Source organism: Pseudophryne corroboree, chromosome 6 (genome assembly GCF_028390025.1).
Source record: "Pseudophryne corroboree isolate aPseCor3 chromosome 6, aPseCor3.hap2, whole genome shotgun sequence".
In the NCBI taxonomy this organism is placed as follows: Eukaryota; Metazoa; Chordata; class Amphibia; order Anura; family Myobatrachidae; genus Pseudophryne; species Pseudophryne corroboree.
Window position 1 is genome coordinate 444,571,618 of NC_086449.1, and position 72,089 is coordinate 444,643,706.

The window sequence follows — 72,089 nt, forward strand, 5'->3', positions numbered from 1 at the left end:
TGTAAAATAAATTGCATGCTACTTGAAGCCCGTGAGGTTTCTAAGCTCTGTGCCCTAACATTATGAGGGGGAATAAAATCAGTAGCACTGAAACCATCTGGTTCTTCTCTATCAATGGTAAAAGAATTCAACATCGGTCATACACCATCAATGATTTTGAATGAATAATGGTCGATTGCCAAGCATTACCCAGAATTCGTAAAGCGGCACTAATCTGCATAAACCACCCAGGAGGACTTAATATTCATAGAAATTTGCATAAAGCTCTCCCTAATATAGATAGACAGTGCTCAACACTAGGATCCTATAAAAATGTAAGGCAAGCTAGAGGTTTGGGTATTAACCTTTGTTGGTTTAAGATTGTTTACAGGAGACTTGTAGATAGTCCCAGCAATGGTTGTAAAAACAGATAAATAAAGAGTGGCTCTTTGTACCATAGTTGTTGAATAAAACATTGGTACTCCACTCTTGAAAACATAAAACAATAAACAGCAGAGAAATGACTGCTGTATTAAAAAGGTGACTGTGGAACAATCATAACTAGGGTGCTGGGCTGTGTCCAATCACCAAGTGGAAAAGCATTAGGTCTCCACTCTCAATGACACAACCATCTACTATTGGTTGTTGACCATCAATAGCCAGCCAATGCAGAGTCAGTCTTTGGCTAACAGCAGAACTAGGGATGGCCGTTAGTGGGTCATCCCTTGATGGTACAAAAGCATCTGTCAGATAACCATGGATGGTGACCCATGCATTACTGTAAAATCAATTGCATGCTACTTGAAGCCCGTGAAGTTTCTAAGCTCTGTGCCCTAACATTATGAGGGGGAATAAAATCAGTAGCACTGAACAATCGATGGCGGGAAACCATCTGGTTCTTCTCTATTAATGGTAAAAGAATTCAACATCGGTCATACACCATCAATGATTTTGAATGAATAATGGTCGATTGCCAAGCATTACCCAGAATTCATAAAGCGGCACTAATCTGCATAAACCACCCAGGAGGACTTAATATTCATAGAAATTTGCATAAAGCTCTCCCTAATATAGATAGACAGTGCTCAACACTAGGATCCTATAAAAATGTAAGGCAAGCTAGAAGTTTGGGTGTTAACCTTTGTTGGTTAACTTTGCTGGTTTGAGATTGTTTACAGGAGACCTGTAGATAGTCCCAGCAATGGTTATAAAAATAGATAAACAAAGAGTAGCTCTTTGTACCATAGTTGTTGAATAAAACATTGGTATTCCACTCTCGATAGCGTAAAACAATAAACAGCAGAGAAATGACTGCTGTATTAAAAAGGTGGCTGTGGACCAGTCATAACTAGGGTGCTGGGCTGTGTCCAATCACCAAGTGGAAAAGCATTAGGTCTCCACTCTCAATGACACAACCATCTACTATTGGTTGCTAACCATCAATAGCCAGCCAATGCAGAGTCAGTCTTTGGCTAACAGCAGAACTAGGGATGGCCGTTAGTGGGTCATCCCTTGATGGTACAAAAGCATCTGTCAGATAACCATGGATGGTGACCCATGCATTACTGTAAAATAAATTGCATGCTACTTGAAGCCCGTGAGGTTTCTAAGCACTGTGCCCTAACATTATGAGGGGGAATAAAATCAGTAGCACTGAACAATCGATGGCGGGAAACCATCTGGTTCTTCTCTATCAATGGTAAAAGAATTCAACATCGGTCATAGACCATCAATGATTTTGAATGAATAATGGTCGATTGCCAAGCATTACCCAGAATTCATAAAGGGGCACTAATCTGCATAAACCACCCTGGAGGACTTAATATTCATAGAAATTTGCATAAAACTCTCCCTAATATAGATAGACAGTGCTCAACACTAGGATCCTATAAAAATGTAAGGCAAGCTAGAAGTTTGGGTGTTAACCTTTGCTGGTTTAAGATTGTTTACAGGAGACCTGTAGATAGTCCCAGCAATGGTTGTAAAAACAGATAAACAAAGAGTGGCTCTTTGTACCATAGTTGTTGAATAAAACATTGGTACTCCACTCTTGAAAACATAAAACAATAAACAGCAGAGAAATGACTGCTGTATTAAAAAGGTGACTGTGGACCAGTCATAACTAGGGTGCTGGGCTGTGTCCAATCACCAAGTGGAAAAGCATTAGGTCTCCACTCTCAATGACACAACCATCTACTATTGGTTGTTGACCATCAATAGCCAGCCAATGCAGAGTCAGTCTTTGGCTAACAGCAGAACTAGGGATGGCCGTTAGTGGGTCATCCCTTGATGGTACAAAAGCATCTGTCAGATAACCATGGATGGTGACCCATGCATTACTGTAAAATAAATTGCATGCTACTTGAAGCCCGTGAGGTTTCTAAGCTCTGTGCCCTAACATTATGAGGGGGAATAAAATCAGTAGCACTGAAACCATCTGGTTCTTCTCTATCAATGGTAAAAGAATTCAACATCGGTCATACACCATCAATGATTTTGAATAAATAATGGTCAATTGCCAAGCATTACCCAGAATTCATAAAGCGGCACTAATCTGCATAAACCACCCAGGAGGACTTAATATTCATAGAAATTTGCATAAAGCTCTCCCTAATATAGATAGACAGTGCTCAACACTAGGATCCTATAAAAATGTAAGGCAAGCTAGAAGTTTGGGTGTTAACCTTTGTTGGTTAACTTTGCTGGTTTGAGATTGTTTACAGGAGACCTGTAGATAGTACCAGCAATGGTTTTAAAAATAGATAAACAAAGAGTTGCTCTTTGTACCATAGTTGTTGAATAAAACATTGGTATTCCACTCTCGATAGCGTAAAACAATAGACAGCAGAGAAATGACTGCTGTATTAAAAAGGTGACTGTGGACCAGTCATAACTAGGGTGCTGGGCTGTGTCCAATCACCAAGTGGAAAAGCATTAGGTCTCCACTCTCAATGACACAACCATCTACTATTGGTTGTTGACCATCAATAGCTAGCCAATGCAGAGTCAGTCTTTGGCTAACAGCAGAACTAGGGATAGCCGTTAGTGGGTCATCCCTTGATGGTACAAAAGCATCTGTCAGATAACCATGGATGGTGACCCATGCATTACTGTAAAATAAATTGCATGCTACTTGAAGCCGTGAGGTTTCTAAGCTCTGTGCCCTAACATTATGAGGGGGAATAAAATCAGTAGCACTGAACAATCGATGGCGGGAAACCATCTGGTTCTTCTCTATCAATGGTAAAAGAATTCAACATCGGTCATAGACCATCAATGATTTTGAATGAATAATGGTCGATTGCCAAGCATTACCCAGAATTCATAAAGGGGCACTAATCTGCATAAACCACCCAGGAGGACTTAATATTCATAGAAATTTGCATAAAGCTCTCCCTAATATAGATAGACAGTGCTCAACACTAGGATCCTATAAAAATGTAAGGCAAGCTAGAGATTTGGGTAATAACGTTTGTTGGTTTAAGATTGTTTACAGGAGACCTGTAGATAGTCCCAGCAATGGTTGTAAAAACAGATAAACAAAGAGTGGCTCTTTGTACCATAGTTGTTGAATAAAACATTGATACTCCACTCTTGAAAACATAAAACAATAAACAGCAGAGAAATGACTGCTGTATTAAAAAGGTGACTGTGGACCAATCATAACTAGGGTGCTGGGCTGTGTCCAATCACCAAGTGGAAAAGCATTAGGTCTCCACTCTCAATGACACAACCATCTACTATTGGTTGTTGACCATCAATAGCCAGCCAATGCAGAGTCAGTCTTTGGCTAACAGCAGAACTAGGGATGGCCGTTAGTGGGTCATCCCTTGATGGTACAAAAGCATCTGTCAGATAACCATGGATGGTGACCCATGCATTACTGTAAAATAAATTGCATGCTACTTGAAGCCCGTGAGGTTTCTAAGCTCTGTGCCCTAACATTATGAGGGGGAATAAAATCAGTAGCACTGAAACCATCTGGTTCTTCTCTATCAATGGTAAAATAATTCAACATCGGTCATACACCATCAATGATTTTGAATGAATAATGGTCAATTGCCAAGCATTACCCAGAATTCATAAAGCGGCACTAATCTGCATAAACCACCCAGGAGGACTTAATATTCATAGAAATTTGCATAAAGCTCTCCCTAATATAGATAGACAGTGCTCAACACTAGGATCCTATAAAAATGTAAGGCAAGCTAGAAGTTTGGGTGTTAACCTTTGTTGGTTTACTTTGCTGGTTTGAGATTGTTTACAGGAGACCTGTAGATAGTCCTAGCAATGGTTATAAAAATAGATAAACAAAGAGTGGCTCTTTGTACCATAGTTGTTGAATAAAACACTGGTACTCCACTCTCGATAGCATAAAACAATAAACAGCAGATAAATGACTGCTGTATTAAAAAGATGACTGTGGACCAGTCATAACTGTGTCCAATCACCAAGTGGAAAAGCATTAGGTCTCCACTCTCAATGACACAACCATCTACTATTGGTTGTTGACCATCAATAGCCAGCCAATGCAGAGTCAGTCTTTGGCTAACAGCAGAACTAGGGATGGCCGTTAGTGGGTCATCCCTTGATGGTACAAAAGCATCTGTCAGATAACCATGGATGGTGACCCATGCATTACTGTAAAATAAATTGCATGCTACTTGAAGCCCGTGAGGTTTCTAAGCTCTGTGCCCTAACATTATGAGGGGGAATAAAATCAGTAGCACTGAACAATCGATGGCGGGAAACCATCTGGTTCTTCTCTATCAATGGTAAAAGAATTCAACATCGGTCATAGACCATCAATGATTTTGAATGAATAATGGTCGATTGCCAAGCATTACCCAGAATTCATAAAGGGGCACTAATCTACATAAACCACCCGGGAGGACTTAATATTCATAGAAATTTGCATAAAGCTCTCCCTAATATAGATAGACAGTGCTCAACACTAGGATCCTATAAAAATGTAAGGCAAGCTAGAGGTTTGGGTATTAACCTTTGTTGGTTTAAGATTGTTTACAGGAGACCTGTAGATAGTCCCAGCAATGGTTATAAAAACAGATAAACAAAGAGTGGCTCTTTGTACCATAGTTGTTGAATAAAACATTGGTACTCCACTCTTGAAAACATAAAACAATAAACAGCAGAGAAATGACTGCTGTATTAAAAAGGTGACTGTGGACCAATCATAACTAGGGTGCTGGGCTGTGTCCAATCACCAAGTGGAAAAGCATTAGGTCTCCACTCTCAATGACACAACCATCTACTATTGGTTGTTGACCATCAATAGCCAGCCAATGCAGAGTCAGTCTTTGGCTAACAGCAGAACTAGGGATGGCCGTTAGTGGGTCATCCCTTGATGGTACAAAAGCATCTGTCAGATAACCATGGATGGTGATCCATGCATTACTGTAAAATAAATTGCATGCTACTTGAAGCCCGTGAGGTTTCTAAGCTCTGTGCCCTAACATTATGAGGGGGAATAAAATCAGTAGCACTGAAACCATCTGGTTCTACTCTATCAATGGTAAAAGAATTCAACATCGGTCATACACCATCAATGATTTTGAATGAATAATGGTCGATTGCCAAGCATTACCCAGAATTCATAAAGGGGCACTAATCTGCATAAACCACCCAGGAGGACTTAATATTCATAGAAATTTGCATAAAGCTCTCCCTAATATAGATAGACAGTGCTCAACACTAGGATCCTATAAAAATGTAAGGCAAGCTAGAAGTTTGGGTGTTAACCTTTGTTGGTTAACTTTGCTGGTTTGAGATTGTTTACAGGAGACTTGTATATAGTCCTAGCAATGGTTATAAAAATAGATAAACAAAGAGTGGCTCTTTGTACCATAGTTGTTGAATAAAACATTGGTATTCCACTCTCGATAGCATAAAACAATAAACAGCAGAGAAATGACTGCTGTATTAAAAAGGTGACTGTGGACCAGTCATAACTAGGGTGCTGGGCTGTGTCCAATCACCAAGTGGAAAAACATTAGGTCTCCACTCTCAATGACACAACCATCTACTATTGGTTGTTGACTATCAATAGCCAGCCAATGCAGAGTCAGTCTTTGGCTAACAGCAGAACTAGGGATGGCCGTTAGTGGGTCATCCCTTGATGGTACAAAAGCATCTGTCAGATAACCATGGATGGTGACCCATGCATTACTGTAAAATAAATTGCATGCTACTTGAAGCCCGTGAGGTTTCTAAGCTCTGTGCCCTAACATTATGAGGGGGAATAAAATCAGTAGCACTGAACAATCGATGGCGGGAAACCATCTGGTTCTTCTCTATCAATGGTAAAAGAATTCAACATCGGTCATAGACCATCAATGATTTTGAATGAATAATGGTCGATTGCCAAGCATTACCCAGAATTCATAAAGGGGCACTAATCTGCATAAACCACCCAGGAGGACTTAATATTCATAGAAATTTGCATAAAGCTCTCCCTAATATAGATAGACAGTGCTCAACACTAGGATCCTATAAAAATGTAAGGCAAGCTAGAGGTTTGGGTATTAACCTTTGTTGGTTTAAGATTGTTTACAGGAGACCTGTAGATAGTCCCAGCAATGGTTGTAAAAACAGATAAACAAAGAGTGGCTCTTTGTACCATAGTTGTTGAATAAAACATTGGTACTCCACTCTTGAAAACATAAAACAATAAACAGCAGAGAAATGACTGCTGTATTAAAAAGGTGACTGTGGACCAGTCATAACTAGGGTGCTGGGCTGTCTCCAATCACCAAGTGGAAAAGCATTAGGTCTCCACTCTCAATGACACAACCATCTACTATTGGTTGTTGACCATCAATAGCCAGCCAATGCAGAGTCAGTCTTTGGCTAACAGCAGAACTAGGGATGGCCGTTAGTGGGTCATCCCTTGATGGTACAAAAGCATCTGTCAGATAACCATGGATGGTGACCCATGCATTACAGTAAAATAAATTGCATGCTACTTGAAGCCCGTGAGGTTTCTAAGCTCTGTGCCCTAACATTATGAGGGGGAATAAAATCAGTAGCACTGAAACCATCTGGTTCTTCTCTATCAATGGTAAAAGAATTCAACATCGGTCATACACCATCAATGATTTTGAATGAATAATGGTCGATTGCCAAGCATTACCCAGAATTCATAAAGCGGCACTAATCTGCATAAACCACCCAGGAGGACTTAATATTCATAGAAATTTGCATAAAGCTCTCCCTAATATAGATAGACAGTGCTCAACACTAGGATCCTATAAAAATGTAAGGCAAGCTAGAAGTTTGGGTGTTAATCTTTGTTGGTTAACTTTGCTGGTTTGAGATTGTTTACAGGAGACCTGTAGATAGTCCCAGCAATGGTTATAAAAATAGATAAACAAACAGTGGCTCTTTGTACCATAGTTGTTGAATAAAACATTGGTATTCCACTCTCGCTAGCGTAAAACAATAGACAGCAGAGAAATGACTGCTGTATTAAAAAGGTGACTGTGGACCAGTCATAACTAGGGTGCTGGGCTGTGTCCAATCACCAAGTGGAAAAGCATTAGGTCTCCACTCTCAATGACACAACCATCTACTATTGGTTGCTGACCATCAATAGCCAGCCATTGCAGAGTCAGTCTTTGGCTAACAGCAGAACTAGGGATGGCCGTTAGTGGGTCATACCTTGATGGTACAAAAGCATCTGTCAGATAACCATGGATGGTGACCCATGCATTACTGTAAAATAAATTGCATGCTACTTGAAGCCCGTGAGGTTTCTAAGCTCTGTGCCCTAACATTATGAGGGGGAATAAAATCAGTAGCACTGAACAATCGATGGCGGGAAACCATCTGGTTCTTCTCTATCAATGGTAAAAGAATTCAACATCGGTCATAGACGATCAATGATTTTGAATGAATAATGGTCGATTGCCAAGCATTACCCAGAATTCATAAAGGGGCACTAATCTGCATAAACCATCCGGGAGGACTTAATATTCATAGAAATTTGCATAAAGCTCTCCCTAATATAGATAGACAGTGCTCAACACTAGGATCCTATAAAAATGTAAGGCAAGCTAGAAGTTTGGGTGTTAACCTTTGTTGGTTAACTTTGCTGGTTTGAGATTGTTTACAGGAGACCTGTAGATAGTCCCAGCAATGGTTATAAAAATAGATAAACAAAGAGTGGCTCTTTGTACCATAGTTGTTGAATAAAACATTGGTATTCCACTCTCGATAGCATAAAACAATAAACAGCAGAGAAATGACTGCTGTATTAAAAAGGTGACTGTGGACCAGTCATAACTAGGGTGCTGGGCTGTGTCCAATCACCAAGTGGAAAAACATTAGGTCTCCACTCTCAATGACACAACCATCTACTATTGGTTGTTGACTATCAATAGCCAGCCAATGCAGAGTCAGTCTTTGGCTAACAGCAGAACTAGGGATGGCCGTTAGTGGGTCCTCCCTTGATGGTACAAAAGCATCTGTCAGATAACCATGGATGGTGACCCATGCATTACTGTAAAATAAATTGCATGCTACTTGAAGCCCGTTAGGTTTCTAAGCTCTGTGCCCTAACATTATGAGGGGGAATAAAATCAGTAGCACTGAACAATCGATGGCGGGAAACCATCTGGTTCTTCTCTATCAATGGTAAAAGAATTCAACATCGGTCATAGACCATCAATGATTTTGAATGAATAATGGTCGATTGCCAAGCATTACCCAGAATTCATAAAGGGGCACTAATCTGCATAAACCACCCAGGAGGACTTAATATTCATAGAAATTTGCATAAAGCTCTCCCTAATATAGATAGACAGTGCTCAACACTAGGATCCTATAAAAATGTAAGGCAAGCTAGAGGTTTGGGTATTAACCTTTGTTGGTTTAAGATTGTTTACAGGAGACCTGTAGATAGTCCCAGCAATGGTTATAAAAACAGATAAACAAAGAGTGGCTCTTTGTACCATAGTTGTTGAATAAAACATTGGTACTCCACTCTTGAAAACATAAAACAATAAACAGCAGAGAAATGACTGCTGTATTAAAAAGGTGACTGTGGACCAATCATAACTAGGGTGCTGGGCTGTGTCCAATCACCAAGTGGAAAAGCATTAGGTCTCCACTCTCAATGACACAACCATCTACTATTGGTTGTTGACCATCAATAGCCAGCCAATGCAGAGTCAGTCTTTGGCTAACAGCAGAACTAGGGATGGCCGTTAGTGGGTCATCCCTTGATGGTACAAAAGCATCTGTCAGATAACCATGGATGGTGATCCATGCATTACTGTAAAATAAATTGCATGCTACTTGAAGCCCGTGAGGTTTCTAAGCTCTGTGCCCTAACATTATGAGGGGGAATAAAATCAGTAGCACTGAAACCATCTGGTTCTACTCTATCAATGGTAAAAGAATTCAACATCGGTCATACACCATCAATGATTTTGAATGAATAATGGTCGATTGCCAAGCATTACCCAGAATTCATAAAGGGGCACTAATCTGCATAAACCACCCAGGAGGACTTAATATTCATAGAAATTTGCATAAAGCTCTCCCTAATATAGATAGACAGTGCTCAACACTAGGATCCTATAAAAATGTAAGGCAAGCTAGAAGTTTGGGTGTTAACCTTTGTTGGTTAACTTTGCTGGTTTGAGATTGTTTACAGGAGACTTGTATATAGTCCTAGCAATGGTTATAAAAATAGATAAACAAAGAGTGGCTCTTTGTACCATAGTTGTTGAATAAAACATTGGTATTCCACTCTCGATAGCATAAAACAATAAACAGCAGAGAAATGACTGCTGTATTAAAAAGGTGACTGTGGACCAGTCATAACTAGGGTGCTGGGCTGTGTCCAATCACCAAGTGGAAAAGCATTAGGTCTCCACTCTCAATGACACAACCATCTACTATTGGTTGTTGACCATCAATAGCCAGCCAATGCAGAGTCAGTCTTTGGCTAACAACAGAACTAGGGATGGCCGTTAGTGGGTCATCCCTTGATGGTACAAAAGCATCTGTCAGATAACCATGGATGGTGACCCATGCATTACTGTAAAATAAATTGCATGCTACTTGAAGCCCGTGAGGTTTCCAAGCTCTGTGCCCTAACATTATGAGGGGGAATAAAATCAGTAGCACTGACCAATCGATGGCGGGAAACCATCTGGTTCTTCTCTATCAATGGTAAAAGAATTCAACATCGGTCATAGACCATCAATGATTTTGAATGAATAATGGTCGATTGCCAAGCATTACCCAGAATTCATAATGGGGCACTAATCTGCATAAACCACCCAGGAGGACTTAATATTCATAGAAATTTGCATAAAGCTCTCCCTAATATAGATAGACAGTGCTCAACACTAGGATCCTATAAAAATGTAAGGCAAGCTAGAAGTTTGGGTGTTAACCTTTGTTGGTTAACTTTGCTGGTTAGAGATTGTTTATAGGAGACCTGTAGATAGTCCCAGCAATGGTTGTAAAAACAGATAAACAAAGAGTGGCTCTTTGGACCATAGTTGTTGAATAAAACATTGGTACTCCACTCTTGAAAACATAAAACAATAAACAGCAGAGAAATGACTGCTGTATTAAAAAGGTGACTGTGGACCAGTCATAACTAGGGTGCTGGGCTGTGTCCAATCACCAAGTGGAAAAGCATTAGGTCTCCACTCTCAATGACACAACCATCTACTATTGGTTGTTGACCATCAATCGCCAGCCAATGCAGAGTCAGTCTTTGGCTAACAACAGAACTAGGGATGGCCGTTAGTGGGTCATCCCTTGATGGTACAAAAGCATCTGTCAGATAACCATGGATGGTGACCCATGCATTACTGTAAAATGAATTGCATGCTACTTGGAGCCCGGTGAGGTTTCTAAGCTCTGTGCCCTAACACTATGAGGGGGAATAAAATCAGTAGCACTGAACAATCGATGGCGGGAAACCATCTGGTTCTTCTCTATCAATGGTAAAAGAATTCAACATCGGTCATAGACCATCAATGATTTTGAATGAATAATGGTCGATTGCCAAGCATTACCCAGAATTCATAAAGGGGCACTAATCTGCATAAACCACCCAGGAGGACTTAATATTCATAGAAATTTGCAGAAAGCTCTCCCTAATATAGATAGACAGTGCTCAACACTAGGATCCTATAAAAATGTAAGGCAAGCTAGAGGTTTGGGTATTAACCTTTGTTGGTTTAAGATTGTTTACAGGAGACCTGTAGATAGTCCCAGCAATGGTTGTAAAAACAGATAAACAAAGAGTGGCTCTTTGTACCATAGTTGTTGAATAAAACATTGGTACTCCACTCTTGAAAACATAAAACAATAAACAGCAGAGAAATGACTGCTGTATTAAAAAGGTGACTGTGGACCAGTCATAACTAGGGTGCTGGGCTGTGTCCAATCACCAAGTGGAAAAGCATTAGGTCTCCACTGTCAATGACACAACCATCTACTATTGGTTGTTGACCATCAATAGCCAGCCAATGCAGAGTCAGTCTTTGGCTAACAGCAGAACTAGGGATGGCCGTTAGTGGGTCATCCCTTGATGGTACAAAAACATCTGTAAGATAACCATGGATGGTGACCCATGCATTACTGTAAAATAAATTGCATGCTACTTGAAGCCCGTGAGGTTTCTAAGCTCTGCGCCCTAACATTATGAGGGGGAATAAAATCAGTAGCACTGAACAATCGATGGCGGGAAACCATCTGGTTCTTCTCTATCAATGGTAAAAGAATTCAACATCGGTCATAGACCATCAATGATTTTGAATGAATAATGGTCAATTGACAAGCATTACCCAGGATTCATAAAGGGGCACTAATCTGCATAAACCACCCAGGAGGACTTAATATTCATAGAAATTTGCATAAAGCTCTCCCTAATATAGATAGACAGTGCTCAACACTAGGATCCTATAAAAATTAGAGATGAGCGGGTTCGGTTTCTCTGAATCCTAACCTGCCCGAACTTCATGTTTTTTTACACGGGTCCGAGCGTCTCGGATCTTTCCGCCTTGCTCGGTTAACCCGAGCGCGCTCGAACGTCATCATCACGCTGTCGGATTCTCTATAAGGAGCCGCGCGTCGCGGCCGTTTTCACACGTGCATTGAGATTGATAGGGAGAGGACGTGGCTGGCGTCCTCTCCGTTTAGAAATTAAAATAGATAGGAGAGTGAGAGTGAGACACTTAATTTACTTACTGGAGCTTAGGAGGAGTTATACTAGTGACTGATGACCAGTGACCTGACCACCAGTGCAGTTTTATAATTTATTATTATTTAATAATCCGTTCTGTTCTTGTTCTCTGCCTGAAAAAAACGATACACAGTGACTCAGTCACATACCATATCTGTGCTCAGCCCAGTGTGCTGCATCATCTATGTATAATATCTGACTGTGCTCACACAGCTTAATTGTGGGGGAGACTGGGGAGCAGTTATAGGTTATAGCAGGAGCCAGGAGTACATATTAAACAGTGCACACTTTTGCTGCCAGAGTGCCACTGCCAGTGTGACTGACCACTGACCACTGTGACCAGTGACCTGACCACACTGACCACCAGTATAGTATATTGTGATTGAATGTCTGCCTGAAAAAGTACACCCGTCGTGTGACTTGTGTGGTGTTTTTTTATTCTATAAAAATTAAAAAACTCATTCTGCTGACAGACAGTGTCCACTCCAGCAGGTCCGTCATTATATAATATATACCTGTCCGGCTGCAGTAGTGATATATATATATATATTTTTTATATCATTATTTATCATCCAGTCTACTAGCAGCAGACACAGTACGGTAGTTCACGGCTGTAGCTACCTCTGTGTCGGCACTCGGCAGTCCATCCATAATTGTATACCACCTACCCGTGGTTTTTTTTTTCTTTCTTCTTTATACATACTACATCTCATTATCATCCAGTCTATATTAGCAGCAGACACAGTACAGTACGGTAGTCCACGGCTGTAGCTACCTCTGTGTCGGCACTCGGCAGTCCATCCATAATTGTATACCACCTACCCGTGTTTTTTTTTTCTTTCTTCTTTATACATACTACATCTCATTATCAACCAGTCTATATTAGCAGCAGACACAGTACGGTAGTTCACGGCTGTAGCTACCTCTGTGTCGGCACTCGGCAGTCCATCCATAATTGTATACCACCTACCCGTGGTTTTTTTTTTTTTTCTTCTTTATACATACATACTACATCTCATTATCATCCAGTCTATATTAGCAGCAGACACAGTACAGTACGGTAGTCCACGGCTGTAGCTACCTCTGTGTCGGCACTCGGCAGTCCATCCATAATTGTATACCACCTACCCGTGGTTTTTTTTTCTTTCTTCTTTATACATACTACATCTCATTATCATCCAGTCTATATTAGCAGCAGACACAGTACAGTACGGTAGTCCACGGCTGTAGCTACCTCTGTGTCGGCACTCGGCACTCGGCAGTCCATCCATAATTGTATACCACCTACCCGTGGTTTTTTTTTTCTTTCTTCTTTATACATACTACATCTCATTATCAACCAGTCTATATTAGCAGCAGACACAGTACAGTACGGTAGTCCACGGCTGTAGCTACCTCTGTGTCGGCAATCGGCAGTCCATCCATAATTGTATACCACCTACCCGTGGTTTTTTTTTTCTTTCTTCTTTATACATACTACATCTCATTATCATCCAGTCTATATTAGCAGCAGACACAGTACAGTACGGTAGTCCATGGCTGTAGCTACCTCTGTGTCGGCACTCGGCAGTCCATCCATAATTGTATACCACCTACCCGTGGTTTTTTTTTTCTTTCTTCTTTATACATACTACATCTCATTATCATCCAGTCTATATTAGCAGCAGACACAGTACAGTACGGTAGTCCACGGCTGTAGCTACCTCTGTGTCGGCACTCGGCAGTCCATCCATAATTGTATACCACCTACCCGTGGTTTTTTTTTTCTTTCTTCTTTATACATACTACATCTCATTATCATCCAGTCTATATTAGCAGCAGACACAGTACAGTACGGTAGTCCACGGCTGTAGCTACCTCTGTGTCGGCACTCGGCAGTCCATCCATAATTGTATACCACCTACCCGTGGGTTTTTTTTTCTTTCTTCTTTATACATACTACATCTCATTATCAACCAGTCTATATTAGCAGCAGACACAGTACGGTAGTTCACGGCTGTAGCTACCTCTGTGTCGGCACTCGGCAGTCCATCCATAATTGTATACCACCTACCCGTGGTTTTTTTTTCTTTCTTCTTTATACATACATACTACATCTCATTATCATCCAGTCTATATTAGCAGCAGACACAGTACAGTACGGTAGTCCACGGCTGTAGCTACCTCTGTGTCGGCACTCGGCAGTCCATCCATAAGTATACTAGTATTTATCCATCTCCATTGTTTACCTGAGGTGCCTTTTAGTTGTGCCTATTAAAATATGGAGAACAAAAATGTTGAGGTTCCAAAATTAGGGAAAGATCAAGATCCACTTCCACCTCGTGCTGAAGCTGCTGCCACTAGTCATGGCCGAGACGATGAAATGCCAGCAACGTCGTCTGCCAAGGCCGATGCCCAATGTCATAGTACAGAGCATGTCAAATCCAAAACACCAAATATCAGTAAAAAAAGGACTCCAAAACCTAAAATAAAATTGTCGGAGGAGAAGCGTAAACTTGCCAATATGCCATTTACCACACGGATTGGCAAGGAACGGCTGAGGCCCTGGCCTATGTTCATGGCTAGTGGTTCAGCTTCACATGAGGATGGAAGCACTCAGCCTCTCGCTAGAAAACTGAAAAGACTCAAGCTGACAAAAGCACCGCAAAGAACTGTGCGTTCTTCGAAATCCCAAATCCACAAGGAGAGTCCAATTGTGTCGGTTGCGATGCCTGACCTTCCCAACACTGGACGTGAAGAGCATGCGCCTTCCACCATTTGCACGCCCCCTGCAAGTGCTGGAAGGAGCACCCGCAGTCCAGTTCCTGATAGTCAGATTGAAGATGTCAGTGTTGAAGTACACCAGGATGAGGAGGATATGGGTGTTGCTGGCGCTGGGGAGGAAATTGACCAGGAGGATTCTGATGGTGAGGTGGTTTGTTTAAGTCAGGCACCCGGGGAGACACCTGTTGTCCGTGGGAGGAATATGGCCATTGACATGCCTGGTGAAAATACCAAAAAAATCAGCTCTTCAGTGTGGAGGTATTTCAACAGAAAAGCGGACAGCAGGTGTCAAGCCGTGTGTTGCCTTTGTCAAGCTGTAATAAGTAGGGGTAAGGACGTTAACCACCTCGGAACATCCTCCCTTATACGTCACCTGCAGCGCATTCATAATAAGTCAGTGACAAGTTCAAGAACTTTGGGCGACAGCGGAAGCAGTCCACTGACCAGTAAATCCCTTCCTCTTGTAACCAAGCTCACGCAAACCACCCCACCAACTCCCTCAGTGTCAATTTCCTCCTTCCCCAGGAATGCCAATAGTCCTGCAGGCCATGTCACTGGCAATTCTGACGAGTCCTCTCCTGCCTGGGATTCCTCCGATGCATCCTTGCGTGTAACGCCTACTGCTGCTGGCGCTGCTGTTGTTGCTGCTGGTAGTTGATGGTCATCCCAGAGGGGAAGTCGTAAGCCCACTTGTACTACTTCCACTAAGCAATTGACTGTCCAACAGTCCTTTGCGAGGAAGATGAAATATCACAGCAGTCATCCTGCTGCAAAGCGGATAGCTGAGGCCTTGACAACTATGTTGGTGTTAGACGTGCGTCCGGTATCCGCCGTTAGTTCACAGGGAACTAGACAATTTATTGAGGCAGTGTGCCCCCGTTACCAAATACCATCTAGGTTCCACTTCTGTAGGCAGGCGATACCGAGAATGTACACGGACGTCAGAAAAAGACTCACCAGTGTCCTAAAAAATGCAGTTGTACCCAATGTCCACTTAACCACGGACATGTGGACAAGTGGAGCAGGGCAGGGTCAGGACTATATGACTGTGACAGCCCACTGGGTAGATGTATGGACTCCCGCCGCAAGAACAGCAGCGGCGGCACCAGTAGCAGCATCTCGCAAACGCCAACTCTTTCCTAGGCAGGCTACGCTTTGTATCACCGCTTTCCAGAATACGCACACAGCTGAAAACCTCTTACGGCAACTGAGGAAGATCATCGCGGAATGGCTTACCCCAATTGGACTCTCCTGTGGATTTGTGGCATCGGACAACGCCAGCAATATTGTGTGTGCATTAAATATGGGCAAATTCCAGCACGTCCCATGTTTTGCACATACCTTGAATTTGGTGGTGCAGAATTTTTTAAAAAACGACAGGGGCGTGCAAGAGATGCTGTCGGTGGCCAGAAGAATTGCGGGACACTTTCGGCGTACAGGCACCACGTACAGAAGACTGCAGCACCACCAAAAACTACTGAACCTGCCCTGCCATCATCTGAAGCAAGAAGAGGTAACGAGGTGGAATTCAACCCTCTATATGCTTCAGAGGTTGGAGGAGCAGCAAAAGGCCATTCAAGCCTATACAATTGAGCACGATATAGGAGGTGGAATGCACCTGTCTCAAGTGCAGTGGAGAATGATTTCAACGTTGTGCAAGGTTCTGATGCCCTTTGAACTTGCCACACGTGAAGTCAGTTCAGACACTGCCAGCCTGAGTCAGGTCATTCCCTTCATCAGGCTTTTGCAGAAGAAGCTGGAGACATTGAAGGAGGAGCTAACACGGAGCGATTCCGCTAGGCATGTGGGACTTGTGGATGGAGCCCTTAATTCGCTTAACAAGGATTCACGGGTGGTCAATCTGTTGAAATCAGAGCACTACATTTTGGCCACCGTGCTCGATCCTAGATTTAAAGCCTACCTTGGATCTCTCTTTCCGGCAGACACAAGTCTGCTGGGGTTGAAAGACCTGCTGGTGAGAAAATTGTCAAGTCAAGCGGAACGCGACCTGTCAACATCTCCTCCTTCACATTCTCCCGCAACTGGGGGTGCGAGGAAAAGGCTCAGAATTCCGAGCCCACCCGCTGGCGGTGATGCAGGGCAGTCTGGAGCGACTGCTGATGCTGACATCTGGTCCGGAATGAAGGACCTGACAACGATTACGGACATGTCGTCTACTGTCACTGCATATGATTCTCTCACCATTGAAAGAATGGTGGAGGATTATATGAGTGACCGCATCCAAGTAGGCACGTCACACAGTCCGTACTTATACTGGCAGGAAAAAGAGGCAATTTGGAGGCCCTTGCACAAACTGGCTTTATTCTACCTAAGTTGCCCTCCCACAAGTGTGTACTCCGAAAGAGTGTTTAGTGCCGCCGCTCACCTTGTCAGCAATCGGCGTACGAGGTTACATCCAGAAAATGTGGAGAAGATGATGTTCATTAAAATGAATTATAATCAATTCCTCCGTGGAGACATTGACCAGCAGCAATTGCCTCCACAAAGTACACAGGGAGCTGAGATGGTGGATTCCAGTGGGGACGAATTGATAATCTGTGAGGAGGGGGATGTACATGGTGATATATCGGAGGATGATGATGAGGTGGACATCTTGCCTCTGTAGAGCCAGTTTGTGCAAGGAGAGATTGATTGCTTCTTTTTTGGTGGGGGTCCAAACCAACCCGTCATTTCAGTCACAGTCGTGTGGCAGACCCTGTCACTGAAATGATGGGTTGGTTAAAGTGTGCATGTCCTGTTTATACAACATAAGGGTGGGTGGGGGGGCCCAAGGACAATTCCATCTTGCACCTCTTTTTTCTTTAATTTTGCTTTGCGTCATGTGCTGTTTGGGGAGGGTTTTTTGGAAGGGACATCCTGCGTGACACTGCAGTGCCACTCCTAGATGGGCCCGGTGTTTGTGTCGGCCACTAGGGTCGCTTATCTTACTCACACAGCTACCTCATTGCACCTCTTTTTTTCTTTGCGTCATGTGCTGTTTGGGGAGGGTTTTTTGGAAGGGACATCCTGCGTGACACTGCAGTGCCACTCCTAGATGGGCCCGGTGTTTGTGTCGGCCACTAGGGTCGCTTATCTTACTCACACAGCTACCTCATTGCACCTCTTTTTTTCTTTGCGTCATGTGCTGTTTGGGGAGGGTTTTTTGGAAGGGACATCCTGCGTGACACTGCAGTGACACTCCTAGATGGGCCCGGTGTTTGTGTCGGCCACTAGGGTCGCTTATCTTACTCACACAGCTACCTCATTGCGCCTCTTTTTTTCTTTGCGTCATGTGCTGTTTGGGGAGGGTTTTTTGGAAGGGACATCCTGCGTGACACTGCAGTGCCACTCCTAGATGGGCCCGGTGTTTGTGTCGGCCACTAGGGTCGCTTAGCTTAGTCATCCAGCGACCTAGGTGCAAATTTTAGGACTAAAAATAATATTGTGAGGTGTGAGGTATTCAGAATAGACTGAAAATGAGTGTAAATTATGGTTTTTGAGGTTAATAATACTTTGGGATCAAAATGACCCCCAAATTCTATGATTTAAGCTGTTTTTTAGTGTTTTTTAAAAAAAACACCCGAATCCAAAACACACCCGAATCCGACAAAAAAAATTCGGTGAGGTTTTGCCAAAACGCGGTCGAACCCAAAACACGGCCGCGGAACCGAACCCAAAACCAAAACACATAAAAAATGTAATGCAAGCTAGAAGTTTGGGTATTAACCTTTGTTGGTTAACTTTGCTGGTTTGAGATTGTTTACAGGAGACCTGTAGATAGTCCCAGCAATGGTTATAAAAATAGATAAACAAAGAGTGGCTCTTTGTACCATAGTTGTTGAATAAAACATTGGTACTCCACTCTCGATAGCATAAAACAATAAACAGCAGAGAAATGACTGCTGTATTAAAAAGGTGACTGTGGACCAGTCATAACTAGGGTGCTGGGCTGTGTCCAATCACCAAGTGGAAAAGCATTAGGTCTCCACTCTCAATGACACAACCATCTACTATTGGTGGTTGACCATCAATAGCCAGCCAATGCAGAGTCAGTCTTTGGCTAACAGCAGAACTAGGGATGGCCGTTAGTGGGTCATCCCTTGATAGTACAAAAGCATCTGTAAGATAACCATGGATGGTGACCCATGCATTACTGTAAAATAAATTGCATGCTACTTGAAGCCCGTGAGGTTTCTAAGCTCTGTGCCCTAACATTATGAGGGGGAATAAAATCAGTAGCACTGAACAATCGATGGCGGGAAACCATCTGGTTCTTCTCTATCAATGGTAAAAGAATTCAACATCGGTCATACACCATCAATGATTTTGAATGAATAATGGTCGATTGCCAAGCATAACCCAGAATTCATAAAGCGGCACTAATCTGCATAAACCACCCAGGAGGACTTAATATTCATAGAAATTTGCATAAAGCTCTCCCTAATATAGATAGACAGTGCTCAACACTAGGATCCTATAAAAATATAAGGCAAGCTAAAAGTTTGGGTATTATCCTTTGTTGGTTAACTTTGCTGGTTTGAGATTTTTTACAGGAGACCTGTAGATAGTCCCAGCAATGGTTATGAAAATAGATAAACAAAGATTGGCTCTTTGTACCATAGTTGTTGAATAAAACATTGGTACTCCACTCTCGAAAGCATAAAACAATAAACAGCAGAGAATTGACTGCTGTATTAAAAAGGTGACTGTGGACCAGTCATAACTAGGGTGCTGGGTTGTGTCCAATCACCAAGTGGAAAAGCACTGGGTCTCCACTCTCAATGACACAACCATCTACTATTGGTTGTTGACCATCAATAGCCAGCCAATGCAGAGTCAGTCTTTGGCTAACAGCAGAACTTGGGATGGCCATTAGTGGGTCATCCCTTGATGGTACAAAAGCATCTGTCAGATAACCATGGAAGGTGACCCATGCATTACTGTAAAATGAATTGCATGCTACTTGGAGCCCGGTGAGGTTTCTAAGCTCTGTGCCCTAACACTATGAGGGGGAATAAAATCAGTAGCACTGAACAATCGATGGTGGGAAATTATCTGGTTCTTCTCTATCAATGGTAAAAGAATTCAACATCGGTCATAGACCATCAATGATTTTGAATGAATAATGGTCGATTGACAAGCATTACCCAGGATTCATAAAGGGGCACTAATCTGCATAAACCACCCAGGAGGACTTAATATTCATAGAAATTTGCATAAAGCTCTCCCTAATATAGATAGACAGTGCTCAACACTAGGATCCTATAAAAATGTAAGACAAGCTAGAAGTTTGGGTGTTAACCTTTGTTGGTTAACTTTGCTGGTTTGAGATTGTTTACAGGAGACCTGTAGATAGTCCCAGCAATGGTTATAAAAATAGATAAACAAAGAGTGGCACTTTGTACCATACTTGTTGATTAAAACATTGGTACTCCACTCTCGATAGCATAAAACAATAAACAGCAGAGAAATGACTGCTGTATTAAAAAGGTGACTGTGGACCAGTCATAACTAAGGTGCTGGGCTGTGTCCAATCACCAAGAGGAAAAGCATTAGGTCTCCACTCTCAATGACACAACCATCTACTATTGGTTGTTGACCATCAATAGCCAGCCAAAGCAGAGTCAGTCTTTGGCTAACAGCAGAACTAGGGATGGCCGTTAGTGGGTCATCCCTTGATGGTACAAAAGCATCTGTCAGATAACCATGGATGGTGACCCATGCATTACTGTAAAATAAATTGCATGCTACTTGAAGCCCGTGAGGTTTCTAAGCTCTGTGCCCTAACATTATGAGGGGGAATAAAATCAGTAGCACTGAACAATCGATGGCGGGAAACCATCTGGTTCTTCTCTATCAATGGTAAAAGAATTCAACATCGGTCATAGACCATCAATAATTTTGAATGAATAATGGTCGATTGCCAAGCATTACCCAGAATTCATAAAGGGGCACTAATCTGCATAAACCACCCTGGAGGACTTAATATTCATAGACATTTGCATAAAGCTTTCCCTAATATAGATAGACAGTGCTCAACACTAGGATCCTATAAAAATGTAAGGCAAGCTAGAAGTTTGGGTGTTAACCTTTGTTGGTTAACTTTGCTGGTTTGAGATTGTTTACAGGAGACCTGTAGATAGTCCCAGCAATGGTTATAAAAATAGATAAACAAAGAGTGGCTCTATGTACCATAGTTGTTGAATAAAATATTGGTACTCCACTCTCGATAGCATAAAACAATAAACAGCAGAGAAATGACTGCTGTATTAAAAAGGTGACTGTGGACCAGTCATAACTAGGGTGCTGGGCTGTGTCCAATCACCAATTGGAAAAGCATTAGGTCTCCACTCTCAATGACACAACCATCTACTATTGGTTGTTGACCATCAATAGCCAGCCAATGCAGAGTCAGTCTTTGGCTAACAGCAGAACTAGGGATGGCCGTTAGTGGGTCATCCCTTGATGGTACAAAAGCATCTGTCAGATAACCATGGATGGTGACCCATGCATTACTGTAAAATAAATTGCATGCTACTTGAAGCCCGTGAGGTTTCTAAGCTCTGTGCCCTAACATTATGAGGGGGAATAAAATCAGTAGCACTGAAACCATCTGGTTCTTCTCTATCAATGGTAAAAGAATTCAACATCGGTCATACACCATCAATGATTTTGAATGAATAATGGTCGATTGCCAAGCATTACCCAGAATTCGTAAAGCGGCACTAATCTGCATAAACCACCCAGGAGGACTTAATATTCATAGAAATTTGCATAAAGCTCTCCCTAATATAGATAGACAGTGCTCAACACTAGGATCCTATAAAAATGTAAGGCAAGCTAGAGGTTTGGGTATTAACCTTTGTTGGTTTAAGATTGTTTATAGGAGACTTGTAGATAGTCCCAGCAATGGTTGTAAAAACAGATAAATAAAGAGTGGCTCTTTGTACCATAGTTGTTGAATAAAACATTGGTACTCCACTCTTGAAAACATAAAACAATAAACAGCAGAGAAATGACTGCTGTATTAAAAAGGTGACTGTGGAACAATCATAACTAGGGTGCTGGGCTGTGTCCAATCACCAAGTGGAAAAGCATTAGGTCTCCACTCTCAATGACACAACCATCTACTATTGGTTGTTGACCATCAATAGCCAGCCAATGCAGAGTCAGTCTTTGGCTAACAGCAGAACTAGGGATGGCCGTTAGTGGGTCATCCCTTGATGGTACAAAAGCATCTGTCAGATAACCATGGATGGTGACCCATGCATTACTGTAAAATCAATTGCATGCTACTTGAAGCCCGTGAAGTTTCTAAGCTCTGTGCCCTAACATTATGAGGGGGAATAAAATCAGTAGCACTGAACAATCGATGGCGGGAAACCATCTGGTTCTTCTCTATTAATGGTAAAAGAATTCAACATCGGTCATACACCATCAATGATTTTGAATGAATAATGGTCGATTGCCAAGCATTACCCAGAATTCATAAAGCGGCACTAATCTGCATAAACCACCCAGGAGGACTTAATATTCATAGAAATTTGCATAAAGCTCTCCCTAATATAGATAGACAGTGCTCAACACTAGGATCCTATAAAAATGTAAGGCAAGCTAGAAGTTTGGGTGTTAACCTTTGTTGGTTAACTTTGCTGGTTTGAGATTGTTTACAGGAGACCTGTAGATAGTCCCAGCAATGGTTATAAAAATAGATAAACAAAGAGTGGCTCTTAGTACCATAGTTGTTGAATAAAACATTGGTACTCCTCTCTTGAAAACATAAAACAATAAACAGCAGAGAAATGACTGCTGTATTAAAAAGGTGGCTGTGGACCAGTCATAACTAGGGTGCTGGGCTGTGTCCAATCACCAAGTGGAAAAGCATTAGGTCTCCACTCTCAATGACACAACCATCTACTATTGGTTGTTGACCATCAATAGCCAGCCAATGCAGAGTCAGTCTTTGGCTAACAGCAGAACTAGGGATGGCCGTTAGTGGGTCATCCCTTGATGGTACAAAAGCATCTGTCAGATAACCATGGATGGTGACCCATGCATTACTGTAAAATAAATTGCATGCTACTTGAAGCCCGTGAGGTTTCTAAGCTCTGTGCCCTAACATTATGAGGGGGAATAAAATCAGTAGCACTGAACAATCGATGGCGGGAAACCATCTGGTTCTTCTCTATCAATGGTAAAAGAATTCAACATCGGTCATAGACCATCAATGATTTTGAATGAATAATGGTCGATTGCCAAGCATTACCCAGAATTCATAAAAGGGCACTAATCTGCATAAACCACCCAGGAGGACTTAATATTCATAGAAATTTGCATAAAGCTCTCCCTAATATAGATAGACAGTGCTCAACACTAGGATCCTATAAAAATGTAAGGCAAGCTAGAAGTTTGGGTGTTAACCTTTGTTGGTTAACTTTGCTGGTTTGAGATTGTTTATAGGAGACCTGTTGATAGTCCCAGCAATGTTTATAAAAATAGACAAACAAAGAGTGGCTCTTTGTACCATAGTTGTTGAATAAAACATTGGTATTCCACTCTCGATAGCATAAAACAATAAACAGCAGAGAAATGACTGCTGTAATAAAAAGGTGACTGTGGACCAGTCATAACAAGGGTGCTGGGCTGTGTCCAATCACCAAGTGGAAAAGCATTAGGTCTCCACTCTCAATGACACAACCATCTACTATTGGTTGTTGACCATCAATAGCCAGCCAATGCAGAGTCAGTCTTTGGCTAACAGCAGAACTAGGGATGGCCGTTAGTAGGTCATCCCTTGATGGTACAATAGCATCTGTCAGATAACCATGGATGGTGATCCATGCATTACTGTAAAATAAATTGCATGCTACTTGAAGCCCGTGAGTTTTCTAAGCTCTGTGCCCTAACATTATGAGGGGGAATAAAATCAGTAGCACTGAACAATCGATGGCGGGAAACCATCTGGTTCTTCTCTATCAATGGTAAAAGAATTCAACATCGGTCATAGACCATCAATGATTTTGAATGAATAATGGTCGATTGCCAAGCATTACCCAGAATTCATAAAGGGGCACTAATCTGCATAAACCACCCAGGAGGACTTAATATTCATAGAAATTTGCAGAAAGCTCTCCCTAATATAGATAGACAGTGCTCAACACTAGGATCCTATAAAAATGTAAGGCAAGCTAGAGGTTTGGGTATTAACCTTTGTTGGTTTATGATTGTTTACAGGAGACCTGTAGATAGTCCCAGCAATGGTTGTAAAAACAGATAAACAAAGAGTGGCTCTTTGTACCATAGTTGTTGAATAAAACATTGGTACTCCACTCTTGAAAACATAAAACAATAAACAGCAGAGAAATGACTGCTGTATTAAAAAGGTGACTGTGGACCAGTCATAACTAGGGTGCTGGGCTGTGTCCAATCACCAAGTGGAAAAGCATTAGGTCTCCACTGTCAATGACACAACTATCTACTATTGGTTGTTGACCATCAATAGCCAGCCAATGCAGAGTCAGTCTTTGGCTAACAGCAGAACTAGGGATGGCCATTAGTGGGTCATCCCTTGATGGTACAAAAGCATCTGTCAGATAACCATGGATGGTGACCCATGCATTACTGTAAAATAAATTGCATGCTACTTGAAGCCCGTGAGGTTTCTAAGCTCTGTGCCCTAACATTATGAGGGGGAATAAAATCAGTAGCACTGAACAATCGATGGCGGGAAACCATCTGGTTCTTCTCTATCAATGGTAAAAGAATTCAACATCGGTCATAGACCATCAATGATTTTGAATGAATAATGGTCGATTGCCAAGCATTACCCAGAATTCATAAAGGGGCACTAATCTGCATAAACCACCCAGGAGGACTTAATATTCATAGAAATTTGCATAAAGCTCTCCCTAATATAGATAGACAGTGCTCAACACTAGGATCCTATAAAAATGTAAGCAAGCTAGAAGTTTGGGTGTTAACCTTTGTTGGTTAACTTTGCTGGTTTGAGATTGTTTACAGGAGACCTGTAGATAGTCCCAGCAATGGTTATAAAAATAGATAAACAAAGAGTGGCACTTTGTACCATACTTGTTGATTAAAACATTGGTACTCCACTCTCGATAGCATAAAACAATAAACAGCAGAGAAATGACTGCTGTATTAAAAAGGTGACTGTGGACCAGTCATAACTAGGGTGCTGGGCTGTGTCCAATCACCAAGTGGAAAAGCATTAGGTCTCCACTCTCAATGACACAACCATCTACTATTGGTTGTTGACCATCAATAGCCAGCCAAAGCAGAGTCAGTCTTTGGCTAACAGCAGAACTAGGGATGGCCGTTAGTGGGTCATCCCTTGATGGTACAAAAGCATCTGTCAGATAACCATGGATGGTGACCCATGCATTACTGTAAAATAAATTGCATGCTACTTGAAGCCCGTGAGGTTTCTAAGCTCTGTGCCCTAACATTATGAGGGGGAATAAAATCAGTAGCACTGAAACCATCTGGTTCTTCTCTATCAATGGTAAAAGAATTCAACATCGGTCATACACCATCAATGATTTTGAATGAATAATGGTCGATTGCCAAGCATTACCCAGAATTCGTAAAGCGGCACTAATCTGCATAAACCACCCTGGAGGACTTAATATTCATAGAAATTTGCATAAAGCTCTCCCTAATATAGATAGACAGTGCTCAACACTAGGATCCTATAAAAATGTAAGGCAAGCTAGAGGTTTGGGTATTAACCTTTGTTGGTTTAAGATTGTTTACAGGAGACTTGTAGATAGTCCCAGCAATGGTTGTAAAAACAGATAAATAAAGAGTGGCTCTTTGTACCATAGTTGTTGAATAAAACATTGGTACTCCACTCTTGAAAACATAAAACAATAAACAGCAGAGAAATGACTGCTGTATTAAAAAGGTGACTGTGGAACAATCATAACTAGGGTGCTGGGCTGTGTCCAATCACCAAGTGGAAAAGCATTAGGTCTCCACTCTCAATGACACAACCATCTACTATTGGTTGTTGACCATCAATAGCCAGCCAATGCAGAGTCAGTCTTTTGCTAACAGCAGAACTAGGGATGGCCGTTAGTGGGTCATCCCTTGATGGTACAAAAGCATCTGTCAGATAACCATGGATGGTGATCCATGCATTACTGTAAAATGAATAGCGTGCTACTTGGAGCCCGGTGAGGTTTCTAAGCTCTGTGCCCTAACACTATGAGGGGGAATAAAATCAGTAGCACTGAACAATCGATGGCGGGAAACCATCTGGTTCTTCTCTATCAATGGTAAAAGAATTCAACATCGGTCATAGACCATCAATGATTTTGAATGAATAATGGTCGATTGCCAAGCATTACCCAGAATTCATAAAGGGGCACTAATCTGCATAAACCACCCAGGAGGACTTAATATTCATAGAAATTTGCATAAAGCTCTCCCTAATATAGATAGACAGTGCTCAACACTAGGATCCTATAAAAATGTAAGGCAAGCTAGAAGTTTGGGTGTTAACCTTTGTTGGTTAACTTTGCTGGTTTGAGATTGTTTACAGGAGACCTGTAGATAGTCCCAGCAATGGTTATAAAAATAGATAAACAAAGAGTGGTACTTTGTACCATACTTGTTGATTAAAACATTGGTACTCCACTCTCGATAGCATAAAACAATAAACAGCAGAGAAATGACTGCTGTATTAAAAAGGTGACTGTGGACCAGTCATAACTAGGGTGCTGGGCTGTGTCCAATCACCAAGTGGAAAAGCATTAGGTCTCCACTCTCAATGACACAACCATCTACTATTGGTTGTTGACCATCAATAGCCAGCCAAAGCAGAGTCAGTCTTTGGCTAACAGCAGAACTAGGGATGGCCGTTAGTGGGTCATCCCTTGATGGTACAAAAGCATCTGTCAGATAACCATGGATGGTGACCCATGCATTACTGTAAAATAAATTGCATGCTACTTGAAGCCCGTGAGGTTTCTAAGCTCTGTGCCCTAACATTATGAGGGGGAATAAAATCAGTAGCACTGAACAATCGATGGCGGGAAACCATCTGGTTCTTCTCTATCAATGGTAAAAGAATTCAACATCGGTCATAGACCATCAATGATTTTGAATGAATAATGGTCGATTGCCAAGCATTACCCAGAATTCATAAAGGGGCACTAATCTGCATAAACCACCCTGGAGGACTTAATATTCATAGACATTTGCATAAAGCTCTCCCTAATATAGATAGACAGTGCTCAACACTAGGATCCTATAAAAATGTAAGGCAAGCTAGAAGTTTGGGTGTTAACCTTTGTTGGTTAACTTTGCTGGTTTGAGATTGTTTACAGGAGACCTGTAGATAGTCCCAGCAATGGTTGTAAAAACAGATAAACAAAGAGTGGCTCTTTGTACCATAGTTGTTGAATAAAACATTGGTACTCCACTCTTGAAAACATAAAACAATAAACAGCAGAGAAATGACTGCTGTATTAAAAAGGTGACTGTGGACCAGTCATAACTAGGGTGCTGGGCTGTGTCCAATCACCAAGTGGAAAAGCATTAGGTCTCCACTGTCAATGACACAACCATCTACTATTGGTTGTTGACCATCAATAGCCAGCCAATGCAGAGTCAGTCTTTGGCTAACAGCAGAACTAGGGATGGCCGTTAGTGGGTCATCCCTTGATGGTACAAAAGCATCTGTCAGATAACCATGGATGGTGACCCATGCATTACTGTAAAATAAATTGCATGCTACTTGATGCCCGTGAGGTTTCTAAGCTCTGTGCCCTAACATTATGAGGGGGAATAAAATCAGTAGCACTGAAACCATCTGGTTCTTCTCTATCAATGGTAAAAGAATTCAACATCGGTCATACACCATCAATGATTTTGAATGAATAATGGTCGATTGCCAAGCATTACCCAGAATTCATAAAGCGGCACTAATCTGCATAAACCACCCTGGAGGACTTAATATTCATAGAAATTTGCATAAAGCTCTCCCTAATATAGATAGACAGTGCTCAACACTAGGATCCTATAAAAATGTAAGGCAAGCTAGAGGTTTGGGTATTAACCTTTGTTGGTTTAAGATTGTTTACAGGAGACTTGTAGATAGTCCCAGCAATGGTTGTAAAAACAGATAAATAAAGAGTGGCTCTTTGTACCACAGTTGTTGAATAAAACATTGGTACTCCACTCTTGAAAACATAAAACAATAAACAGCAGAGAAATGACTGCTGTATTAAAAAGGTGACTGTGGAACAATCATAACTAGGGTGCTGGGCTGTGTCCAATCACCAAGTGGAAAAGCATTAGGTCTCCACTGTCAATGACACAACCATCCACTATTGGTTGTTGACCATTAATAGCCAGCCAATGCAGAGTCAGTCTTTGGCTAACAGCAGAACTAGGGATGGCCGTTAGTGGGTCATCCCTTGATGGTACAAAAGCATCTGTCAGATAACCATGGATGGTGATCCATGCATTACTGTAAAATGAATAGCGTGCTACTTGGAGCCCGGTGAGGTTTCTAAGCTCTGTGCCCTAACACTATGAGGGGGAATAAAATCAGTAGCACTGAACAATCGATGGCGGGAAACCATCTGGTTCTTCTCTATCAATGGTAAAAGAATTCAACATCGGTCATAGACCATCAATGATTTTGAATGAATAATGGTCGATTGCCAAGCATTACCCAGAATTCATAAAGGGGCACTAATCTGCATAAACCACCCAGGAGGACTTAATATTCATAGAAATTTGCATAAAGCTCTCCCTAATATAGATAGACAGTGCTCAACACTAGGATCCTATAAAAATGTAAGGCAAGCTAGAAGTTTGGGTGCTAACCTTTGTTGGTTTGAGATTGTTTACAGGAGACCTGTAGATAGTCCCAGCAATGGTTATAAAAATAGATAAACAAAGAGTGGCTCTTTGTACCATAGTTGTTGAATAAAACATTGGTACTCCACTCTTGAAAACATAAAACAATCATAACTAGGGTGCTGGGCTGTGTCCAATCACCAAGTGGAAAAGCATTAGGTCTCCACTGTCAATGACACAACCATCTACTATTGGTTGTTGACCATCAATAGCCAGCCAATGCAGAGTCAGTCTACTTGAAGCCCGTGAGGTTTCTAAGCTCTGTGCCCTAACATTATGAGGGGGAATAAAATCAGTAGCACTGAACAATCGATGGCGGGAAACCATCTGGTTCTTCTCTATCAATGGTAAAAGAATTCAACATCGGTCATAGACCATCAATAATTTTGAATGAATAATGGTCGATTGCCAAGCATTACCCAGAATTCATAAAGGGGCACTAATCTGCATAAACCACCCTGGAGGACTTAATATTCATAGAAATTTGCATAAAGCTTTCCCTAATATAGATAGACAGTGCTCAACACTAGGATCCTATAAAAATGTAAGGCAAGCTAGAAGTTTGGGTGTTCACCTTTCTTGGTTAACTTTGCTGGTTTGAGATTGTTTATAGGAGACCTGTTGATAGTCCCAGCAATGGTTATAAAAATAGACAAACAAAGAGTGGCTCTTTGTACCATAGTTGTTGAATAAAACATTGGTATTCCACTCTCGATAGCATAAAACAATAAACAGCAGAGAAATGACTGCTGTAATAAAAAGGTGACTGTGGACCAGTCATAACAAGGGTGCTGGGCTGTGTCCAATCACCAAGTGGAAAAGCATTAGGTCTCCACTCTCAATGACACAACCATCTACTATTGGTTGTTGACCATCAATAGCCAGCCAATGCAGAGTCAGTCTTTGGCTAACAGCAGAACTAGGGATGGCCGTTAGTAGGTCATCCCTTGATGGTACAATAGCATCTGTCAGATAACCATGGATGGTGATCCATGCATTACTGTAAAATAAATTGCATGCTACTTGAAGCCCGTGAGTTTTCTAAGCTCTGTGCCCTAACATTATGAGGGGGAATAAAATCAGTAGCACTGAACAATCGATGGCGGGAAACCATCTGGTTCTTCTCTATCAATGGTAAAAGAATTCAACATCGGTCATAGACCATCAATGATTTTGAATGAATAATGGTCGATTGCCAAGCATTACCCAGAATTCATAAAGGGGCACTAATCTGCATAAACCACCCAGGAGGACTTAATATTCATAGAAATTTGCAGAAAGCTCTCCCTAATATAGATAGACAGTGCTCAACACTAGGATCCTATAAAAATGTAAGGCAAGCTAGAGGTTTGGGTATTAACCTTTGTTGGTTTAAGATTGTTTACAGGAGACCTGTAGATAGTCCCAGCAATGGTTGTAAAAACAGATAAACAAAGAGTGGCTCTTTGTACCATAGTTGTTGAATAAAACAATAAACAGCAGAGAAATGACTGCTGTATTAAAAAGGTGACTGTGGACCAGTCATAACTAGGGTGCTGGGCTGTGTCCAATCACCAAGTGGAAAAGCATTAGGTCTCCACTGTCAATGACACAACCATCTACTATTGGTTGTTGACCATCAATAGCCAGCCAATGCAGAGTCAGTCTTTGGCTAACAGCAGAACTAGGGATGGCCATTAGTGGGTCATCCCTTGATGGTACAAAAGCATCTGTCAGATAACCATGGATGGTGACCCATGCATTACTGTAAAATAAATTGCATGCTACTTGAAGCCCGTGAGGTTTCTAAGCTCTGTGCCCTAACATTATGAGGGGGAATAAAATCAGTAGCACTGAACAATCGATGGCGGGAAACCATCTGGTTCTTCTCTATCAATGGTAAAAGAATTCAACATCGGTCATAGACCATCAATGATTTTGAATGAATAATGGTCGATTGCCAAGCATTACCCAGAATTCATAAAGGGGCACTAATCTGCATAAACCACCCAGGAGGACTTAATATTCATAGAAATTTGCATAAAGCTCTCCCTAATATAGATAGACAGTGCTCAACACTAGGATCCTATAAAAATGTAAGGCAAGCTAGAAGTTTGGGTGTTAACCTTTGTTGGTTAACTTTGCTGGTTTGAGATTGTTTACAGAAGACATGTAGATAGTCCCAGCAATGGTTGTAAAAACAGATAAACAAAGAGTGGCTCTTTGTACCATAGTTTTTGAATAAAACATTGGTACTCCACTTTTGAAAACATAATACAATAAACAGCAGAGAAATGACTGCTGTATTAAAAAGGTGACTTTGGACCAGTCATAACTAGGGTGCTGGGCTGTGTCCAATCACCAAGTGGAAAAGCATTAGGTCTCCACTGTCAATGACACAACCATCTACTATTGGTTGTTGACCATCAATAGCCAGCCAATGCAGAGTCAGTCTTTGGCTAACAGCAGAACTAGGGATGGCCGTTAGTGGGTCATCCTTTGATGGTACAAAAGCATCTGTCAGATAACCATGGATGGTGACCCATGCATTACTGTAAAATAAATTGCATGCTATTTGAAGCCCGTGAGGTTTCTAAGCTCTGTGCCCTAACATTATGATGGGGAATAAAATCAGTAGCACTGAACAATCGATGGCGGGAAACCATCTGGTTCTTCTCTATCAATGGTAAAAGAATTCAACATCGGTCATACACCATCAATGATTTTGAATGAATAATGGTCGATTGCCAAGCATTACCCAGAATTCATAAAGCGGCACTAATCTGCATAAACCACCCAGGAGGACTTAATATTCATAGAAATTTGCATAAAGCTCTCCCTAATATAGATAGACAGTGCTCAACACTAGGATCCTATAAAAATGTAAGGCAAGCTAGAAGTTTGGGTGCTAACCTTTGTTGGTTTGAGATTGTTTACAGGAGACCTGTAGATAGTCCCAGCAATGGTTATAAAAATAGATCAACAAAGAGTGGCTCTTTGTACCATAGTTGTTGAATAAAACATTGGTACTCCACTCTTGAAAACATAAAACAATCATAACTAGGGTGCTGGGCTGTGTCCAATCACCAAGTGGAAAAGCATTAGGTCTCCACTGTCAATGACACAACCATCTACTATTGGTTGTTGACCATCAATAGCCAGCCAATGCAGAGTCAGTCTACTTGAAGCCCGTGAGGTTTCTAAGCTCTGTGCCCTAACATTATGAGGGGGAATAAAATCAGTAGCACTGAACAATCGATGGCGGGAAACCATCTGGTTCTTCTCTATCAATGGTAAAAGAATTCAACATCGGTCATAGACCATCAATAATTTTGAATGAATAATGGTCGATTGCCAAGCATTACCCAGAATTCATAAAGGGGCACTAATCTGCATAAACCACCCTGGAGGACTTAATATTCATAGAAATTTGCATAAAGCTTTCCCTAATATAGATAGACAGTGCTCAACACTAGGATCCTATAAAAATGTAAGGCAAGCTAGAAGTTTGGGTGTTAACCTTTGTTGGTTAACTTTGCTGGTTTGAGATTGTTTACAGGAGACCTGTAGATAGTCCCAGCAATGGTTATAAAAATAGATAAACAAAGAGTGGCTCTATGTACCATAGTTGTTGAATAAAACATTGGTACTCCACTCTCGATAGCATAAAACAATAAACAGCAGAGAAATGACTGCTGTATTAAAAAGGTGACTGTGGACCAGTCATAACTAGGGTGCTGGGCTGTGTCCAATCACCAAGTGGAAAAGCATTAGGTCTCCACTCTCAATGACACAACCATCTACTATTGGTTGTTGACCATCAATAGCCAGCCAATGCAGAGTCAGTCTTTGGCTAACAGCAGAACTAGGGATGGCCGTTAGTGGGTCATCCCTTGATGGTACAAAAGCATCTGTCAGATAACCATGGATGGTGACCCATGCATTACTGTAAAATAAATTGCATGCTACTTGAAGCCCGTGAGGTTTCTAAGCTCTGTGCCCTAACATTATGAGGGGGAATAAAATCAGTAGCACTGAAACCATCTGGTTCTTCTCTATCAATGGTAAAAGAATTCAACATCGGTCATACACCATCAATGATTTTGAATGAATAATGGTCGATTGCCAAGCATTACCCAGAATTCGTAAAGCGGCACTAATCTGCATAAACCACCCAGGAGGACTTAATATTCATAGAAATTTGCATAAAGCTCTCCCTAATATAGATAGACAGTGCTCAACACTAGGATCCTATAAAAATGTAAGGCAAGCTAGAGGTTTGGGTATTAACCTTTGTTGGTTTAAGATTGTTTACAGGATACTTGTAGATAGTCCCAGCAATGGTTGTAAAAACAGATAAATAAAGAGTGGCTCTTTGTACCATAGTTGTTGAATAAAACATTGGTACTCCACTCTTGAAAACATAAAACAATAAACAGCAGAGAAATGACTGCTGTATTAAAAAGGTGACTGTGGAACAATCATAACTAGGGTGCTGGGCTGTGTCCAATCACCAAGTGGAAAAGCATTAGGTCTCCACTCTCAATGACACAACCATCTACTATTGGTTGTTGACCATCAATAGCCAGCCAATGCAGAGTCAGTCTTTGGCTAACAGCAGAACTAGGGATGGCCGTTAGTGGGTCATCCCTTGATGGTACAAAAGCATCTGTCAGATAACCATGGATGGTGATCCATGCATTACTGTAAAATGAATAGCGTGCTACTTGGAGCCCGGTGAGGTTTCTAAGCTCTGTGCCCTAACACTATGAGGGGGAATAAAATCAGTAGCACTGAACAATCGATGGCGGGAAACCATCTGGTTCTTCTCTATCAATGGTAAAAGAATTCAACATCGGTCATAGACCATCAATGATTTTGAATGAATAATGGTCGATTGCCAAGCATTACCCAGAATTCATAAAGGGGCACTAATCTGCATAAACCACCCAGGAGGACTTAATATTCATAGAAATTTGCATAAAGCTCTCCCTAATATAGATAGACAGTGCTCAACACTAGGATCCTATAAAAATGTAAGGCAAGCTAGAAGTTTGGGTGTTAACCTTTGTTGGTTAACTTTGCTGGTTTGAGATTGTTTACAGGAGACCTGTAGATAGTCCCAGCAATGGTTATAAAAATAGATAAACAAAGAGTGGCTCTTTGGACCATAGTTGTTGAATAAAACATTAGTACTCCACTCTTGAAAACATAAAACAATAAACAGCAGAGAAATGACTGCTGTATTAAAAAGGTGACTGTGGACCAGTCATAACTAGGGTGCTGGGCTGTGTCCAATCACCAAGTGGAAAAGCATTAGGTCTCCACTCTCAATGACACAACCATCTACTATTGGTTGTTGACCATCAATAGCCAGCCAATGCAGAGTCAGTCTTTGGCTAACAACAGAACTAGGGATGGCCGTTAGTGGGTCATCCCTTGATGGTACAAAAGCATCTGTCAGATAACCATGGATGGTGACCCATGCATTACTGTAAAATAAATTGCATGCTACTTGAAGCCCGTGAGGTTTCTAAGCTCTGTGCCCTAACATTATGAGGGGGAATAAAATCAGTAGCACTGACCAATCGATGGCGGGAAACCATCTGGTTCTTCTCTATCAATGGTAAAAGAATTCAACATCGGTCATAGACCATCAATGATTTTGAATGAATAATGGTCGATTGCCAAGCATTACCCAGAATTCATAATGGGGCACTAATCTGCATAAACCACCCAGGAGGACTTAATATTCATAGAAATTTGCATAAAGCTCTCCCTAATATAGATAGACAGTGCTCAACACTAGGATCCTATAAAAATGTAAGGCAAGCTAGAAGTTTGGGTGTTAACCTTTGTTGGTTAACTTTGCTGGTTAGAGATTGTTTATAGGAGACCTGTAGATAGTCCCAGCAATGGTTGTAAAAACAGATAAACAAAGAGTGGCTCTTTGGACCATAGTTGTTGAATAAAACATTGGTACTCCACTCTTGAAAACATAAAACAATAAACAGCAGAGAAATGACTGCTGTATTAAAAAGGTGACTGTGGACCAGTCATAACTAGGGTGCTGGGCTGTGTCCAATCACCAAGTGGAAAAGCATTAGGTCTCCACTGTCAATGACACAACCATCTACTATTGGTTGTTGACCATCAATAGCCAGCCAATGCAGAGTCAGTCTTTGGCTAACAACAGAACTAGGGATGGCCGTTAGTGGGTCATCCCTTGATGGTACAAAAGCATCTGTCAGATAACCATGGATGGTGACCCATGCATTACTGTAAAATGAATTGCATGCTACTTGGAGCCCGGTGAGGTTTCTAAGCTCTGTGCCCTAACACTATGAGGGGGAATAAAATCAGTAGCACTGAACAATCGATGGCGGGAAACCATCTGGTTCTTCTCTATCAATGGTAAAAGAATTCAACATCGGTCATAGACCATCAATGATTTTGAATGAATAATGGTCGATTGCCAAGCATTACCCAGAATTCATAAAGGGGCACTAATCTGCATAAACCACCCAGGAGGACTTAATATTCATAGAAATTTGCAGAAAGCTCTCCCTAATATAGATAGACAGTGCTCAACACTAGGATCCTATAAAAATGTAAGGCAAGCTAGAGGTTTGGGTATTAACCTTTGTTGGTTTAAGATTGTTTACAGGAGACCTGTAGATAGTCCCAGCAATGGTTGTAAAAACAGATAAACAAAGAGTGGCTCTTTGTACCATAGTTGTTGAATAAAACATTGGTACTCCACTCTTGAAAACATAAAACAATAAACAGCAGAGAAATGACTGCTGTATTAAAAAGGTGACTGTGGACCAGTCATAACTAGGGTGCTGGGCTGTGTCCAATCACCAAGTGGAAAAGCATTAGGTCTCCACTGTCAATGACGCAACCATCTACTATTGGTTGTTGACCATCAATAGCCAGCCAATGCAGAGTCAGTCTTTGGCTAACAGCAGAACTAGGGATGGCCGTTAGTGGGTCATCCCTTGATGGTACAAAAGCATCTGTCAGATAACCATGGATGGTGACCCATGCATTACTGTAAAATAAATTGCATGCTACTTGAAGCCCGTGAGGTTTCTAAGCTCTGTGCCCTAACATTATGAGGGGGAATAAAATCAGTAGCACTGAACAATCGATGGCGGGAAACCATCTGGTTCTTCTCTATCAATGGTAAAAGAATTCAACATCGGTCATAGACCATCAATGATTTTGAATGAATAATGGTCGATTGCCAAGCATTACCCAGAATTCATAAAGGGGCACTAATCTGCATAAACCACCCAGGAGGACTTAATATTCATAGAAATTTGCATAAAGCTCTCCCTAATATAGATAGACAGTGCTCAACACTAGGATCCTATAAAAATTTAAGGCAAGCTAGAAGTTTGGGTGTTAACCTTTGTTGGTTAACTTTGCTGGTTTGAGATTGTTTACAGGAGAACTGTAGATAGTCCCAGCAATGGTTATAAAAATAGATAAACAAAGAGTGGCACTTTGTACCATACTTGTTGATTAAAACATTGGTACTCCACTCTCGATAGCATAAAACAATAAACAGCAGAGAAATGACTGCTGTATTAAAAAGGTGACTGTGGACCAGTCATAACTAGGGTTCTGGGCTGTGTCCAATCACCAAGTGGAAAAGCATTAGGTCTCCACTCTCAATGACACAACCATCTACTATTGGTTGTTGACCATCAATAGCCAGCCAATGCAGAGTCAGTCTTTGGCTAACAGCAGAACTAGGGATGGCCGTTAGTGGGTCATCCCTTGATGGTACAAAAGCATCTGTAAGATAACCATGGATGGTGACCCATGTAGTACTGTAAAATAAATTGCATGCTACTTGAAGCCCGTGAGGTTTCTAAGCTCTGTGCCCTAACATTATGAGGGGGAATAAAATCAGTAGCACTGAAACCATCTGGTTCTTCTCTATCAATGGTAAAATAATTCAACATCGGTCATACACCATCAATGATTTTGAATGAATAATGGTCGATTGCCAAGCATTACCCAGAATTCATAAAGCGGCACTAATCTGCATAAACCACCCAGGAGGACTTAATATTCATAGAAATTTGCATAAAGCTCTCCCTAATATAGATAGACAGTGCTCAACACTAGGATCCTATAAAAATGTAAGGCAAGCTAGAAGTTTGGGTGTTAACCTTTGTTGGTTAACTTTGCTGGTTTGAGATTGTTTACAGGAGACCTGTAGATAGTCCCAGCAATGGTTATAAAAATAGATAAACGAAGAGTGGCTCTATGTACCATAGTTGTTGAATAAAACATTGGTACTCCACTCTCGATAGCATAAAACAATAAACAGTAGAGAAATGACTGCTGTATTAAAAAGGTGACTGTGGACAAGTCATAACTAGGGTGCTGGGCTGTGTCCAATCACCAAGTGGAAAAGCATTAGGTCTCCACTCTCAATGACACAACCATCTACTATTGGTTGTTGACCATCAATAGCCAGCCAATGCAGAGTCAGTCTTTGGCTAACAGCAGAACTAGGGATGGCCGTTAGTGGGTCATCCCTTGATGGTACAAAAGCATCTGTAAGATAACCATGGATGGTGACCCATGCAGTACTGTAAAATAAATTGCATGGTACTTGAAGCCCGTGAGGTTTCTAAGCTCTGTGCCCTAACATTATGAGGGGGAATAAAATCAGTAGCACTGAAACCATCTGGTTCTTCTCTATCAATGGTAAAATAATTCAACATCGGTCATACACCATCAATGATTTTGAATGAATAATGGTCGATTGCCAAGCATTACCCAGAATTCATAAAGCGGCACTAATCTGCATAAACCACCCAGGAGGACTTAATATTCATAGAAATTTGCATAAAGCTCTCCCTAATATAGATAGACAGTGCTCAACACTAGGATCCTATAAAAATGTAAGGCAAGCTAGAAGTTTGGGTGTTAACCTTTGTTGGTTAACTTTGCTGGTTTGAGATTGTTTACAGGAGACCTGTAGATAGTCCCAGCAATGGTTATAAAAATAGATAAACAAAGAGTGGCTCTTTGGACCATAGTTGTTGAATAAAACATTAGTACTCCACTCTTGAAAACATAAAACAATAAACAGCAGAGAAATGACTGCTGTATTAAAAAGGTGACTGTGGACCAGTCATAACTAGGGTGCTGGGCTGTGTCCAATCACCAAGTGGAAAAGCATTAGGTCTCCACTCTCAATGACACAACCATCTACTATTGGTTGTTGACCATCAATAGCCAGCCAATGCAGAGTCAGTCTTTGGCTAACAACAGAACTAGGGATGGCCGTTAGTGGGTCATCCCTTGATGGTACAAAAGCATCTGTCAGATAACCATGGATGGTGACCCATGCATTACTGTAAAATAAATTGCATGCTATTTGAAGCCCGTGAGGTTTCTAAGCTCTGTGCCCTAACATTATGAGGGGGAATAAAATCAGTAGCACTGACCAATCGATGGCGGGAAACCATCTGGTTCTTCTCTATCAATGGTAAAAGAATTCAACATCGGTCATAGACCATCAATGATTTTGAATGAATAATGGTCGATTGCCAAGCATTACCCAGAATTCATAATGGGGCACTAATCTGCATAAACCACCCAGGAGGACTTAATATTCATAGAAATTTGCATAAAGCTCTCCCTAATATAGATAGACAGTGCTCAACACTAGGATCCTATAAAAATGTAAGGCAAGCTAGAAGTTTGGGTGTTAACCTTTGTTGGTTAACTTTGCTGGTTAGAGATTGTTTATAGGAGACCTGTAGATAGTCCCAGCAATGGTTGTAAAAACAGATAAACAAAGAGTGGCTCTTTGGACCATAGTTGTTGAATAAAACATTGGTACTCCACTCTTGAAAACATAAAACAATAAACAGCAGAGAAATGACTGCTGTATTAAAAAGGTGACTGTGGACCAGTCATAACTAGGGTGCTGGGCTGTGTCCAATCACCAAGTGGAAAAGCATTAGGTCTCCACTCTCAATGACACAACCATCTACTATTGGTTGTTGACCATCAATAGCCAGCCAATGCAGAGTCAGTCTTTGGCTAACAACAGAACTAGGGATGGCCGTTAGTGGGTCATCCCTTGATGGTACAAAAGCATCTGTCAGATAACCATGGATGGTGACCCATGCATTACTGTAAAATAAATTGCATGCTACTTGAAGCCCGTGAGGTTTCTAAGCTCTGTGCCCTAACATTATGAGGGGGAATAAAATCAGTAGCACTGACCAATCGATGGCGGGAAACCATCTGGTTCTTCTCTATCAATGGTAAAAGAATTCAACATCGGTCATAGACCATCAATGATTTTGAATGAATAATGGTCGATTGCCAAGCATTACCCAGAATTCATAATGGGGCACTAATCTGCATAAACCACCCAGGAGGACTTAATATTCATAGAAATTTGCATAAAGCTCTCCCTAATATAGATAGACAGTGCTCAACACTAGGATCCTATAAAAATGTAAGGCAAGCTAGAAGTTTGGGTGTTAACCTTTGTTGGTTAACTTTGCTGGTTAGAGATTGTTTATAGGAGACCTGTAGATAGTCCCAGCAATGGTTGTAAAAACAGATAAACAAAGAGTGGCTCTTTGGACCATAGTTGTTGAATAAAACATTGGTACTCCACTCTTGAAAACATAAAACAATAAACAGCAGAGAAATGACTGCTGTATTAAAAAGGTGACTGTGGACCAGTCATAACTAGGGTGCTGGGCTGTGTCCAATCACCAAGTGGAAAAGCATTAGGTCTCCACTCTCAATGACACAACCATCTACTATGTGTTGTTGACCATCAATAGCCAGCCAATGCAGAGTCAGTCTTTGGCTAACAACAGAACTAGGGATGGCCGTTAGTGGGTCATCCCTTGATGGTACAAAAGCATCTGTCAGATAACCATGGATGGTGACCCATGCATTACTGTAAAATGAATTGCATGCTACTTGGAGCCCGGTGAGGTTTCTAAGCTCTGTGCCCTAACACTATGAGGGGGAATAAAATCAGTAGCACTGAACAATCGATGGCGGGAAACCATCTGGTTCTTCTCTATCAATGGTAAAAGAATTCAACATCGGTCATAGACCATCAATGATTTTGAATGAATAATGGTCGATTGCCAAGCATTACCCAGAATTCATAAAGGGGCACTAATCTGCATAAACCACCCAGGAGGACTTAATATTCATAGAAATTTGCAGAAAGCTCTCCCTAATATAGATAGACAGTGCTCAACACTAGGATCCTATAAAAATGTAACGCAAGCTAGAGGTTTGGGTATTAACCTTTGTTGGTTTAAGATTGTTTACAGGAGACCTGTAGATAGTCCCAGCAATGGTTGTAAAAACAGATAAACAAAGAGTGGCTCTTTGTACCATAGTTGTTGAATAAAACATTGGTACTCCACTCTTGAAAACATAAAACAATAAACAGCAGAGAAATGACTGCTGTATTAAAAAGGTGACTGTGGACCAGTCATAACTAGGGTGCTGGGCTGTGTCCAATCACCAAGTGGAAAAGCATTAGGTCTCCACTGTCAATGACACAACCATCTACTATTGGTTGTTGACCATCAATAGCCAGCCAATGCAGAGTCAGTCTTTGGCTAACAGCAGAACTAGGGATGGCCGTTAGTGGGTCATCCCTTGATGGTACAAAAGCATCTGTCAGATAACCATGGATGGTGACCCATGCATTACTGTAAAATAAATTGCATGCTACTTGAAGCCCGTGAGGTTTCTAAGCTCTGTGCCCTAACATTATGAGGGGGAATAAAATCAGTAGCACTGAACAATCGATGGCGGGAAACCATCTGGTTCTTCTCTATCAATGGTAAAAGAATTCAACATCGGTCATAGACCATCAATGATTTTGAATGAATAATGGTCGATTGCCAAGCATTACCCAGAATTCATAAAGGGGCACTAATCTGCATAAACCACCCAGGAGGACTTAATATTCATAGAAATTTGCATAAAGCTCTCCCTAATATAGATAGACAGTGCTCAACACTAGGATCCTATAAAAATTTAAGGCAAGCTAGAAGTTTGGGTGTTAACCTTTGTTGGTTAACTTTGCTGGTTTGAGATTGTTTACAGGAGACCTGTAGATAGTCCCAGCAATGGTTATAAAAATAGATAAACAAAGAGTGGCACTTTGTACCATACTTGTTGATTAAAACATTGGTACTCCACTCTCGATAGCATAAAACAATAAACAGCAGAGAAATGACTGCTGTATTAAAAAGGTGACTGTGGACCAGTCATAACTAGGGTTCTGGGCTGTGTCCAATCACCAAGTGGAAAAGCATTAGGTCTCCACTCTCAATGACACAACCATCTACTATTGGTTGTTGACCATCAATAGCCAGCCAATGCAGAGTCAGTCTTTGGCTAACAGCAGAACTAGGGATGGCCGTTAGTGGGTCATCCCTTGATGGTACAAAAGCATCTGTAAGATAACCATGGATGGTGACCCATGTAGTACTGTAAAATAAATTGCATGCTACTTGAAGCCCGTGAGGTTTCTAAGCTCTGTGCCCTAACATTATGAGGGGGAATAAAATCAGTAGCACTGAAACCATCTGGTTCTTCTCTATCAATGGTAAAATAATTCAACATCGGTCATACACCATCAATGATTTTGAATGAATAATGGTCGATTGCCAAGCATTACCCAGAATTCATAAAGCGGCACTAATCAGCATAAACCACCCAGGAGGACTTAATATTCATAGAAATTTGCATAAAGCTCTCCCTAATATAGATAGACAGTGCTCAACACTAGGATCCTATAAAAATGTAAGGCAAGCTAGAAGTTTGGGTGTTAACCTTTGTTGGTTAACTTTGCTGGTTTGAGATTGTTTACAGGAGACCTGTAGATAGTCCCAGCAATGGTTATAAAAATAGATAAACGAAGAGTGGCTCTATGTACCATAGTTGTTGAATAAAACATTGGTACTCCACTCTCGATAGCATAAAACAATAAACAGTAGAGAAATGACTGCTGTATTAAAAAGGTGACTGTGGACAAGTCATAACTAGGGTGCTGGGCTGTGTCCAATCACCAAGTGGAAAAGCATTAGGTCTCCACTCTCAATGACACAACCATCTACTATTGGTTGTTGACCATCAATAGCCAGCCAATGCAGAGTCAGTCTTTGGCTAACAGCAGAACTAGGGATGGCCGTTAGTGGGTCATCCCTTGATGGTACAAAAGCATCTGTAAGATAACCATGGATGGTGACCCATGCAGTACTGTAAAATAAATTGCATGGTACTTGAAGCCCGTGAGGTTTCTAAGCTCTGTGCCCTAACATTATGAGGGGGAATAAAATCAGTAGCACTGACCAATCGATGGCGGGAAACCATCTGGTTCTTCTCTATCAATGGTAAAAGAATTCAACATCGGTCATAGACCATCAATGATTTTGAATGAATAATGGTCGATTGCCAAGCATTACCCAGAATTCATAATGGGGCACTAATCTGCATAAACCACCCTGGAGGACTTAATATTCATAGAAATTTGCATAAAGCTCTCCCTAATATAGATAGACAGTGCTCAACACTAGGATCCTATAAAAATGTAAGGCAAGCTAGAAGTTTGGGTGTTAACCTTTGTTGGTTAACTTTGCTGGTTAGAGATTGTTTATAGGAGACCTGTAGATAGTCCCAGCAATGGTTGTAAAAACAGATAAACAAAGAGTGGCTCTTTGGACCATAGTTGTTGAATAAAACATTGGTACTCCACTCTTGAAAACATAAAACAATAAACAGCAGAGAAATGACTGCTGTATTAAAAAGGTGACTGTGGACCAGTCATAACTAGGGTGCTGGGCTGTGTCCAATCACCAAGTGGAAAAGCATTAGGTCTCCACTCTCAATGACACAACCATCTACTATTGGTTGTTGACCATCAATCGCCAGCCAATGCAGAGTCAGTCTTTGGCTAACAACAGAACTAGGGATGGCCGTTAGTGGGTCATCCCTTGATGGTACAAAAGCATCTGTCAGATAACCATGGATGGTGACCCATGCATTACTGTAAAATGAATTGCATGCTACTTGGAGCCCGGTGAGGTTTCTAAGCTCTGTGCCCTAACACTATGAGGGGGAATAAAATCAGTAGCACTGAACAATCGATGGCGGGAAACCATCTGGTTCTTCTCTATCAATGGTAAAAGAATTCAACATCGGTCATAGACCATCAATGATTTTGAATGAATAATGGTCGATTGCCAAGCATTACCCAGAATTCATAAAGGGGCACTAATCTGCATAAACCACCCAGGAGGACTTAATATTCATAGAAATTTGCAGAAAGCTCTCCCTAATATAGATAGACAGTGCTCAACACTAGGATCCTATAAAAATGTAAGGCAAGCTAGAGGTTTGGGTATTAACCTTTGTTGGTTTAAGATTGTTTACAGGAGACCTGTAGATAGTCCCAGCAATGGTTGTAAAAACAGATAAACAAAGAGTGGCTCTTTGTACCATAGTTGTTGAATAAAACATTGGTACTCCACTCTTGAAAACATAAAACAATAAACAGCAGAGAAATGACTGCTGTATTAAAAAGGTGACTGTGGACCAGTCATAACTAGGGTGCTGGGCTGTGTCCAATCACCAAGTGGAAAAGCATTAGGTCTCCACTGTCAATGACACAACCATCTACTATTGGTTGTTGACCATCAATAGCCAGCCAATGCAGAGTCAGTCTTTGGCTAACAGCAGAACTAGGGATGGCCGTTAGTGGGTCATCCGTTGATGGTACAAAAACATCTGTAAGATAACCATGGATGGTGACCCATGCATTACTGTAAAATAAATTGCATGCTACTTGAAGCCCGTGAGGTTTCTAAGCTCTGCGCCCTAACATTATGAGGGGGAATAAAATCAGTAGCACTGAACAATCGATGGCGGGAAACCATCTGGTTCTTCTCTATCAATGGTAAAAGAATTCAACATCGGTCATAGACCATCAATGATTTTGAATGAATAATGGTCAATTGACAAGCATTACCCAGGATTCATAAAGGGGCACTAATCTGCATAAACCACCCAGGAGGACTTAATATTCATAGAAATTTGCATAAAGCTCTCCCTAATATAGATAGACAGTGCTCAACACTAGGATCCTATAAAAATTAGAGATGAGCGGGTTCGGTTTCTCTGAATCCTAACCTGCCCGAACTTCATGTTTTTTTACACGGGTCCGAGCGTCTCGGATCTTTCCGCCTTGCTCGGTTAACCCGAGCGCGCTCGAACGTCATCATCACGCTGTCGGATTCTCTATAAGGAGCCGCGCGTCGCGGCCGTTTTCACACGTGCATTGAGATTGATAGGGAGAGGACGTGGCTGGCGTCCTCTCCGTTTAGAAATTAAAATAGATAGGAGAGTGAGAGTGAGACACTTAATTTACTTACTGGAGCTTAGGAGGAGTTATACTAGTGACTGATGACCAGTGACCTGACCACCAGTGCAGTTTTATAATTTATTATTATTTAATAATCCGTTCTGTTCTTGTTCTCTGCCTGAAAAAAACGATACACAGTGACTCAGTCACATACCATATCTGTGCTCAGCCCAGTGTGCTGCATCATCTATGTATAATATCTGACTGTGCTCACACAGCTTAATTGTGGGGGAGACTGGGGAGCAGTTATAGGTTATAGCAGGAGCCAGGAGTACATATTAAACAGTGCACACTTTTGCTGCCAGAGTGCCACTGCCAGTGTGACTGACCACTGACCACTGTGACCAGTGACCTGACCACACTGACCACCAGTATAGTATATTGTGATTGAATGTCTGCCTGAAAAAGTACACCCGTCGTGTGACTTGTGTGGTGTTTTTTTATTCTATAAAAATTAAAAAACTCATTCTGCTGACAGACAGTGTCCACTCCAGCAGGTCCGTCATTATATAATATATACCTGTCCGGCTGCAGTAGTGATATATATATATATTTTTTATATCATTATTTATCATCCAGTCTACTAGCAGCAGACACAGTACGGTAGTTCACGGCTGTAGCTACCTCTGTGTCGGCACTCGGCAGTCCATCCATAATTGTATACCACCTACCCGTGGTTTTTTTTTTCTTTCTTCTTTATACATACTACATCTCATTATCATCCAGTCTATATTAGCAGCAGACACAGTACAGTACGGTAGTCCACGGCTGTAGCTACCTCTGTGTCGGCACTCGGCAGTCCATCCATAATTGTATACCACCTACCCGTGTTTTTTTTTTTCTTTCTTCTTTATACATACTACATCTCATTATCAACCAGTCTATATTAGCAGCAGACACAGTACGGTAGTTCACGGCTGTAGCTACCTCTGTGTCGGCACTCGGCAGTCCATCCATAATTGTATACCACCTACCCGTGGTTTTTTTTTTTTTCTTCTTTATACATACATACTACATCTCATTATCATCCAGTCTATATTAGCAGCAGACACAGTACAGTACGGTAGTCCACGGCTGTAGCTACCTCTGTGTCGGCACTCGGCAGTCCATCCATAATTGTATACCACCTACCCGTGGTTTTTTTTTCTTTCTTCTTTATACATACTACATCTCATTATCATCCAGTCTATATTAGCAGCAGACACAGTACAGTACGGTAGTCCACGGCTGTAGCTACCTCTGTGTCGGCACTCGGCACTCGGCAGTCCATCCATAATTGTATACCACCTACCCGTGGTTTTTTTTTTCTTTCTTCTTTATACATACTACATCTCATTATCAACCAGTCTATATTAGCAGCAGACACAGTACAGTACGGTAGTCCACGGCTGTAGCTACCTCTGTGTCGGCAATCGGCAGTCCATCCATAATTGTATACCACCTACCCGTGGTTTTTTTTTTCTTTCTTCTTTATACATACTACATCTCATTATCATCCAGTCTATATTAGCAGCAGACACAGTACAGTACGGTAGTCCATGGCTGTAGCTACCTCTGTGTCGGCACTCGGCAGTCCATCCATAATTGTATACCACCTACCCGTGGTTTTTTTTTTCTTTCTTCTTTATACATACTACATCTCATTATCATCCAGTCTATATTAGCAGCAGACACAGTACAGTACGGTAGTCCACGGCTGTAGCTACCTCTGTGTCGGCACTCGGCAGTCCATCCATAATTGTATACCACCTACCCGTGGTTTTTTTTTTCTTTCTTCTTTATACATACTACATCTCATTATCATCCAGTCTATATTAGCAGCAGACACAGTACAGTACGGTAGTCCACGGCTGTAGCTACCTCTGTGTCGGCACTCGGCAGTCCATCCATAATTGTATACCACCTACCCGTGGGTTTTTTTTCTTTCTTCTTTATACATACTACATCTCATTATCAACCAGTCTATATTAGCAGCAGACACAGTACGGTAGTTCACGGCTGTAGCTACCTCTGTGTCGGCACTCGGCAGTCCATCCATAATTGTATACCACCTACCCGTGGGTTTTTTTTCTTTCTTCTTTATACATACATACTACATCTCATTATCATCCAGTCTATATTAGCAGCAGACACAGTACAGTACGGTAGTCCACGGCTGTAGCTACCTCTGTGTCGGCACTCGGCAGTCCATCCATAAGTATACTAGTATTTATCCATCTCCATTGTTTACCTGAGGTGCCTTTTAGTTGTGCCTATTAAAATATGGAGAACAAAAATGTTGAGGTTCCAAAATTAGGGAAAGATCAAGATCCACTTCCACCTCGTGCTGAAGCTGCTGCCACTAGTCATGGCCGAGACGATGAAATGCCAGCAACGTCGTCTGCCAAGGCCGATGCCCAATGTCATAGTACAGAGCATGTCAAATCCAAAACACCAAATATCAGTAAAAAAAGGACTCCAAAACCTAAAATAAAATTGTCGGAGGAGAAGCGTAAACTTGCCAATATGCCATTTACCACACGGATTGGCAAGGAACGGCTGAGGCCCTGGCCTATGTTCATGGCTAGTGGTTCAGCTTCACATGAGGATGGAAGCACTCAGCCTCTCGCTAGAAAACTGAAAAGACTCAAGCTGACAAAAGCACCGCAAAGAACTGTGCGTTCTTCGAAATCCCAAATCCACAAGGAGAGTCCAATTGTGTCGGTTGCGATGCCTGACCTTCCCAACACTGGACGTGAAGAGCATGCGCCTTCCACCATTTGCACGCCCCCTGCAAGTGCTGGAAGGAGCACCCGCAGTCCAGTTCCTGATAGTCAGATTGAAGATGTCAGTGTTGAAGTACACCAGGATGAGGAGGATATGGGTGTTGCTGGCGCTGGGGAGGAAATTGACCAGGAGGATTCTGATGGTGAGGTGGTTTGTTTAAGTCAGGCACCCGGGGAGACACCTGTTGTCCGTGGGAGGAATATGGCCATTGACATGCCTGGTGAAAATACCAAAAAAATCAGCTCTTCAGTGTGGAGGTATTTCAACAGAAAAGCGGACAGCAGGTGTCAAGCCGTGTGTTGCCTTTGTCAAGCTGTAATAAGTAGGGGTAAGGACGTTAACCACCTCGGAACATCCTCCCTTATACGTCACCTGCAGCGCATTCATAATAAGTCAGTGACAAGTTCAAGAACTTTGGGCGACAGCGGAAGCAGTCCACTGACCAGTAAATCCCTTCCTCTTGTAACCAAGCTCACGCAAACCACCCCACCAACTCCCTCAGTGTCAATTTCCTCCTTCCCCAGGAATGCCAATAGTCCTGCAGGCCATGTCACTGGCAATTCTGACGAGTCCTCTCCTGCCTGGGATTCCTCCGATGCATCCTTGCGTGTAACGCCTACTGCTGCTGGCGCTGCTGTTGTTGCTGCTGGTAGTTGATGGTCATCCCAGAGGGGAAGTCGTAAGCCCACTTGTACTACTTCCACTAAGCAATTGACTGTCCAACAGTCCTTTGCGAGGAAGATGAAATATCACAGCAGTCATCCTGCTGCAAAGCGGATAGCTGAGGCCTTGACAACTATGTTGGTGTTAGACGTGCGTCCGGTATCCGCCGTTAGTTCACAGGGAACTAGACAATTTATTGAGGCAGTGTGCCCCCGTTACCAAATACCATCTAGGTTCCACTTCTGTAGGCAGGCGATACCGAGAATGTACACGGACGTCAGAAAAAGACTCACCAGTGTCCTAAAAAATGCAGTTGTACCCAATGTCCACTTAACCACGGACATGTGGACAAGTGGAGCAGGGCAGGGTCAGGACTATATGACTGTGACAGCCCACTGGGTAGATGTATGGACTCCCGCCGCAAGAACAGCAGCGGCGGCACCAGTAGCAGCATCTCGCAAACGCCAACTCTTTCCTAGGCAGGCTACGCTTTGTATCACCGCTTTCCAGAATACGCACACAGCTGAAAACCTCTTACGGCAACTGAGGAAGATCATCGCGGAATGGCTTACCCCAATTGGACTCTCCTGTGGATTTGTGGCATCGGACAACGCCAGCAATATTGTGTGTGCATTAAATATGGGCAAATTCCAGCACGTCCCATGTTTTGCACATACCTTGAATTTGGTGGTGCAGAATTTTTTAAAAAACGACAGGGGCGTGCAAGAGATGCTGTCGGTGGCCAGAAGAATTGCGGGACACTTTCGGCGTACAGGCACCACGTACAGAAGACTGCAGCACCACCAAAAACTACTGAACCTGCCCTGCCATCATCTGAAGCAAGAAGAGGTAACGAGGTGGAATTCAACCCTCTATATGCTTCAGAGGTTGGAGGAGCAGCAAAAGGCCATTCAAGCCTATACAATTGAGCACGATATAGGAGGTGGAATGCACCTGTCTCAAGTGCAGTGGAGAATGATTTCAACGTTGTGCAAGGTTCTGATGCCCTTTGAACTTGCCACACGTGAAGTCAGTTCAGACACTGCCAGCCTGAGTCAGGTCATTCCCTTCATCAGGCTTTTGCAGAAGAAGCTGGAGACATTGAAGGAGGAGCTAACACGGAGCGATTCCGCTAGGCATGTGGGACTTGTGGATGGAGCCCTTAATTCGCTTAACAAGGATTCACGGGTGGTCAATCTGTTGAAATCAGAGCACTACATTTTGGCCACCGTGCTCGATCCTAGATTTAAAGCCTACCTTGGATCTCTCTTTCCGGCAGACACAAGTCTGCTGGGGTTGAAAGACCTGCTGGTGAGAAAATTGTCAAGTCAAGCGGAACGCGACCTGTCAACATCTCCTCCTTCACATTCTCCCGCAACTGGGGGTGCGAGGAAAAGGCTCAGAATTCCGAGCCCACCCGCTGGCGGTGATGCAGGGCAGTCTGGAGCGACTGCTGATGCTGACATCTGGTCCGGAATGAAGGACCTGACAACGATTACGGACATGTCGTCTACTGTCACTGCATATGATTCTCTCACCATTGAAAGAATGGTGGAGGATTATATGAGTGACCGCATCCAAGTAGGCACGTCACACAGTCCGTACTTATACTGGCAGGAAAAAGAGGCAATTTGGAGGCCCTTGCACAAACTGGCTTTATTCTACCTAAGTTGCCCTCCCACAAGTGTGTACTCCGAAAGAGTGTTTAGTGCCGCCGCTCACCTTGTCAGCAATCGGCGTACGAGGTTACATCCAGAAAATGTGGAGAAGATGATGTTCATTAAAATGAATTATAATCAATTCCTCCGTGGAGACATTGACCAGCAGCAATTGCCTCCACAAAGTACACAGGGAGCTGAGATGGTGGATTCCAGTGGGGACGAATTGATAATCTGTGAGGAGGGGGATGTACATGGTGATATATCGGAGGATGATGATGAGGTGGACATCTTGCCTCTGTAGAGCCAGTTTGTGCAAGGAGAGATTGATTGCTTCTTTTTTGGTGGGGGTCCAAACCAACCCGTCATTTCAGTCACAGTCGTGTGGCAGACCCTGTCACTGAAATGATGGGTTGGTTAAAGTGTGCATGTCCTGTTTATACAACATAAGGGTGGGTGGGAGGGCCCAAGGACAATTCCATCTTGCACCTCTTTTTTCTTTAATTTTGCTTTGCGTCATGTGCTGTTTGGGGAGGGTTTTTTGGAAGGGACATCCTGCGTGACACTGCAGTGCCACTCCTAGATGGGCCCGGTGTTTGTGTCGGCCACTAGGGTCGCTTATCTTACTCACACAGCTACCTCATTGCACCTCTTTTTTTCTTTGCATCATGTGCTGTTTGGGGAGGGTTTTTTGGAAGGGACATCCTGCGTGACACTGCAGTGCCACTCCTAGATGGGCCCGGTGTTTGTGTCGGCCACTAGGGTCGCTTATCTTACTCACACAGCTACCTCATTGCACCTCTTTTTTTCTTTGCGTCATGTGCTGTTTGGGGAGGGTTTTTTGGAAGGGACATCCTGCGTGACACTGCAGTGACACTCCTAGATGGGCCCGGTGTTTGTGTCGGCCACTAGGGTCGCTTATCTTACTCACACAGCTACCTCATTGCGCCTCTTTTTTTCTTTGCGTCATGTGCTGTTTGGGGAGGGTTTTTTGGAAGGGACATCCTGCGTGACACTGCAGTGCCACTCCTAGATGGGCCCGGTGTTTGTGTCGGCCACTAGGGTCGCTTAGCTTAGTCATCCAGCGACCTAGGTGCAAATTTTAGGACTAAAAATAATATTGTGAGGTGTGAGGTATTCAGAATAGACTGAAAATGAGTGTAAATTATGGTTTTTGAGGTTAATAATACTTTGGGATCAAAATGACCCCCAAATTCTATGATTTAAGCTGTTTTTTAGTGTTTTTTAAAAAAAACACCCGAATCCAAAACACACCCGAATCCGACAAAAAAAATTCGGTGAGGTTTTGCCAAAACGCGGTCGAACCCAAAACACGGCCGCGGAACCGAACCCAAAACCAAAACACATAAAAAATGTAATGCAAGCTAGAAGTTTGGGTATTAACCTTTGTTGGTTAACTTTGCTGGTTTGAGATTGTTTACAGGAGACCTGTAGATAGTCCCAGCAATGGTTATAAAAATAGATAAACAAAGAGTGGCTCTTTGTACCATAGTTGTTGAATAAAACATTGGTACTCCACTCTCGATAGCATAAAACAATAAACAGCAGAGAAATGACTGCTGTATTAAAAAGGTGACTGTGGACCAGTCATAACTAGGGTGCTGGGCTGTGTCCAATCACCAAGTGGAAAAGCATTAGGTCTCCACTCTCAATGACACAACCATCTACTATTGGTGGTTGACCATCAATAGCCAGCCAATGCAGAGTCAGTCTTTGGCTAACAGCAGAACTAGGGATGGCCGTTAGTGGGTCATCCCTTGATAGTACAAAAGCATCTGTAAGATAACCATGGATGGTGACCCATGCATTACTGTAAAATAAATTGCATGCTACTTGAAGCCCGTGAGGTTTCTAAGCTCTGTGCCCTAACATTATGAGGGGGAATAAAATCAGTAGCACTGAACAATCGATGGCGGGAAACCATCTGGTTCTTCTCTATCAATGGTAAAAGAATTCAACATCGGTCATACACCATCAATGATTTTGAATGAATAATGGTCGATTGCCAAGCATAACCCAGAATTCATAAAGCGGCACTAATCTGCATAAACCACCCAGGAGGACTTAATATTCATAGAAATTTGCATAAAGCTCTCCCTAATATAGATAGACAGTGCTCAACACTAGGATCCTATAAAAATATAAGGCAAGCTAAAAGTTTGGGTATTATCCTTTGTTGGTTAACTTTGCTGGTTTGAGATTTTTTACAGGAGACCTGTAGATAGTCCCAGCAATGGTTATGAAAATAGATAAACAAAGATTGGCTCTTTGTACCATAGTTGTTGAATAAAACATTGGTACTCCACTCTCGAAAGCATAAAACAATAAACAGCAGAGAATTGACTGCTGTATTAAAAAGGTGACTGTGGACCAGTCATAACTAGGGTGCTGGGTTGTGTCCAATCACCAAGTGGAAAAGCACTGGGTCTCCACTCTCAATGACACAACCATCTACTATTGGTTGTTGACCATCAATAGCCAGCCAATGCAGAGTCAGTCTTTGGCTAACAGCAGAACTTGGGATGGCCATTAGTGGGTCATCCCTTGATGGTACAAAAGCATCTGTCAGATAACCATGGAAGGTGACCCATGCATTACTGTAAAATGAATTGCATGCTACTTGGAGCCCGGTGAGGTTTCTAAGCTCTGTGCCCTAACACTATGAGGGGGAATAAAATCAGTAGCACTGAACAATCGATGGTGGGAAATTATCTGGTTCTTCTCTATCAATGGTAAAAGAATTCAACATCGGTCATAGACCATCAATGATTTTGAATGAATAATGGTCGATTGACAAGCATTACCCAGAATTCATAAAGGGGCACTAATCTGCATAAACCACCCAGGAGGACTAAATATTCATAGAAATTTGCATAAAGCTCTACCTAATATAGATAGACAGTGCTCAACACTAGGATCCTATAAAAATGTAAAGCAAGCTAGAGGTTTGGGTATTAATTTATGTTGGTTTAAGATTGTTTACAGGAGACCTGTAGATTGTCCCAGCAATGGTTGTAAAAACAGATAAACAAAGAGTGGCTCTTTGTACCATAGTTGTTGAATAAAACATTGGTACTCCACTCTTGGTAACATAAAACAATAAACAGCAGAGAAATGACTGCTGTATTAAAAAAGGTGACTGTGGACCAGTCATAACTAGGGTGCTGGGCTGTGTCCAATCACCAAGTGGAAAAGCATTAGGTCTCCACTCTCAATGACACAACCATCTACTATTGGTTGTTGACCATCAATAGCCAGCCAATGCAGAGTCAGTCTTCGGCTAACAGCAGAACTAGGGATGGCCATTAGTGGGTCATCCCTTGATGGTACAAAAGCATCTGTCAGATAACCATGGATGGTGATCCATGCATTACTATAAAATGAATTGCATGCTACTTGGAGCCCGGTGAGGTTTCTAAGCTGTGTGCCCTAACACTATGAGGGGGAATAAAATCAGTAGCACTGAACAATCGATGGCGGGAAACCATCTGGTTCTTCTCTATCAATGGTAAAAGAATTCAACATCGGTCATAGACCATCAATGATTTTGAATGAATAATGGTCGATTGCCAAGCATTACCCAGAATTCATAAAGGGGCACTAATCTGCATAAACCACCCAGGAGGACTTAATATTCATAGAAATTTGCATAAAGTTGATTCTTATAATAATAAAGCTCTCCCTATTATAGATAGACAGTGCTCAACAACAGGAGCCTATAAAAATGTAATGCCAGCTAGAGGTTTGTGTGTTAACTTTTGTTGGTTAACTTTGCTGGCTGAGACCAAGTGTGGTGGTGGGGGTCCTTTTCCAGGGCCCCTAGCTGGAGAGTTGTTATCGGCGTGACTGTTTTTCTGCAATATGGCAGTTTAATGGTTGAAGAACACCGTTCGACTGGAGGTTGCTGCTGAGATGAGGGATGCCATTCGTCTGAAGGAAGTTGGACAGGACCTATTGGCTGATGTGATTGGCGTGGACATCAAGTCTGAAATCTTCTGCATCCAGGACTTTCCTAAGCAAGGCCTGTATGATGTTTCCTTTAGAGATTATGAGGCCTGTATTAGGGTGTTTGAGAAGCTAATGGAAAAAGCGGGGAACTCCAGAATTGGAGGGAATCAAGGTCACTCCCTTGTTTTCTTATAGGGAGGTTCCTGTGACTGTGCACCTCTATAACCCCTTTCAAGAGGTCCAGCTTATTGAGAGGTTCCTGTACAGGTATTGTACTCACGTTAGGGGGGTTTTCAGGCTGAACAATGTGCTTGGTATCTTTAATGGCAAAGTGAAATTCTTTGTGCGTTTTAAGAGGTATGAGAGGGGGATTGGGGGTATCATGCACCCTCCTGCCAATTTCACTGTGGATGGGAGCAGAGGCTTTCTGTTCTATCCGGAGCAACCCCTGTATTGTAGAAAGTGCTTTGACTATGGGCACAAGCAGGAGGATTGCAAAAAGAAATTCTCTTGCTGCAGGAACTGTAAAAAAGAGGGACATATGGCTGGAGATTGTCCTGAGCCCAGAACCTGTGACCCATGTGGGCTAGCGGGACACACCTGTAGGAATTGAAAATATACAGATTTTCAAACCAGCGCTCCAACACAACAGTGCCGCAACTCCTGCGTAAGTGGTCACCCCCACTTCAAACAGTCCAAAATACAATTACAATATGCAAAAGTGCGCACCCTCTGAGGTATATAAGAGTCCACAGTCTTAATATCCCGTTTGTTTCTGTTGAATGTTCAGTAATTCTCTCACTTTTTCCTTAGGAGCCAAACGGACAACCTCTTCTTCCCTCCAAAATAAACCAGGATAAAGGGATATAGTGAAGTACAGTTTTTTATTTTTGTATATAGCAACTAAAATTCATGAAATAGATTCATAAAATAAACTCCACCAACATTAGTGGGGTAGTTCTGCGTACCAGAATGAGCGGGGTGACCAGTGAAGGCTACCCTGAAGCGCTTAAGAGTACACAGGTACCTCCCGGGAAATCAGCACCGTATTCCCTCTGGCTCCAGGCTTCCTGGATGCTTCCACGGATTCCTTGGTTGCTGCAGTCCGTCCCCCAAAACACCAACGCGTTTCTGCTCACAAGGGAGCCTTTCTCAAGGTGTGTAGTGGAGTGGGATGTCTGGGCTTTTTAAACCCCGTGTTCTGATGTGATAGGCTCAGACTGTGCAACCATGGATTACATATTTACAAACATTTTAAATGAAGCACAAACGCACTCCGTACAGCCAGGAACGCATGGACTCATGGCCGGAAATTGCCGCCACAACACTCCCCGCCAACATTATGCACATGAAGGGCGGAAGCGGAAATGCGTTGTGCGTTCCACGGAGGTGGAACGCATTTATATTTTAACTTGTTTTATGCTTGTAAACCTCTGTTTTTAATCGTTTTTGCATGTTATTATACTAGGAAAGCTTGGTGAAACTTTAAGAAAAGTTTTAGTTACATTTAAAATGTTTGTAAATATGTAATCCATGGTTGCACAGTCTGAGCCTATCACATCAGAACACGGGGTTTAAAAAGCCCAGACATCCCACTCCACTACACACCTTGAGAAAGGCTCCCTTGTGAGCAGAAACGCGTTGGTGTTTTGGGGGACGGACTGCAGCAACCAAGGAATCCGTGGAAGCATCCAGGAAGCCTGGAGCCAGAGGGAATACGGTGCTGATTTCCCGGGAGGTACCTGTGTACTCTTAAGCGCTTCAGGGTAGCCTTCACTGGTCGCCCCACTCATTCTGGTACGCAGAACTACCCCACTAATGTTGGTGGAGTTTAGTTTATGAATCTATTTAATGAATTTTAGTTGCTATATACAAAAATAAAAAACTGTACTTCACTGTATCCCTTTATCCTGGTTTATTTTGGAGGGAAGAAGAGGTTGTCCGTTTGGCTCCTAAGGAAAAAGTGAGAGAATTACTGAACATTCAACAGAAACAAACGGGATATTAAGACTGTGGACTCTTATATACCTGTAGGAATTGCCCGGGGTCGGCAGAGTATCAGGCGCAGTTTGGGGCACAGAAGAGCGATGTGCCTGCGGCTGCCCTGGGGCTCGTCAATGCGCCAGGTGCTCTTTCTGTGTCAGGTGCACAGGAGCACTGTAATGGAGCGCAGGTCCAGAGCAGAGAGGAGACACTGCATGTGAAGAGCAAACAGCTGCAAGTGTCTGTGCGGGTGGCGGTGTTTGAAAGCCCGCTGGCGGCTGTGAGCGCGGCGGGTGGGAGCGCTGAAGATCAGTGTGTGAGTGCAGCGGCTGCGAGTAAGAGTCCCATTGTGAATATTATCCGGGATGAGGAAACTAACAGCAGCTCTGGCAGCCTGCATTTGAGTGGCAGGGTGCTGACAATAGCCAGTCCTGAAATCATGTCAGAGTCGGCATCTGAAGCCTATGGATGGGATAGGTAGAATTTGTCTGATTCAGAGGAGTCTCAACTGGTGCGCAAGAATGAGGAGCAGGAGGGTGTGGGTTCTTGCAAAAAGAAGCCACGTATGGCTGTTTCTGAGTCTAATTGCGCAAAGGATGATTTTGCTATGGAACTGAGTACCAGTTCCAATTCTGGAATAAAGCCGGAGGGGTCTTTTTTAGGGGTAGGAAGAGGAGGTGGAGGAGGCCAGAGGCGGAACTACTGGCAGTGCAAGCAGTGCGTTGCACTGGGGCCCGCCTCTGTCTAGGGGCCCAAGCATGTAATGAGTCAAACTGACTCATTACATGCCGCTGTGCGCTGCGGGCAACCGCTGCCCGCAGCACACAGCCACCCGGAGAGGAGAGGAGCAGTGGCACGGACGGGGGAAGGAGGAGGAGGGAGGAGAAGGAGGGAGCCGCAGCAGCGCTTTGTTACTGGTGGAGGCGCTGCTGCTGCTGCCCCTCGGCTTCACTATAGGCTGTCTTCCGAGAACAGCCTATAGTGAAGCAGAGGGGCAGCAGCGCCTCCACCAGTAACAAAGCGCTGCTGCGGCTCCCTCCTTCACCTCCGTCCTCCTCCTTCTTTCCAGCCCGGGAATCGTCTGACGCTGCACCGAGGAGCCCGAGCCAACGGAGAGGGTAAGTATAATTCTTCTTTCTTTCTTTCTTTCTTTCTTTCTTTCTCTTTTGGGACTGCCTGCCGCTATGTGTAAAAATGGGGGACTGCCTGCCGCTATGTGTAAAAATGGGGGACTGCCTGCCGCTATGTGTAAAAAGGGGGAATCTGCCTGCCGCAATGTGTAAAAAGGGGGAATCTGCCTGCCGCAATGTGTAAAAAGGGGGAATCTGCCTGCCGCAATGTGTAAAAAAGGGGAATCTGCCTGCCGCAATGTGTAAAAAGGGGGAATCTGCCTGCCGCTATGTGTAAAAAGGGGGAATCTGCCTGCCGCTATGTGTAAAAAGGGGGAATCTGCCTGCCGCAATGTGTAAAAAGGGGGAATCTGCCTGCCGCTATGTGTAAAAAGGGGGAATCTGCCTGCCGCTATGTGTAAAAAGGGGGACGCTGTCTGCCATAATGTGTAAAAAGGGGGACGCTGTCTGCCGTAATGTGTAACAAGGGTACGCTGTCTGCCATTATGTGTAAAAAGTGTACGCTGTCTGCCGTTATGTGTAAAAAGTGTACGCTGTCTGCCGTTATGTGTAAAAAGTGTACGCTGTCTGCCGCTATGTGTAACAAGGGCACGCTGTCTGCCGTTATGTGTAAAAAGTGCACGCTGTCTGCCGTAATGTGTAAAAAGTGCACGCTGTCTGCCGTAATGTGTAAAAAGGGGGACGCTGTCTGCCGTAATGTGTAAAAAGTGCACGCTGTCTGCCGTAATGTGTAAAAAGGGGGACGCTGTCTGCCGTAATGTGTAAAAAGTGCACGCTGTCTGCCGTAATGTGTAAAAAGTGCACGCTGTCTGCCGTAATGTGTAAAAAGGGGGACGCTGTCTGCCGTAATGTGTAAAAAGGGTACGCTGTCTGCCGTAATGTGTAAAAAGGGGGAATCTGCCTGCCGTAATGTGTAAAAAGGGGGAATCTGCCTGCCGCAATGTGTAAAAAGGGGGAATCTGCCTGCCGCTATGTGTAAAAAGGGGGAATCTGCCTGCCATAATGTGTAAAAAGGGGGACGCTGTCTGCCGTAATGTGTAACAAGGGCACGCTGTCTGCCGTAATGTGTAAAAAGTGTACGCTGTCTGCCGTTATGTGTAAAAAGTGTACGCTGTCTGCCGTTATGTGTAAAAAGTGTACGCTGTCTGCCGCTATGTGTAACAAGGGCACGCTGTCTGCCGTTATGTGTAAAAAGGGGACGCTGTCTGCCGTTATGTGTAAAAAGTGCACGCTGTCTACCGTAATGTGTAAAAAGGGGGACGCTGTCTGCCGTAATGTGTAAAAAGGGGACGCTGTCTGCCGTAATGTGTAAAAAGAGGAATCTGTCCGCTGTAAGGTGTAAAAGGGTCTCTACCTGGTGTAGTGGTGCTACTAATTTGAAGAATGGAGACTACTGTGCACCGTTTTATGAATTGGTATTATTTTGTGGCCACACCCCTTCCCCACGAAGCCACGCCACTATGTATTTTTGCGCGCGCCTACGGCGCGCACTGCCCCTGTTTTGCATGCAGGGGTGGGGCTCCGATGCCGTTTCTTGCACACAGTGCTAAAATGTCTAGTTACGGCACTGTTGCTAGGTATCCATTTCTCTGGCCCTGAGCATGTCCCCCTCACCAGATCCTCTCCAGGGGTGAGGGGGTGGACTTGGATGGGATGTGGGGGGGGGGGAAGGCAAAGCATTTTGTCGCACCTGGGCCCACAGCTAGTTCCGCCACTGGAGGAGGCAAAGATGTGATGGAGGTATCCCAATCCGGTGGTCCTGGATGAAGGGAACTCTAAGATTCAGGATTAAGTATGCCTCCTGGTTTTTTTCCCTCAGCCAACCACACATTGGCTATAGGGTCTACAAATTCCAGACCTATTAAAAGTGCGGCTAGAAGATCTGCTGTGCTGGATGAGTTATGGTCCTATGGGGATGTTCTTATTTGTTTGCAGGAGGGTGGTTTTGAGGGATCTTTAAGGAAAAAGGAGGTTAATTTTGAAAATTGTGTTTGGTCTGGGTCTAGGTGTAATAAAAATGATGGGGTGGGTGTTTTGATTAGGAATAGGGAGGTGGTGGTAGAGAAAGTTGTTGAAATAGAAGCGGGGCGCTGCATTTTGTTAATTTTGGTTTATAGGGGATGGAGGTTCAGATTAATGAACATATATGCTCCAGCTGTTAAAAAAGATCGAAAGGTCTTTTTTGAGAAGATTAAGTTTTTTATTCCAGGAAGGATTCCTATTATTTTAGTTGGGGACTTTAATTGTGTTATTAATAAGGGTATAGGTTTTGGGGTTGGGGTGACTCAAACTGACGTTACGGGGAATCTGTTAAAGCAGATGATTGATGATTTTGTGTTGACGGATGTCATTGATTTATGTAAGATAAGACCGCCGCTAGTAACGTACTGGGCGGATAGTGGGAGGTCTGCCTCTAGGTTAGATTATTTTTTTATTTCGAAGGGTTTGGGAGGGAGTGGGTATAAACAAAGGAAAGTTGGGTTTCTCTGACCATGAATATGTTCAATTAATTGTGGAAGGGAATTCGGATGTGAGGTATGGGCGTGGGGTATGGAAGTTGAATAGTAAATTGTTGGAAGATGAGGATGTGAGAGAGTTTTAAGAGTATGTATGAGAGGTGTGTGTGTAGGAAGAGTGAGTTTGAGAATATTTTGTGTTGGTGGGACTGGGTGAAAGAAAGAGTGAAAGTTTTTTTCCAGAAATGGGGATGTAGATTGGCTCAGAAGAAAAGGAGAGGGTATGAGGATGCTAACAAGAGGTTGCAGTTTTTGTATCGTTTGAGGGATTTGGGTGTGGATGTGTGTGATGAAATTAGGCATGAAAGGGAAGTTAGGAAGAAAAATATGTATGCGAGAGGGAGAGAATTTGTGTTTAGAGCAAAAGTTGAAAAGATGGAGAAGGATGAGACGTGTTCGAGGTTTTTCTTTAAGAAAGTGTGTCAGGGTGGGAAAGATATGAATAGTGTGATTGGGAAAGATGAGAGAGAGGTGAGTGGTAATGATATGATGGGTGTAGTTGAGGATTTTTACATAGAATTGTATAAGATGACAGAATGTGATAATAGTATGGTGAGTGAAGTGTTAAGTGTTCTGAGTGATAAGGTTAGAGAGGATGAGAAGGAATGTTTGATGTGTGATGTTAGTATGGAAGAGGTGAGAAAGGTTCTGATGTCTGCTGGGAGGAATAAAACTCCTGGGATGGATGGTTTGTCTGTGGAATTCTATGTTGCTTTTTGGGATGTTATTCAGGAGGATCTTATGCAGGTTTATAGGAATATATGTGGGAGAATGGTTGTGTGAGTGGGTCTATGCGTGAAGGAGTTGGGCAATTGGAGGCCAATAACGTTGTTGAATGTGGACTATAAGTTGTATGCGAAGGTGATTGCGGATAGAATGAGGAATGTTGTTGATCCGGTGGTGGGTAAGGAACAAGTGTGTGCTGTGCCTGGGAGGAGATAGGAGATAATTTGGTGTTATTAAGGGATGTGATTGAGGATTGTATGAGGAGAAAGAAGAGATGTATGGTGTTAGCATTAGATTTTGAAAAAGCGTATGATAGGGTGTCGCATGAATTTATGTTTAATGTGTTGGTGAGAATAAGTTTTCCTGGTATGTTTGTGGAGAGGATTAGAAGTTTGTATGCGGGTGCTGGTAGCAGTGTGTTAGTGAATGGTAATGTGAGTGGAAGGGTTACAGTTAAATCGGGTGTTAGGCAAGGGTGTCCGTTGTCTCCTGTGTTATTTATATGTGTGATTGAGCCTTTGTTGAGGATGATTGTGAGGGATAAGTTGGTGAGGGGTTTTTTAATTCCTGGGAGTGGGGGTAAGGATACATGGATGATGTAATGCTTGTGTGTGAAAATGTTGCGGCTTTGTCTAGAGCTAAATTGTTGATTGGTTTCTTTTGTAGTGCATCTGCGTTTAAGGTTAATTGGGATAAGAGTAAATTTAAATGTTTTGGAGATAGTAGTGTTAAGATAGAGGGTGTGGAGTGTGTGGAAGGGGGATTGAGAGTACTTGGGGTTAAGTTTGAGGATGATTTGAAAGGAAGAGAGAGTTGGGATGAGTGTGGGGAAAAGATTGTTAGGAAATTTAATTTTTGGAAGCTGCGTGAGTTGTCTACGACGGGAAAGGTGTTGGTGATTAAAAGTGTGATTTTACCATTGTTATTGTTTGTGTCTTGTGTTTTTCCAATAAGTGCAAGGAATCTGCAGAAGATTAATAGATTGCTGTTTTTGTTTGTTTGGGGATGTAAGATGGAGAGCATGAAGAGAGAGAATGTGATGAAAACTAGAGGTAAGGGTGGGATTGATTTTCCAAATATTTAAGTATTTTTGGTGGTGAATGGCATTGTCTGTGATTAGGATGTTTGAGAGTGACAATAAAGCTGCTTGTATGATGAGGTATATGGCTGGATGGCTGTTGTGTGGTTTGGGTTGGTGTAAGATTTGAGGAGGCCTGTGGCTTCTGTTTGCCCTGGTTGGTATTGTGTGATTGAGAAGTTTATTAGGAAGTTTGGTTTGAGTGGGCTGAGGATGATTGATTTTAAGGAGAAACAGAAAGTGTTGAAGATGTTGAAAGATAGAGAGAGTATGTGTAATATTGATTGTCTGAATGTTGTGGAGGTGACTGAGGTATGGAAGAATACGAGTGTGAAAGGTATGACTAATCGGCAAAGAGACATTGTGTGGATGGGGATGCATGGAATTTTGCCAGTGCGTGAGGTGCTGAAGAAGCGTGATTTGGTGCAAGTGGATATGTGTCCGAGAGAGGGGTGTGGTGGGATTGAGTCTATTTTGCATTTATTTTGGAATTGTAAGTTTGCTAGAAAAGTATGGAAGGGAGTGGGTGGTGTGTGTAAGGAAGTGGCAGGTATTGATATGATGACTTGGAAGGTTGTTATGTTTGGACTAGGTGCGAGTGGTAGAGTGCAAGCGAGATTGTTATGGTTAATTATGGCATGTGTGAAAGAGGTGTTGTGGGATGCTAGGAATTTATGTGTGTATAAGAGAGAGGATTTGGCTGTGAGTGATTGTGTTAGAATGGTGCTTGGTAAGTTGTATGTGTGTTATTTGTATGATTGTAAAACTGGTGGTGGATGCTCGGATGCAGAGGGGTATTGGAAGACTAAGAAGTGGAAGCATGTGGTTAGTTATTGATTATGGAGGGTTTCTGTGGGGGTTTATGTAGTTGTATAGTGCTTTTTTGTTGTGAGATCATGATTTGTGATATGTAACAAGTCTGAAGCAACTTTGCTTGTTTATGTTGTATATATCTTTATGTGACTATTAACCAGATGATGAGCAGATTTCAAGGCTTGGGCGAAGTTACTGTCTTTTGATAGTAGTGTTGCCTGAAATCTAACCTGAATGGTTAAAAAAAAAAAAAAAGACTGTTTACAGGAGACCTGTAGATAGTCCCAGCAATGGTTGTAAAAATAGATAAACAAAGAGTGGCTCTTTGTACCATAGTTGTTGAATAAAACATTGGTACTCCACTCTCAATAGCATAAAACAATAAACAGCAGAGAAATGACTGCTGTATTAAAGAGGTGACTGTGGATCAGTCATAACTAGGGTGCTGGGCTGTGTCCAATCACCAAGTGGAAAAGCATTGGGTCTCCACTCTTAATGACACAACCATCTACTATTGGTTGTTGACCATCAATAGCCAGCCAATGCAGAGTCAGTCTTTGGCTAACAGCAGAACTAGGGATGGCCATCCATGGATAACCTCAATGGTGTAAAAACATCTGTAAGTTAACCATCGATGGTTATCCCTGAATTTCTATATAATGAAATGGAGGCCAATCAGAGCTCAGGGGTGTGGCTTTGTGGTATTAGGGAGTGGGGCCAAGCTTTGTCCCCTGACATGGAGATAAAAAAATAAAATAAAAGAATATTCGGTAGCAGTGAATCATTAATAGGGGAGAACCATCCCATCATTGGTAAAAGTATTCAGATATCGACCATCAATGATTTGGAATCATCGATGGTCAATGGCCATCCCTAGTCTTTTCCCAAAGTGAACACTAGTGGGTCAGTGGTGGTGCGGTGTAGGTATCGAGAAGGATGTAATAAGTTCCTGCGCATGTGCGCAATCGTGTTTATTAAAGCACACAGAAATATAAATATCACTGGCAGTGCCGTAACTAGACATTTTAGCGCTGTGTGCAAGAAACGGCCTCGGCCCCCCCCCCCCCACCCCCCTCTATGCAAAACAGGGGCAGTTCGCACCAAAAATATAAATGGGCGTGGCTTCATGGGGAAGGGGTGTGGCTACAAAATAATGCCAATTCATATTACTATGCACAGTAGTCTCTATTATTCAAATTATGCACAGTAGCGCCACTACACCAGGTAGAGCCCATTTTACACATTATGGCAGACAACGTCCCCTTTTTACACATTACTGCAGACAACGTCCCCCTTTTTACACATTACTGCAGACAACGTCCCCCTTTTTACACATTACGGCAGACAGCGTCCCCATATTACACATTACGGCAGATAGCGTCCCCTTTTTACACATTACAGCAGACAGCATCCCCCTTTTTACACATTACCGCAGACGGCATCCCCCTTTTTACACATTACTGCAGACAGCATCCCCTTAATGCACATTACGGCAGACAGCGCCCCCTTATTACACATTATGGCAGACAGTCTCTACACACACAGCCTGTTACCTCCAGTCACACCCCAGACACACATCCCCCCTCCCCTCGTGCCAACTTTACCTCCAGGAGAGCTGTAGCAGAGACAGACGCAGACAGACCAGCCAGCAAAGTCGGGGGCATGGCCTAATCACGGACCTGTGGCCACGCCCCCTTTCTGCACCGATAGGCTGCCTGGCAGACGAGGAGGCGATGGACCGAACATACGACAATCACATCCAGTGTCCTGATCCGCCGCTGCAGCTACAGTGCTTCTGCAGACAAGCACTGAGCAGCACGGACCTACAGGTGTTGCCAGCGGTCCTGCGCCCTCAGTGCACATGCGCTGTGTGCCAGGCACCGCCGGCACACACCTAGTTACGGCACTGATCATTGGAGCAATAGCAAATACAACTGCATTTCAGCGTGGAGGCTGACAGAGTCTTTGGAAAAGCAGTCACATGCAATAGGTTGGCTTAGGAACCGATAACAACTGGAAGTAAATGATGATCGGCCTTGAACAGAACTTTACACAAATACTTGGCAACATAAATGATCATCCTGGAAACCGATGGCAATTGGAAACAGTACTTTGCAGTTAATTAATGCAGACGATCGGCCTGGAAACCGATAGGAACTTGAAACAGAGTTACACAGTCATTAGGCAATGCTTGCATACAACAACAGAACCAGGTTAGGTTACTGCAGGAGACAGCTGAACTTTAAGCTGGATGCTTTAGTGCAGGTTGAATAGCACAGTGCTGATGCAGAGTAATAACAGGTGAGTATGAAATTAAGCACCTGGAGACAGTCTCTTACTGCAAGCGATTGTAGGAGCAGAGTGTAGCTGAAGCCAAACTGTATGGCTGGTACCTGTAGTTCCATGGAGCACTGACACAGGAAAGTCTCAGGAGAATGCTTTATGAGAATACAGATGGAGCTGCAACTGAACTGGATGGCTGATGCCTATAGTTCCACGCAGAGCCGGCCATAGGCATAGGCAAACTAGGCAATTGCCTAGGGCATTTGATATGCCTAGGGGCATCAGCAGCTTCTGCTGATTAAAATGATATGCGGCATGCCTATATTCTGTGTGTAGCATTTCTTATGCAGATACAGCCACATTCTCACACAATATATAGGCATGCTGCATATCATTTTAATCAGCAAAATCTGCTTGTGCATCATAGCCACATAGCAATGCAAATAAGATGCATTTTCATAAAAAAAGGTGCCCGACGTTAGCATGGAGGCAAGATTTATGAGGACACATCTGTATCCAAGCAGAGGCAAAGGTCACAGTGTTAGTGGCAGTGTGAGTGCTGTGTGCATGTGAGTGGGTTGGTTGTGCAGTAGTGTTCGGAATATGTGTAAGGAGCATTATGTGTGTCATGTAAAAATGCATTAATAATGTGCAACATATGTGTAAGGGCACTATGTGTGTCATTATGTGTATATGGGCATTAATAATGTGCGGCATATGTGTAACAGGGTACTACTGTATGTGTGTCATTATGTGTATAGGGGCACTAATAATGTGCAGCAAATGTGTAGGGGGCACTATGTATGTCATTATGTGTATAAGGGCATTAATAATGTGTGGCATATATGTTAGTGACATTATGTGTAAAAGGGCATTAATAAAGGTTGTCATAATGTGTAAGGCGCATTATGTTTATAAGGACATTAATAATGTGTAAGGGGCATTACTGTGTGGAATTATGTGTATAAATGCATTACTAATGTGTGGCATTATGTGTATAAGGTGCTCTACTATGTGGCATTGCGTATAGAAAGGGCACTACTGCGTCGTCTAATATGAATAAAGAGCAATAGGGTGTGGTGTAATGTGAATAAGGAGCAATTCAGTGTGATGTAATGTAAATAAGTGGCTCTACTGTGAGGAGTAATGTTTATAAGGTAAAGTAATACTACTGTGGGTGGTAATATGAATTATGGACACTATCGCATGATAAAATGTAAATAAAGTTACAGTACTGTGTGGCGTAATTGGAATTGGGGTTACTATTGTGTGGCCATGCCCCTTGCCAGCAAAAACACATCCCTTTTTGGGCTGTGCGCCAAATGTGCTAACTGTTCCTATTTAAAATATATGGGGTACAAACACCAAAATAAGGACTACTATGGGTGAGGGGTAATGGTGCTGGGAAAGAGGTGCAAGGTCCGAGGCGGAACCAGCAGTGGTGCTATGGGGCACCAGCCAAAATCTTGCCTAGGGCATCATATTGGTTAGGGCCGGCTCTGGTTCCACGAAGCACCGATACAGGGGAATCTCTGAAGACAGGAGACTGGAACCAGAAGATGCTTGTTCACAGGATATGACACGTTGTTCAAGGCAATGAGACTGAGCAGGAACTCTGGCTATATACCCCCTAGTCAGCAGGGATTTGAGAATCAAGTCATGTGAATGCTCCAGTGCTCAGGAGTGGATAGCACCAAGTGATATGAATGTAGGTGTCATGGCAGCACCCATACTCTGGAGATGGTGGGAATACATTGAGGTACATGCTGTATGACAAGCGGGATACACACTGGAGAGAGTCTCTACACATTGCTGGCAATCATGGCTGCAAGGATGAGAATGTGACTTCCGGAGACCAGCGCATCAGAGCACCGGTAAGTGCTCTGTGAAGCAAATGCATATTCCTGACATGTATTAATCAAGTGACTGTGGACCAATCACAACTAGGGGGCTGGGCTATGTCCAATTACTAAGTGGAAAAGCATTGGGGGCTCTGCATCATTGGGTCTCCACTCCATTCCGCATCTTGGGTCACCTTGGAGTGCTGCCTCGTCTTTAAGACAAAAAAAAAAAAAGATATATATATATATATATAATATAGATAGATAGATATATCCACACATACAGTAAGGTGGCACTCCTGGACTCCGCTCATAAAGTAAAAAATGGTGCTTTAATAATCAACGTTTCGGGGTGCTCGCCCTCATCATCAGGACACACCATTCAAAAAGATATAGACAGACAGATAGACAGACAGACAGATAGACAGACAGACAGATAGATAGATAAAAACCAAATGTTGTCTGCACTCTCAATTCAGGATAAATTTGCTGGGGTGACACTCAAATTTCATTGGGCAAAAGACATAGTACTTTCTCAATGAGCACATAAATCTTGTATAGAGTGTACTCACCAGACGGGTCATAAAGTCAGCAAAGGTTTATTGTAGCACAGCGTAAATCATCACACCAACGTTTCGGTCTTTACTGGACCTTTGTCAAGGTACCTTAGATAGAGAGATAGATAGATAGAGAGATAGAGAGATAGAGAGATAGAGAGATAGATAGAGAGATATAAAGAGATGTTGATATATATATATATATAATGAAGCGAGGTAAGCAGGCGGCACTCATCAGACTGTATAAACGTGGTTACTTTATTGGCTAAAGGCCGACATGTTTCGGAGATAACTTCTCCGTCCTCAGGGCCAGACAAACATAATACAAGTGTACAAGTGGCTTATAAGACATAGAACACCCCCAAATTAACAAACCTAACCGTACTCACCTGCTCCACGGCGCACCCGCTCGTCGACCGCCACGAGGCACTTCCGCGTCTCACTGCCGCGACGTCACTGATGCGCCGCGTCGCAGGGGAGCTCCATGGAAACCGGAGCGTAAACAACCCACGTCCCCGGCGTCCTCTGAAATGACTAAACAGATAAATAAACATCAAATGAGTGCAATTCAAACAAAACATTGTTACTAAGATAAAAAAACACATGATACAAGGGCTGGTAAAAAAGCAAAAAATAAAACAATAGTAAATGGTAAATATTAAATATTAAGTACTTGACCCTCTTGCAGCCAGACAATCAATCTATTATTACAACCACTGTCCGCTATAGGCATCCCCTGAATTCTCCAACCCCATCATAGTCATACCATTAACATAAAGATAAAGGCACACAAAAATAGTGTTGCTTAGGGCTTGGAGGACCCAGGGGTGCTCAAGAACAGGCAGTGAGAGAAATATCACAAAAAGCTGTCACAACTGAAAAAACATATGATTGTTATAAAAAAGCATTGGAGTCCCAGGTTCTCATTAAGACCTTTGGGGAAAATAGTCCCCAGGGAATAAATCCACCTGGCCTCCTTCTGTAATAGGAGCCTGTCCCTATTGCCACCCCTTAAGGACTTAGGGACATGGTCTATAAGGATGGCCCTAATGCTTGACACTCCGTGTTTGGCTTCCATACAGTGACGGGCAAATGGCTGCTCACTAAGGCCCTTTTCATGAGCTTTCTTTATTGCACTCCGATGTAGGGCCATGCGTTCCCTAAACTGCCTGATGGTCTTACCAATATATGCAAGGCCACATGGGCATGTGAGTAGATACACTACATGTGTTGAGGTGCATGTTAGTCTGTGCCTGATTTTAATTTTGCGACCTGTGTGGGGATGGTTAAAAGTAGCCCCTATGCTAAGAGTGTTGCAGGTCGCACATCCCAAGCACCTAAAGCAACCTTGTTTCAAACGGAGAAAATGGGGTTCATTAACCCTGGTGAGACTAGAGACATCAAGTTTCATAATATGATCGCCCAAATTTCTGCCTCGTGTATAGCTTGGCATAAGGCGTGTATTAGCCAAAGAGGACATGGAATGATCCGTCTGTATAATAGGCCAAAGCTGTTTGGCCCGGCGGGTCACCCTGGTACTGGCCGTGGTATATTTATTCACCATGGCCAATCTGGGGTTAACCTGTTGGGGTGAGGCACTAGTCTGTCTGAGTAATTCCATACGTGATATACTGAGAACCTTAGACCGTGAGGCCTGTAGTTCTCTCATCGGGTATCCCCTTTGAGCAAACTTGGCTAACATGTTGTCAAGGGCTACTTCCGTCTCCTCCGGATCTGAGGTGATCCGTCTAACACGCAAAAATTGCGAGTAGGGAAGGCCCTTCCTAAGTGACAATGGATGAAAACTTTCATGACATAGGAGGGTATTCCTATCTGTGGCCTTTACGTAGATGGAGGTAGACAGCTTGTTACCCTTACGTGTTATTGTTACATCTAGGTAGTTGATGGATGCTTCATCTACTGTTGTTGTAAACTTGACCACGTGTGTGGTTTGATTATGGTCAGACCATAACTGTACCAACTCTTCTTTCTGTCCCTGCCAAAAAATCAGCAGATCATCTATATAGCGTCTATAATAGATAATTTTGGATTGTACCTGTACATTTAGATAAAACATCTGTTTCTCCACTTGGAACATAAAGGCATTCGCGTACGATGGGGCCACTGCTGACCCCATCGCACAACCCGCCTCCTGGAGGTAAAACCTACCGTTGAACACAAAGTAGTTTCTGCTAAGTACCAAATGCAGTAACTTCAAGAATATTGTAATATCAGGACCTAGGTACTTGTCATTATCCTGTATAAGCAGACGAACTGCCTCCACACCCGCATCATGCGGGATGCAGGTGTAGAGGCTAGTCACATCAGCACTACACAGCAACAGATTTTCTGGAACATCACCCAACTCCTGTAATTGTATCAACAAAGAACTAGTGTCCTTAAGATAAGATTGAAGGGCTTGGACACACGGATTTAAGAATGCGTCCAAATACACAGCCACCGGATGGTACAGGGACCCCCTAGCAGATACTATAGGCCTGCCGGGTGGGTCCACCAGTGACTTATGTACCTTAGGTACTGTATAAAAGAGAGGAGCTTTGGGGAATTCCACTTTAAGTGCTTTACTTATGTCATCTGAAATGAAACCCTGTTCACTAATGGATGCCAAATACTGATCTAATTCAATTTTGAACTGGCGTGTGGGGTCCACAGTAAGCCTACTATATGTGGCCATATCCTCTAGCTGACGATTACATTCCCTGACATACGCTTCAAGATCCTGGACCACTATAGAGCCCCCCTTATCAGCCTTCCGCACCACTATATCTGTTCTGGCTGCTAAAGCCCTTAGTGTGTTAATCTCTGCTTTAGACATGTTACTAAATGGTTTTTGGTCGGGGACCACATTCCCCTCTCTTTCTAACATGCGCAGAAAAGTCCGAATTGAAGGGTTAAGGCTAGGAGGGTCAAAAGTCGAACCAGGAATAATCCGTCGTAATTGAGGTGGAATGGAACTGTTGGTATCACTTGAAGGTTTATCATTGAAAAACTCTCTTCTCCGTAAAGTCCTGCCAAAGCGATGGACCTCCACCTTCCAATCAAGTGGGTCTAATCGACTTGAAGGAACAAATGACAGTCCTTTAGCTAATAGCTTATACTCCTGGTCTGATAACGGAGTTGAAGAGAGATTAAATACTAGTTCCTTGAGGCTCGAGGCGGTTTTGGACCGTGCGATCCTTTGGTTTTGTTTTGCGCGCCGCGTCCTCTTCCTCGTCCGGTCGGGGGAGTCTGGTTTGATCGAGTCTGGATCAAAGTAGGGGTATGCCCTAAAGGGATGCGCCCTTCTTGTTGCTCCGCTACTGAAGAAGCTGCATCTGAGTCACTGGCCGACGTGCTGGTACCCAGTGTATGATCCTTATGGCGTCTCGGCTGGTATCTGCGCCTTTGGTGTTTTTGTTGTTCCTGGCCGGGGGTGGAGCTACCCAACCATGGATACACCTGTCTTTGTGCATAGTCTCTCTGTACCTTCGTCAATTTATCTTTTTTAAACCTAATGAGGTTTTGACGATACTGCTCAACCTGCACCCCGAGTTTGTTGATCCAGTCATTCTGAGTATCCTGGGCCATGTTCGTCTTGTGTTGTTTTTCAAATTGTAACAGCTGTTCTTTAGTTACATTGAGTTCCCTAGTGGACTCCTCCACCACCAGAAGGATCAAGTCCATCGAGCATTTATTAAGGATCGCAACCCACCGCCGGCAGAATTGTGCGTTATACCGCCCTATGGTCGGTGAGTTGCGTATCCTGAAGCCCCGTGGAATTAAATTACTGCGGTAATAGTCTGAGAGCGTAATGCCATGGTATGTGTAGTCACATTCTCTTTGTTTGAGACGAAGCCATGTTCTAAATAATTCATCATTAGAATTTGTGATTGGCTCATCCTCCATGCGTCGCCCTACCAGAATGGCATTTGCCTCAGCATCAGAGAAGCTCAATCTTTCACTGGCATCTTTATGTATCAGTTCAAAGGCCGCTTCCAAATCCGTATGTACTCCTGCCATATCTATGACTGGTACCCAGTCTGGGACTTCTATGCAAGGAAGTTATGATGCCTGGCTGCCAGAGTGGTCAATTGCTGATCCCCAGGTCCCGAAATCAAGGTGTCATTAAAAAACAGCAATGGATGGTAGCCGTTAACTGGATTCTGGTCCCCTGCCGTGGAGTCCACTTTATAAAAGTATAGAGGTGCCTTGACCGGATAAAGTGCTAGGCAGTATGGCAGCTGCCAAAGCACGATCCCAAATAGCGTCCAGTGTAACTTCCGGCACTCTCTTAAAAGGTGACAACTTGCTGAGGTGCCTTCCTCATGGAGAAGTGATTCCCATCAGATAATGAAGCGAGGTAAGCAGGCGGCACTCATCAGACTGTATAAACGTGGTTACTTTATTGGCTAAAGGCCGACATGTTTCGGAGATAACTTCTCCGTCCTCAGGGCCAGACAAACATAATACAAGTGTACAAGTGGCTTATAAGACATAGAACACCCCCAAATTAACAAACCTAACCGTACTCACCTGCTCCACGGCGCACCCGCTCGTCGACCGCCACGAGGCACTTCCGCGTCTCACTGCCGCGACGTCACTGATGCGCCGCGTCGCAGGGGAGCTCCATGGAAACCGGAGCGTAAACAACCCACGTCCCCGGCGTCCTCTGAAATGACTAAACAGATAAATAAACATCAAATGAGTGCAATTCAAACAAAACATTGTTACGAAGATAAAAAAACACATGATACAAGGGCTGGTAAAAAAGCAAAAAATAAAACAATAGTAAATGGTAAATATTAAATATTAAGTACTTGACCCTCTTGCAGCCAGACAATCAATCTATTATTACAACCACTGTCCGCTATAGGCATCCCCTGAATTCTCCAACCCCATCATAGTCATACCATTAACATAAAGATAAAGGCACACAAAAATAGTGTTGCTTAGGGCTTGGAGGACCCAGGGGTGCTCAAGAACAGGCAGTGAGAGAAATATCACAAAAAGCTGTCACAACTGAAAAAACATATGATTGTTATAAAAAGCATTGGAGTCCCAGGTTCTCATTAAGACCTTTGGGGAAAATAGTCCCCAGGGAATAAATCCACCTGGCCTCCTTCTGTAATAGGAGCCTGTCCCTATTGCCACCCCTTAAGGACTTAGGGACATGGTCTATAAGGATGGCCCTAATGCTTGACACTCTGTGTTTGGCTTCCATACAGTGACGGGCAAATGGCTGCTCACTAAGGCCCTTTTCATGAGCTTTCTTTATTGCACTCCGATGTAGGGCCATGCGTTCCCTAAACTGCCTGATGGTCTTACCAATATATGCAAGGCCACATGGGCATGTGAGTAGATACACTACATGTGTTGAGGTGCATGTTAGTCTGTGCCTGATTTTATATATATATATAGATAGATAGATAGATAGATAGATAGAGAATATATGAAGATAGTCCACAAAAATCAGCACACCCAAGTAGCAGCAAAAATTCAATTTACATGATTTTCCAAAAAAGTGCATCGTGCAAACATTGACATAAGCAGCAATGAGATGGTAAAATAATCGAACAGTTAAAAAGAAGAAATGGCTGCGCTTAGGGCATTACAATTGGACCAAGCATAAGGAGAACTGACAAATATAATGTATAAAAATATTTATTGTGATATCAGCGCTCAGGTACAATTACAATTGGCACTTTAATACAATTCAGGCACTTTAAGCAGTGTTGTTCTTTGGTTTGTAGATGGTAAAATAATACTTGTCACAATGGATTGAATTGCTAAGTATTATTTTACCATCTCATTG